This window comes from Lactuca saligna, chromosome 4, assembly GCF_052625555.1.
Source record: "Lactuca saligna cultivar CGN05327 chromosome 4, ASM5262555v1, whole genome shotgun sequence".
Taxonomy (NCBI): Eukaryota; Viridiplantae; Streptophyta; class Magnoliopsida; order Asterales; family Asteraceae; genus Lactuca; species Lactuca saligna.
Window position 1 is genome coordinate 233771930 of NC_136420.1, and position 72089 is coordinate 233844018.

Sequence of the window (72089 nt, forward strand, 5' to 3'; positions counted from 1 at the left end):
TACTCAAACAAACCCCTCAACCACTAAAAGAAACGTTCGTCGTAGAAATGGCTAATGGGAAAACAGAAAGCTCTAGCGAAATCTACATATGTTGCACTCTCATGTTAGACGATCACTCATTTCCAATCGATCTTATACCAGTCTCAATCAAAAATTTCGATGTCATTGTTGGTATGGATTGGTTGAGTCTCCATCGCGCAGATATCCTATGTTCCGACAAAGCCATTTGCATGAACCTTCCGAATCACGAAACCCTATTGATATATGGAGATAAGCCGAGTATGAGTCTTTGTATCATCTCCAGTATCAAGGCTCAGAAATACTTACCCAAGGAATATCGCGCCTTTCTTGCTCACGTCGTCGACACTAACCAGAAATCGAAAGATCCAAAAGACATTCCCGTAGTATGCGATTTCCCTGATGTCTTCCCAGAGGATCTTCCCGGCCCACCTCCCAAACGCCAGGTTAAGTTCAGAATCGACCTAGTTCCAGGAGCTACCCCCGTAGCTAAGTCGCCCTACCGTCTAGCGCCCGCCGAAATGCAAGAACTATCCGGTCAACTCAACGAACTGCTCAGTAAGGGCTTTATAAGACCGAGCTTCTCACCTTGGGGAGCTCCGGTCTTGTTCGTGAAGAAGAAGGATGGATCGTTTCGGATGTGCATCGATTATAGGGAACTCAACAAACTCACGGTTAAAAATCGCTACCCTCTCCCTCGTATCGACGATCTATTCGACCAACTACAAGGGGCAAGTTACTTCTCCAAGATTGATCTTAGATCTGGGTATCATCAGTTACGATTACTTGAGGAAGATGTTTCGAAAACAGCCTTCCGAACCCGCTATGGGCATTTTGAGTTCGTAGTAATGCCCTTTGGATTGACTAACGCCCCCGCAGTATTCATGGACTTGATGAATAGGGTGTGTCGTCCATACCTGGATCAGTTCGTCATCGTCTTCATTGACGATATCCTCGTCTACTCTCAGAGCGAGGAAGAACACAGGGATCATTTACGACGAGTCCTGGAAATGTTGCGATCCGAAAAGTTATATGCGAAGTTCTCTAAGTGCGAGTTTTGGATCCGAAGAGTTGAATTCTTAGGTCACGTGGTTAGTGAAGAAGGAATCCATGTGGATCCCTCCAAAATTAAAGCTATTGAGAATTGGTCAGCACCGAAGATGCCTACGGAAATTCGTCAATTTCTATGCCTCACCGGCTACTACCGTAGATTCATTCAAAACTTCTCTCGGATTGCGAAGCCTCTCACTATGCTGACACAGAAAGGCGTATCGTTCAACTGGCAAGAGAAACAGGAGAAGGCATTCCAAACCCTGAAGCAAGCCCTATGCACCGCACCAGTATTATCCCTTCCCGAAGGGACATAAGACTTTGTTGTATATTGTGATGCATCCAATCAAGGGCTCGGTTGTGTATTGATGCAACGAGGTAAGGTTATCGCCTATGCCTCGAGGCAGCTAAAGACCCATGAGGCGAACTACACTACTCACGACCTCGAGTTAGGAGCGGTTGTCTTTGCACTAAAAATCTGGAGACACTACTTATACGGGACGAAGAGTGTGGTGTACACTGATCATAAAAGTCTTCAACACATACTGAACCAAAAAGAACTCAACATGAGGCAGCGTTGATGGGTCGAGCTACTTAACGATTACGACTGTGAAATTAGATATCACCCGGGAAAAGCCAACGTAGTAGCAGACACACTGAGTAGGAAGGAGTATACTGGTCGAAAGACCAAGTCGTTGGCGATGACTATCCATTCACATCTATGCACACAGATCAAAGAGGCTCAGCTAGAAGCCTTAAAGCCTGAGAACATGACGGGAGAATCCCCGCGCGGAATGGATAAAAATCTGGAGGTTAAGGGTGACGGAGCCTAATACTTCATGGACCGAATCTGGACTCCACGCCATGGAGGCTTTAGAGACTTGATTATGAGGGAAGCACATAACACTCGCTACTCCGTCCACCCGGGTTCAGATAAGATGTATCTGGACCTCAAAAAGCTATACTGGTGGCCGAACATGAAAGTGGAGATCGCCACTTTTGTGAGTAAGTGCCTTACTTGCGCGAAGGTCATGGTCGAATATCAAAAGCCATCAGGACTCCTCCAACAACCCGAGATACCAGAATGGAAGTGGGAGCGGATCACAATGGACTTTATAACCAAACTACCCAAGACAGCGGGTGGATTAGATACCATTTGGGTCATTGTTGACAGGTTGACCAAGTCCGCACACTTCCTACCCATCAAAGAAACGGACAAGATGGAGAAACTTACTAGAACATACATTAAAGAAATAGTACGACTACATGGTGTCCCTATATCTATTATCTCAAACAGAGATAGTAGATTCACCTCTAGGTTTTGGCAATCGTTGCAAAAGGCACTAGGGACGAGGTTGGACATGAGTACAACCTACCATCCGCAGACCGACGGACAGAGTGAGAGGACGATCCAAACCTTATAAGATATGCTGCGAGCTTGTGTGATTGACTTCGGAAAATCTTGGGACACACACTTACCTCTTGTGTAGTTTTCTTACAATAGTAGTTATCATTCGAGTATCAAGACAGCTCCGTTCGAAGCCCTCTACGGCCGTAAGTGCAGATCCCCTCTGTGCTGGGCTGAGGTGGGTGACACTCAGCTAGCTAAAGGAAGAGTTCATGACAGCTCTCTCACTGGTCTAGAGATCATTCGAGAGACAACCGGGAAAATTGTATAGATACGTGAACGACTAAAAGCCTCTAGGGATCGACAGAAAAGCTACGCCGACAAACGAAGAAAACCCTTGGAATTCCAGGTGGGAGATTGAGTCCTGTTGAAGGTCTCATCCTGGAAGGGCACGATATGCTTTGGAAAGCGTGGAAAGCTGAACCCAAGGTACATAGGGCCTTTTGAGATTCTCGCCAGAATCGGCCTCGTAGCTTATAAACTCAACCTACCTCACGAACTAAGCAACATACACCCTACCTTCCACGTCTCGAACTTGAAGAAATGTCTATCAGACGAGACACTCGTAATTCCTCTTGACGAGATTGAGGTCAATGAGAGCCTCAACTTCGTGGAAGAGCCTGCGGAGATAATGGATCGGGAAGTAAAACAAACGAAACAAATCCGTATCCCAATTGTAAAAGTTCGGTGGAACGCCAAACGAGGACCGGAATTCACTTGGGAGCGCGAAGACCAAATGAAACTCAAATACCCCCATCTCTTCGCGTAGTAGTACTGTAATTCTTATCTGTATGAATTCTAAATTTCGGGACGACATTCCCCTAACGGGGGGATGATGTGACAACCTCAAATGTATTGCCGTTACAAACCCTATTTTCAGTAACGGAATGCGTCACTATATGTTATTTTCGGTAATGTTTGGAGTCATCAATAAACAAATATCTAGTTATTTATATGTTCCGATATTATCATAAGTATTTATAACTTGTAAATGTTAACTCCGTTTAACTAAATAGAGTTATATTACTTTTCAACCACTTCACCCGGGTAAAAAGTTTTAACCCCGTTAAACTTTAGCATCGGGTAGCCGTGTATTGGGTGCAATACCCGAGACATATATAAACAAATGGACACTACAATTGAACTCTTTTACCACACCTTCACTCTCTCTCACTACTTTCTCTCTCTAGACCCGAAACCGACCCCAAATCCGCAACTTCCGGCTTCCAAACGTAAGGACTCATTCCCTATCTTATTCTAAACATACTTCATTGTATTTAGAGGCCAAAAATCATAGAAAACAAGGACCAAAAAGGAGTTTACGGCCTAAGAAGGCCCTTAGGCCGTAAACACCTAAAAACTTGTCAAAAGCCTCATTTTTCCTTCCTTTAAGTTTATGTACTAATTAAAGGATATACCTAGGAGAGTTTGGACATTAAAACACAAGAGTTTGAAGCTTAAAAAGGAGTTTACGGCCCAAGCTTATGCTTAGGCCGTAAACACCCCAAAAACCCTTGTTAAAAGCCCCAAAAACTCATCTAGGGTGTTTAGTAATTTAGTCTTGACACTAGGAAATGTTTAAGTGCATTAAACAACACCATTTGAGGACAAAAAGAGGAGTTTATGGCCAAGTCTAAGCTTGGGCCGTAAACACCCAAATTTTATGTCAAACAAGTCCCAAAAACTAATCTAAGGCATGTAAGGAATTTAGCTAAGGCCGTAGGAAGTGTGTTGTACCTTTAAAGTTCTCATTTTGAGGCCAAAAGAAGAGTTTACGGCCAAGGATATTCTTGGGCCGTAAACTCCCCAATTCTTATGCCAAAATGTCCCAAAACTCCATCTAAGGCCTTCTAGAATTTACCTAAGGAGAAGGGGAGTGTGTTGTACCATTTAAACATCCATTTTGAGGGATTAAATGGAGTTTACGGCCCAAGCACAAGTCTTGGCCGTAAACTCCCCAAAATGTCACAAAATGAGGGTTTAATCCCTCCATATTAGTTCAAGACACATACCATTAAATTAAGGAAGTGAAATACGGCCTTAAACTTGCATTTTGGAAGACCACATGAGTTTACGGCCAAGCCTAGGGGGCTTACGGCCGTAAACTCCCAAGGAGTGGCCTTTGGGCCGTAAACTCCAAGGGAGTGAGCTCATGGACCCTCCCGTAAATCTTTCTTAGCCTTATACCACTCCCGGGAACCCCGTCTAGGCCCTAAAACCCCGAATTGATGCTAAAATGCCTAAATACTTAAATGGAAAGCATAAAATGATTAATTTCTTGTAAAACACATATTTTCATATGACATTAGGGTCCTAAAAGGTGCACAAGTAATTATTTGGAACAAAACGCTCAACCGACACTATTTGGAACAAAAGACTACTCCACTATAATACAAGAGAAAGTACAAATCATGAGATAACTCATTTACCCACTACGAGATACTCTATTCACTACACACTACGCCCGAAGTTTTCCGATAGGAAAACGACACTATATGTATAGATCTATACGGGGCAGACGCTATTACATCCCGACTGTTAATTTCAGTCCGAGCCGCACAGGTCCAGTGATGCCTTTACTCCACTACACTATACATGACCGGGAAGGTCATGGGGGTCCACTATTACTCACACTATTGGCAACATACAAGAATTACACTATAACCGCACTAAAACACTAAACAAAAGATAAAGTTAATATCCCGAAGTAAATAAGTATCTAATACTAAAGGAAGCTGCACTATTGTTATTTACTTCAAGTATAACTTACTATATTGCTTTACTTATTGGTGAGTCGCTATTATACTTCCACGATAAATGGTTTTCAAAGATGAACATATCATATTTCTTAAAGGTTTTCACTTACTATACATTGCTGGAAAATATAGGATTTTCTAGGTTTTACTACTATTTATGACTATAAACTTCAGCTTTCATACTAACGAGTCTAATGCTTGTTATATAAGAACTCACACTAAACTCTTATGAACTCACCAGCTTTATGCTGATATTCTTTTCAAAATAACTTGTATCTTCAGGTCAAAGATAGACAGGTACGACTGCAACATTTTTGGAGAAGATGGAGCATGCAAGTCCCATCTCTTATTTTTGTTTACTGTTGGTGTTTGTTGAACATTACAAAACGCACTTGTAAATATACTCACTATGTAAATGAAATGGTTGTATGTTTCTTGATTTTACTATTATGAAATTGTGATGATACCGTACACTACGTCATCCACCCCGAAACGTATTCCGCCGTTATCGGTTTTGGGGTGTGACAGCAACCCCATATCCAACCTCCAAACTCAAGATAGCACTAGATATACTCCCAAAAATCCCACAAAATGATAGATGTAGATGGATAACAGCTCAAGCAACGAATCATTACCTCAAGATAAAACTCCAACAGAAGAATAAGCCAAAACCTTGCAAATCCCCTTGCTCCAAGCCTCCTAGCCTTCAAGGATCTCTTCAACTAACACTGCTTCAAGGTCCAAATGCTCTCTATTTCTCTCACAAACGAATGTTAGGGTTTCTGGACTTCAAGGGAGAGTAAAGAGGATGCAGAGAGGGTATTATGTTCTTTATACAGGGCTCAACCCCCGGGATTAGGGTTTTCTCCACACAGCACCAACTCGTCGAGTCCACCCATGCGACTCGCCGAGTTGGTCACTTAACACGCGACCTGAAACGCGACTCGGCTCACCGAGTCTATCCATCGACTCGCCGAGTCGACCTTCTTATTTACACTTTTAGCCCTTCAACTTTACTTATGAATTTCCGGGATGTTACAATTCTCCCCCACTTAAATTAGGCTTTGTCCTCGAAGCCTGCGGCAACACAACTCCAGAAACTGTTCTCGCAATGCACCACCTGGCATTAACCAAACCAGGTTCCTCAAAACACTACCATCGAAACCCGAAACCCAACTCTTCCCCTGCGGTGTCCTGACCACCGCCTCAAGCCGGCCACCGACTGCATCCTCTGATAACCACACTTATCAACCGAGTACCACTCCATGGTACTTCACTCGTTCCAGATCACAACAATCACTTGACTCTTATGAGCTAGATATAACCTTGAACCACTGGGATCCTGATCGGGTACCGTACTGCTATATTTTCCTCGTTAGCCATATCCTTGACCGAATCCACTGTAGAGACTTAACCTGCTCCCTTTTTTAGTCCAACTCTATCCCTTCCATGCTGACGAGATGACACATCCTTCAGCTTTAGAGCAACTCCCATGAGTTCTCCCCCGCAATCACATACACATGCTGAACCAGCTCTAGCATTCTCGGGTTGGGAAAACCCGATGTACTGATGACACATCCAAACATCCCCTAGGATGAATTACCACTACATGCATAATTTCTTGTTCACACCAAATTGGGAATCCAAGGCTCCATCCTTGCATCCTTTCCGAGCCTCTTTGGCTCTACACCCTCGGAATTCCTTCCATGTCCTCCGCAGACATCCAACCTGGATGTGATTCCATACCACCGGTGCAAACACACTGCTTAATAACCATGCTTGGAACACCTCAATTGTACCTACGCGCTACTACTTTTGCTTCTGTGAACTTACACTCCCTCGCAGAGCTACATACCTTTCCCTTTCCTTATCCAAGGAAATCTACTTGGCCACTTTGTCACTACAACAAGTGCTACGATGCTCGCCCAACGCTACACCATTCCCTTTTTGCAAAATCGTTATTCCATGCACCACACATGCTCTAAATCTACTCGCAAGGACTCTCGAGTCCATGTACTACCTTCCACTAATCATGATGAATACCCAGGGCCAGACCTTCTGATGTTATCACATCGCAACATACTCATTCCATCTCCTCTTACAGATCTATCAACATATGTAGAGTCTTCAGCATGACTGGACCGCCTTACCAGGCCTTCAGCCAATCTAGACCACTCTCAGAACCTTCAGCATGTCTGCACTGCCCTCCACGCCTTCAGCCTGTTAGGACCGTCCCCGAGCCTTCGACCTGACTGGTACGCCCACCGGCCTTCAGTCTGTCCGGACCGGTCGAATAGCATTTATCATCCAAAATTATCCCTTTGGAAAACTCTCCCATGCATACTGTTATATCCCTCTAGGGGTTCCGAACTCTAACTCCATCCTACATACTCAATCCCGGCCTAATCCTAGTCCTTCCACAATCAGTCGCCCTTTTTTACCAAACCCTTGGTCTGTATCCCGCCCCGCTTGCCTGTTTCTTGCTCATACCAGCCTACGCTCTTGGCTGACAATACCGCTGCTAAATCCCAGACAGTTAATCAATCTCTCATGCTTGTCGATTTTCCGGAGAATTTTCCAATTCTACCCGCTTAGATCTCTGACCATCAACCACCAATCGCCATAACCGACCTCCCTTAACATCCCTACACAACACATTCCCTTACACGCGAACTGATTTCCACTATAACGAACAACCTTCACAAAATCACATATCAACACTGATCATCTCGGACTTGAAAGAAGCCCGACCTTTAGCTAACCACTCTTCAGATTGCAGATGCTACCCGACATTCCGACCAAAAGTCTGATTTCCCACTAATAAACCCCATGGATGATAACCAATGAAACTCCCAATACCAAAACCCTTAACCATACCATAACCCTCAAGGAACACAAATACAATACCAAAAATCACACAACAAGACTAGCATATATACAATACTCCATAATAATCACAAGATAACAGAATATCGAAAAGGAAACATACTCGCAGCTGCATTCGGCACTACCCTGACCTCCTTTGCCGTAAGCTGAAAAGCACGACCCTGAGCCCTTGGGGCTCTGCTCCACCCTGACCTCCACCCGTAATCCTCAATGTGGCTGGTGCTGGAGCCTGCACCGTCCTCCCAACCAGCTGTGGATAATTGGCCCTCATGTGACCAACCTGATGACACTGATAGGAAATCCTCATATCCTGGGTTGGGGATGACTGAAGACAATCCTTCGCGCAATACCCCTCTCTCCTGCACTTGCAGCGCGCACCACCGGACCTACAAGTTCCGGCATGACCCTTCCCGCACTTCTCACAAGTGCGGCTGCTCTGACTGCTCAAACTGAAATCAACGGTTTTAGACCTTTTCGGCGCCGGCTGCGACTGTATCAGAGCCTGCCTCTGTTCTATCAACTGTAACTCGATCTCCAACTCCCGCCGCCTAGCAGCTTCCTACAACTCCAACAATGTCTCGCACCTCTGCGTAGACACAAACTGCCTGATATCCCTCTTCAGCACACTCAGATATCGGGACATCTAGGCCTGCTCAGAAGAAAACTTAGGGCAAAACATCACCCTCTCAGTGAACATCTTGGTGATCTCCGTCACCAACTCCGAATCTTGCTTCAGCTCCAGGAATTCCTGAGCTAATCTCTCCCTCTCAACTCGCGGAACATAGCAAGTACTAAACATCTCTCTGAACTGATCCCAAGAAACTGCAGCTCGTTGCGCATTAGAATACGATCCCGTGGTCAACCTCCACCAATCCTTTGCCTCGAGCCTCAAAAGGTTCAACGCACACCTTACCCTCTGCTCAGCAGGGCATGAGCACGTGAAGAAACACCCTTCCATGTCTGACAACCATCTCATAGCAAAAATCGGGTCCTGAACTCCATCAAAGGTAGGGTCTTTGTATTATCGAAGTCCCGATACTGAAAACCTCTACCAGCTCCTCCCCCCTGCCGCTGCTACAGCCGCTGTAGCTGCCGCGGCAGCCATCTCTGTAAGAGCTACATAACGCTCATCAAAACACTCAACCATAGTGGTCTTGATCGACCCAAACAGTTCCAGCAACTCAGCCCGGAACATCGCAACAACCTCATCATGCAGGATCTCAAAAATCCTAGCATCCAACTCGTCTGTGCTCATCTGAACGATAACCTCGGGTGGTGCTGATCCACCCTGACCGCCCTCTCCTGCTCCCGATCCTGATCCGGATCCGCTCCCAGCATGCCTCATAACCACCATACTGAAAGAAAATACCGCAGACATCAAATACCTCCCACTAACCCGGGAACCGACTCTCAACACCACCCTAGGGGTTATGACTTCCTTGATACGCGTATGGGTCCTGTGCTTTCATTAGTACGGGCCCATACTACCTTCCACACCTACCCATATTTACACCAAGTATCACTACAACACACTAGTGAAGAACAGGCATACCAAGCACCCAACCCTCACTCCTAGAGGAACACTGGAAATCTCATACAGAAAGAAACCCTAGGCTAGCAGGAATCACAAATCAGGCAACACTATCATGCAATTCCTGAAGATCCCTAGCCTAGTACTAGCATGTTGTTCTATCACAACACATAAACAAATAACTTACATGGTATTTTGGGGCTACTTACTGGCTCCGACTAATCGTACCTCCGCGTCCTCTTTTACTCAATTTGAAAACCATTTTAAATTCTCTTTTGAAAACTCTCCTTGATTTGAGACTGGATTCACACGAATGTTCCTCCAATTCACTCAAACCAAGGCTTTGATACCAACTTGTAACACTCTAAAAATTCAAACCAATTTAAACTTTTCAAAAACAACCCAGTTTCGTTAAATTATCACAAAAAGGTTTTCAATACAATTATTATCATAGTCTTCACAGAACCATATCGTAAAACATAAACATGAGGAGCGGTACGATCACGCCTTTGCCTTGCCACGGTCTCCTGATGTACCTGAAAACATTAAACCACAACTGTAAGCCCAAAAGCTTAGTGATATACCCCTAAAATACCAACCACATATACCACGCATAACATATCATAACCGAACTGAACAACCATGCACTTCGGGTCTACTGTGTGACTGGTCCGCCGCACCGAGCCTTCAGTCCACCTGGACCACCCTTCGAGTCTAGCCATATCCCTCGAGTCTGCAGTGTGGTAGGTCCGCCTGCACCGGGCCTTCAACCCACCTGGTCCACTCTCTGAGTCTACAGTATGATTGGTCCGCCCGCATCAGGCCTTCAGTCGGCCTGGCCCACTCTCCGAGCCTCGGCACGTCTGGTCCGCCCTCGTGGGGCCTACAGCCTACCCGGGACCACTCGTTGGGCCTTCGGGATAACCGGTCCGCCCTGGGTATGTTGGCCTACAGCACAAAGCAGGACCCGCCTCAACCCAACCCCAGTCAAAATTCTATGTGCACATAAACATACAATCATATAACAATTCACATCCAATCAAACCGATCTAGCAGATCACATAACATAACATACTCTAAATAGGATACCGACCTAACCGGTCAGTAGCATAGCATCATCCTATATACCATGATACCAACCTTAACCAGGTCTCTAACATATACCATCCTAACTACCAGGATGCAAACATAGCAAAACAACAACATAACAACAATACCCGGATTACAATCCGATAAAGGGTCGGCCTTGGTGCCTTTGACCCTGTTGTGTAACACCGTGAATTTCAAGGTAAAATTTGCATTTTTATTTAATCAAATTACTATTAAAACACTTGTTTAAAATCTCATACACATTTGAATTACAAAAACATAGTTCCATTTTCACTTAGAAGAAAACCAGGATCCTCCAGAATTCAACTTTTTCTTTGGTGTGTACAATCGAGCCGGTGCCATCCCGCGTTACTGAAGAACCTGAAACAACATACATACAACACTGTAAGCACGAAGCTTAGTGAGTTCCCCAATATACACCTTACGCACATACGCCTTTCCAGGCCCTGACCTTCCGGTCCACTGCACAAAGCCTTCCGGCCCATGTGATAATCGCCTTCCGGCCCATAAGATATTTGTCTTCCGGCCCATAAGATAATTGCCTTCCGCCCATAAGATAATTGCCTTCCGGCCCATAAACATATATAACACATAATACATTTACTCTAACACATAAAGCACATATATCATATATCAACCTGCCTTCCGGCCCGAAACATACACAGCACATAATACATTTACTCTAACACTTAAAGCACATATATCACATATCATACCTGACCTTTCTGTCACATAACACTTTGCCTTCCGGCCCATATAAACATGCATATCACGCGTAGCAACTAACTTCCATTTATAGTATAAATACATAACGCATAACATGTTCGACCTTCCGGTCACACAATCAAACCCTTCCGGGTACAGTATAGTGAGAAGACTCACCTCGCGGACACTGGAAGATAGCAACTCCTGAAATCCCTTGCACCTGATCCTCCGAGCTACAAGCTCCCTGTAACATCATATATCTTTTATTAATACTTCTATCTTCCACGTTAACTGACCCTAAGAAATCACACCGGTCAACTCTGGTCAACAGTCCACTGTCAACTCGACTGGACTCGGCGAGTTCCCTGGCGACTCGGTGAGTCTGGTCGTCCTTCAATCCTCTAAGATTCCCCTTCTACTCGTCGAGTATCCTCTTTGACTCGACGAGTTACTCCTGGAAGAATCGCGGGGCCACCCCGACTCCACTCGCCGAGTCTGAAGAACAACTCGGCGAGTCCCAGTGAATCTTCAAGCTACTCGCCGAGTCTGATCATCCGACTCGGCGAGTCCACGCCATGCAGTCGATCAAACTGCTTCCTGAGATACATATTTTTCCCGAATATACAAACATGGGACCTTCTGGACCTCTAAGGTTCCTAATACAGGGTTATAAACGTTGGATAACAACACAACAATCCATCTAATCTCCAAATGGGTTTCACAAACCCTAAATCCGTGCACACATTCACATAACAGAAAATAATCCGAAAGGTTACCTGAATCATGCACTCTCAGTGTCCCCAAGCCTCAAAACGTGATTCCCTTGCTGTCCCATTAGCCAAAACCTTCTCCTTCTTGGACAATAACTTCCTCAAATCACCAATGATCTTCAATCCTTGTTCTGGATGCCCACAACCGATTTAGGATCCTTCTCAGTCGGCCAAAAGGCGAACAATGATGGCATAAGATCCCTTATAAACGTCCCAAACTGAACGGCTAGGGTTTTCCGCCGAACAGCGTCGACTCGCCGAGTCCATACTGGACTCGTCAAGTCCAGTCGCGAACCCGCGACCAGATCTGCGATCCTACTCGGTGAGTCAGGCTCCAACTCGCCGAGTCCCCCCTTTAAGACACCCTAAAATGTGATTTAACAATACTTTGAGATTTCGGGCTATTACAATTATCCCCCACTAGAATCAGACTTCGCCCTCGAAGTCTCACTCTGAAAATAGTTACGGATGCTGCTCCCGTATCTCACGTTCCGACTTCCCTAGTCACTACCGATCTCTTCTGAGGCTGCCACTGAACCAATACCAGAGGTACCTCCTTGTTCCTCAGAACCTTGATCTTCCGATCCCTGACGGCCACTGGTCTCCCAGCGTAACACATGCTCGCATCCACCTAATTGTTCTCTAGTGGAACCACTGCTGACTCATCGGCTCTACACCTTTCCAATTTCGACACATAAAAAGTGTCATGGATCCATCCCAACTCCGTTGGCAGCTCCAAACGGTAGGCCACCCTTCCTACCTTCGCACCTTCACGAAAAGGCCCAACATATCGGGGCCCCAACTTGCCCCTCTTCTTGAATCAAATCACCCCTATCCAAAGAGAGACCGTCAGAAGTACGAAGTCGCCGACCTGAAACACATGCTCGCAACGGCGTCTGACCGCATAACCTTCCTGTCAACTCTAGATGATCTTTAACCTCTGATTAACCTGCTGCATCTGCCCTGTCGACTAAAACACGATCGCTGTACTGTCCACCACTTCCTGTAACCGAGAATTACCCAAGATGCGACTCTGCTCTAAATCTCAATGATCACTCGACCCATAAGGGTTATGAAACTCTGAATCACCAGTTCCCCGATCCTAAGCCCACTTTATCCATATCGGAACAACTGAGGGACCCATTCTCAATTCTCAGGGCAACTCTCACGAGTTCTCCTCTTGCAATCGTATACACATGCTGCACTAGCCCCAACATACCTTTCTCTTCCCTTACCTAGGGAAATCCGCTTGACGACCTTGTCACTATTCCATATATCGCACCCGTTCTGGATCTGCTCGCAGGGATTCTTGGGTCCATGCGTTACCTCTCCTCAGCAAATGTGGATCCGACACCACCTCCTATGCAACAGCTCAAAAGGGCGGCATACTAATGCACTAATGATGGCTGTTGATATGAGGCAACTCAACCAAGGATAATTACGTACCGCGGCTTCCTCCGAAATCTAATGCACATGCCCGAAGCATGCCTTCGAGTGCTTGGATCTCTTACTCTCTCTAAAGTGTCCTCCGATGTCATCATGATAAACTCCATTCCCCATATTCCTCCTCAAGACTAAGTACTGAATCAGCTTTTGGCTCCACGACTGAGCCCCCCAACGGTCACCCATATCACGATCCAAATATCCCACTAACTTTCTCCCCGTGACCACTATCCCGACCCAGTGACACGTAAGTCACAACATCCTCTTTTCCTCATGCGAGAAAACACTATCCAACCGAGGATCGTCTCACTTTAATCTCTGATTTCTGTTGCGCGTATTCCTTGCATATCTCACCTCATCCCCCGATAGAGCCGGAGACCCCTATCTCGCCCCTGACCCAATATCCAAGCTCCAAAGACTCAATACCGGGGCTACCCAAACTCGAAACTCTTCCACTTCATACACTGCTCGAAAATATTCCAATATCAAAATTCTCTTGCCATTTAGTGAGTACTGTGACTCCACGCAGTATCACAACACCTTCAGAATAGTGGGTACTTCGGCTCCCCGCAGTATCACAACGCCCTCTGTCTTGTGAGTACTGCGACTCGAATACCCATCACAGACTATGCAGGCAATCAACATAACAACCGCCCATTTTGCGAAAATCCGCTCTCTCAAATAATCCCCCTGCATGCCCATGCTCGAAGGCTCCCACGAGATCCGCAGATACTTGATATGCCACACGTCGATTCAATTCAGGATTCACGAATAACTCCGAAATAAAGATGTCATACCCGAATATCTCAGAATACCTCAACCGAACATCACAAGATCCTGCCCCAAGCATCATGTAGATACAATAATACATCTCCTCGGAATCCCATAAATAGATCTACATTTTTCCACATCACAACTTCGGTGTATATAATTTCTCGATTGGAAAACGAGGAAACGCTGACGCTACGAAATATGCTGATAATTCTCCGAAACCCTTCTTCCGACGCTCAAAATCCAAACAAGGATGCGCATACCGACCCAAACATTCTTTATCTACTCGTAACGACACCAAACACCTGTCATGATTACATTCGTTCTCCTCCTCGAGTACTTCCCGCATTAATTCGCTCTGACCCTCTTCCTCGATCACCAACACCTCTGGTCTCATGGTTTCTTACGGCATATCTCTATACTTCACTTATCACCACTCTTGACAAATCCTTGCTTTCTTACATACTGCACCCGGTTCTCCCCCACTAGGGTTCGAACCATCACCAATTAGCACACACTCAACCCACAACTATTTTTTTCCACCATCGAAATCGCACCTGCTCCGAGGAAGTGCTACGCAACGCCCGATAATTCCCCCTTAAGGGAATCAATCGACCCCCTATACTCTGAACCTCTGATGAACCCTTAAGAACTCCTCATCACGACTGTCTCTAATCGTTCCAAATCTCATACCAATCCAATACTAAGCATCTCAACTGCCCAATAACATCCCTGGCTCGTAGACTGCACCGCAGAATCGTCGTTCCTCTAGCCTCAACTCATCAACCAATGTTCCAACACCGGAAATTGTCCCAAGGACAGGGACCCACTCTCAACATAGACGAAAACTCTCTGCACTGCAAAACTCGACTGAACTCCCCACTGCTACCACTACAACACATCCCAATATTCCCAATTGTGTGTAGTGTGGTCCTCGACTACCTCAGTCCCCACTGACTGTCTGCTCACGATAAATCACTGCCTCGCGGCACACATGCTTCCTGATACTCTGGGGAAAGTCATCACCGATTACGACTTGCAGGGTGCACCCCCAAAATTCAAAACTGCAACGTCAGGCCTTTCGTATCTTGCACACAACGTAAATAGCAATACCCACCTAGAAGGTGACCTCTCCCTTATCGACTGATTGCTCAACTCGGATCGAAATTTTCCTCTCCCTTTAACTTCTTACCAAAATACTCTGATAGGCACTCGCCTTTCCTCTTGAAGGACGCCTCTCCACACTCAATCATGGTCTGCAGGCCTAAGACCCATCGTGCCCGATCTCTACCTCATCGATCATGACCCGATAACAAGATAACCACAAGCATCATTCATTACGAACCATGGTACTCATCCCATGACATCCCTTCTCAATCTGCTCCGGTGTATGGTTCCCGAACCATAGTATCACTCCTCAATCTGTTCCGATGTATGGTACTCGAACCATAACATCACTCCTTAATCTGCTCCGATGTATGGTACTCGAACCATAACATCACTCTTCAATCTGCTCCGATGTATGGTACTCGAACCATAACATCACTCTGTAATCCGCTCCGGTGTATGGTGCTCGAACCACAACATCCATCCTCAATCTGTCCCGATGTATGGTACCCGGACCATAACATCACTCCGCAATCCGCTCCGATGTATGGTATTCGAACCATAACATCACTCCTCAATCTGTTCCTTAGGACCTCCAGAATACTCCCTGTATCAAGTATGGGTCCTCTGCTTTCAGTAGTACGGGCCCATACTACCTGCCACATCTACCCATACTTTCCACACGGACCATCCCAGAGCTCCTAAGTAGCTGCTCGACCTGCTCTTTCACCAATCCCATCGCACGTGCTTGCTCCCCAGCGAAACCCTCTACTCTTTCATCGCACTTATCCGGCTAGGTTTACTCCCTAGTCTCTTCCGTCGTCCTCCCACTTCTTTGCTATCAGCTGCTGAAGAGCTCCTAATGATGCCAGTCATCTACCTCCTGAATATCGTCATACTCACTTAGTAGCTGACTCCCATCATCGAGAGTTCCACAAAGCACAAAGCAAGCAGCATTCGAGCATCGAAGTATACATAGGACTCCCTCTTTATGATAACTCCACCTTCTCGGCTCGTCCTCGGAGTACCACTGAACTCCGTAGCTCTACCCCTTGCGCGTTCTAACTGGATACTCTCATTCATCACATATTCAAAAGCATATAGCACATATAACAACAAACCCTAGGCTAAGGCATCACAAATCAGGCCATTCTAGTCCTAAGATATGAAATACCTAGCCTGTCTCTAACATGCAATAATATCTCATAAGTGCATAATAAATATTTCATAATTCAAAAGTAAGGGTATTTTGGGAAATCACCGTCTGGCTCTGGCTGATTGTACACACTGCTCTTTCTTGATTTCTCTTTGAACTCTTATTCACTTTTTAGAAAACTATTTATTTGAAAACTTTCTCTTACTTCCTCGGTTTGAGTCCAGATTTACCCGTAGGCACGTCCGAATCCCTCAAACCAAGGCTCTGATACCAATTGTAACACCGTGAATTTCAAGGTAAAATTTGCATTTTTATTTAATCAAATTACTATTAAAACACTTGTTTAAAATCTCATACACATTTGAATTACAAAAACATAGTTCCATTTTCACTTAGAAGAAAACCAGGATCCTCCAGAATTCAACTCTTTCTTTGGTGTGTACAATCGAGCCGGTGCCATCCCGCATTACTGAAGAACCTGAAACAACATACATACAACACTGTAAGCACGAAGCTTAGTGAGTTCCCCAATATACACCTTACGCACATACGCCTTTCCAGGCCCTGACCTTCCGGTCCACTGCACAAAGCCTTCCGGCCCATGTGATAATCGCCTTCCGGCCCATAAGATATTTGCCTTTCGGCCCATAAGATAATTTCCTTCCGGCCCATAAGATAATTGCCTTCCGGCCCATAAGATAATTGCCTTCCGGCCCATAAGATAATTGCCTTCCGGCCCATAAACATATATAACACATAATACATTTACTCTAACACATAAAGCACATATATCATATATCAACCTGCCTTCCGGCCCGAAACATACACAACACATAATACATTTACTCTAACACTTAAAGCACATATATCACATATCATACCTGACCTTTCTGTCACATAACACTTTGCCTTCCGGCCCATACAAACATGCATATCACGCGTAGCAACTAACTTCCATTTATAGTATAAATACATAAGGCATAACATGTTCGACCTTCCGGTCACACAATCAAACCCTTCCGGGTACAGTATAGTGAGAAGACTCACCTCGCGGACACTGGAAGATAGCAACTCCTGAAATCCCTTGCACCTGATCCTCCGAGCTACAAGCTCCCTGTAACATCATATATCTCTTATTAATACTTCTATCTTCCACGTTAACTGACCCTAAGAAATCACACCGGTCTACTCTGGTCAACAGTCCACTGTCAACTCGACTGGACTCGGCGAGTTCCCTGGCGACTCGGCGAGTCTGGTCGTCCTTCAATCCTCTAAGATTCCCCTTCTACTTGTCGAGTATCCTCTTTGACTCGACGAGTTACTCCTGGAAGAATCACGGGGCCACCCCGACTCCACTCGCCGAGTCTGAAGAACAACTCGGCGAGTCCCAGTGAATCTTCAAGCTACTCGCCGAGTCTGATCATCCGACTCGGCGAGTCCACGCCATGCAGTCGATCAAACTGCTTCCTGAGATACATATTTTTCCCGAATATACAAACATGGGACCTTCTGGACCTCTAAGGGTCCTAATACAGGGTTATAAACGTTGGATAACAACACAACAATCCATCTAATCTCCAAATGGGTTTCACAAACCCTAAATCCGTGCACACATTCACATAACAGAAAATAATCTAAAAGGTTACCTGAATCATGCACTCTCAGTGTCCCCAAGCCTCAAAACATGATTCCCTTGCTGTCCCATTAGCCAAAACCTTCTCCTTCTTGGACAATAACTTCCTCAAATCACCAATGATCTTCAATCCTTGTTCTGGATGCCCACAACCGATTTAGGATCCTTCTCAGTCGGCCAAAAGGCGAACAATGACGGCATAAGATCCCTTATATACGTCCCAAACTGAACGGCTAGGGTTTTCCGCCGAACAGCGTCGACTCGCCGAGTCCATACTGGACTCGTCGAGTCCAGTCGCGAACCCGCGACCAGATCTGCGATCCTACTCGGCGAGTCAGGCTCCAACTCGCCGAGTCCCCCCTTTAAGACACCCTAAAATGTGATTTAACAATACTTTGAGATTTCGGGCTGTTACATGTTGATATAGTAAGGATAACTCACCTTGCAACTGCTGACTGAAAAGATAAGATCACGCTGCTCCAACTTCTGACACGAACTCCACCACTGACAATACCAGAAGACTGAACTCAATAAATACCAAATGTTACCAAATTACCCTTGATAGTCAACTAGTCAACTCTTGGTAAAAGTCAAAGTCCTCAGTCAGAGTCAAACTTCCTGACTGACCCTACTTGCCGAGTCAGCCCGCTGACTCGTCGAGTCCCTCAATTCTGAAAACTCCCATATCGCGACCCAACTCGCCGAGTCACCCCAAGACTCGTTGAGTCCCACAAACTCTGAGTCACTTCTTGCTCAACTCACTGAGTCGTCCCTTGACTCACCGATTCGCAGCTTAACCAGGAAAGGTTAGGACCTCACGACCAGACTCGCCGAGTCCAAGGCTATCTTCAACCAACTCGCCGAGTTGTTCTTCCAACTCATCGAGTTGCTGCCTATCTTCAAGCAACTCACCGAGTACACCCATGTGACTCGCCGAGTACCACTAGCTCTTAACCCATACAGAGGCTTTCCAAGCCATGCAGGGTCTCAAATCCATAGATCTACTCTTCTACAAGCCATCCATCATGTAAAGTGGCAAACGTTACGTGAATCCAAGGAGATCTATGCACAATATACTCTAGGGCTAGGGTTTGGGACTAAAAGGCTCCATCAACAGCTCTTGAACAGGGACTTTATGCTCCTTTGGATCATCACTACACTAGATCTGAGGTAACAACCTCAGTTCCAACCTCCAAACTCAAGATAGCACTAGATATACTCCCTAAAAATCCCACAAAATGATAGATCTAGATGGATAACAACTCAAGCAACGAATCATTACCTCAAAAGAAAACTCCAACAGAAGAATAAGCCAAAACCTTGCAAATCCCCTTGCTCCAAGCCTCCTAGCCTTCAAGGATCTCTTCAACAAACACTGCTTCAAGGTCCAAATGCTCTCTAATTCTCTCACAAACGAATGTTAGGGTTTCTGGACTTCAAGGGAGAGTAAAGAGGCTGGGGAGAGGGTATTATGTTCTTTATATAGGGCTCAACCCCCGGGATTAGGGTTTTCTCAACACAGCACCAACTCCCCGAGTCCACCCGTGCGACTCGCCGAGTTGGTCACATAGCACGCGACCTGAAACGCGACTCGACTCGCTGAGTCTATCCATCGACTCACCGAGTCGACCTTCTTATTTACACTTGTATCCCTTCAACTTTACTTCTGAATTTCTGGGATGTTACAGATAGTTCACAATCAGAGAGATCAGTCTCTGAACCTTCTTCCTCTACACATTGCTTGCTTTTTGCAACAAGTGTCAGTAAACCCATGCTAGAAACCAACTTTCCTTTTTTTTTCATTTCACCCTCGTGTGACCTAAGGATCCCCACAAACTTTGCCAAGGAGTATTTTTTGAACTGTTCCTGTGCTTTAACTGTTGACACCGGAACTCTCTATTCGGGCTTCAAACCGTTCATGAAAGTAACTTTTTGTTCTATCAACTCACATACAATTTTGTGCTTCATCATCCTACATAGAAGATGATTGTATTGGTTGAATGTATGATCAAGATTTTCCTTAGGATTTTGAACAAAGGCTCCAAACTCCAAAAGCAGAAGTGTTTGAATTGAATGTTCAAGATCTGCGTCACTTATGTAAAGTTCTTTGAGCCTATCCCAAATCGCTTTCATTGTATCACAGGAACTAACCAGACGAAATGTGTCTGGAGGCAAAGCAAACCCAATTATCCTCATCACTTTGACGTTATTGATAATCTTGTCTTTTTCGTCATGTGGAATGTCATAGACTTGAAAAAGAAGATTGTTATAATCAGCTTGAGTTTTGATTTCTCTCCTTGTTCAACTATGCACAATCATGGCTTCCCATATGAGAGAACCATTATATTCCAGACCTAGGACATAATACTTAAAGTGTAGCACCGATACTTCATAGTCTTGAGGATATAATATTGGGATTCTGGTTGTGGAACCAATGATACTAGATAGGTTGAAAGCTAAAGAATGAGGATCTTCTAAGTTCATAACGTTGATTCGATAAAGCTATAAAAATCAGATGTGTAATACTAAAATCAAGTTTAGGGTAAAATAAAGATCAAAATTCAACGTCTTTATGCGATGAACACGATGAAGACGGCTAACACCAAATCCCATTAAAGTGGAAACCTTAATAGCTCTTTAAAAACAAGAGATGCTTATAGATTACACAGTCTCCTGCTTTGATACCAATTGTTAGAATAAAACTAAGAGATGATCGATAGACTGAAGAACATGAATAAGAATCAAACACAAGAATGAAGATCAAAGTGGTGCTTAATGATTATAATTTGTGCTTTAAAAGAGCTTGATTAGAAATTGCTACTGTAAAAGCACGTTTAGGGTTACAAAAGTATCGACCCTAGACAAGGTGCATGCATGTACTATAAACAGCTAAACCCTAGCACATTAATAACCAGGGTTAGACAGGCCCAACCCGTTACACAAAATGGACTATATAAAATAAATATAGTTGATGCAATCCATTACACCCAACACTGATGAGTTTCGGCTTGAAATTTTCAACAAAAACGGTGTGACAACCCGAAATTTATTTCGTTATTGTAACCATCTGCGTTAATAAAATTTAATTTTTATTAAATTTTCTGTCAACTTCTCGGGTCTAATTAAATATTCTAAACTCAAAACAATTGAGGTTTGGGTCCAAGAATGAGATTTTCCAAGTCAAAGCATAACATCCGGGCCAAACACCCCTTCGAGAGGAGTGTACGGCCACAAACTCGGGTTTACGGCCGTACACCCCCACCCCACCCCTTGGCCGTAAACTCACCCCTATATAAGGGATGAATGGCCTTCATCCATCCTTTACACCCTCTAAGGACCTTCTCTCTACTCTCTCTCTCTCTCTCTCTATATATATATATATATATATATATATATATATATAATGTCGAAATTTCTCAAGAACCATAAAAAATGTAAGTGATTTTTCACTTTGATTGTGTTTTAATCCCTTTTCTAGCAATGAATCCATGTTTCATCTCCTGAATTTCTCTTGTTCTAGATTTTCTCTCTCACCAAGAACACACACTAGTGTTTGGTGGCTAAAAACCTCATTCCATGCCTCTTACAGCAAGTAACTACCATCTATGCTGGATATCTACTAGAAATCATTGGTTTTTCACCTAGAAATCGACCCAAATCATGAACACGAAATGGGTTTACGGCCGTAAACCCATGTGTACGGCCATACACCCTTCAATGATCTTAAACTCCATTTTGGTCGATTATTTGCCTTTAAACCGTACTTTGAGTTGTGCACAAGGCATAGAAAATTTTCAAGAGGCTAGAAAGGACCTTGAAACAACAAAAATCACACCTCTTAACAAGTGTTTACGGCCGTTAAATCATGGGTCGTAAACCCATGGGCCATGAAGTCTGTGGGGCCACAAAGCCATGACAGTACACTCCTGATTACGACCGCAAACTCCCCATTTTCAATCCTGTGTGATTCTAACACTTAGTTTCATGTGTTCGCTAGTCCCTAAGCTGATTTCCTTCCATAAAATATAGTGTTATGTCCTCATCTAATACATATATGTGCATTTATATGTTAAATAGGATCCGTTTGTGTCTGAAGCATTGTCTAACACCCAACAACTCCTATTAATTAACACTCGAATCCCACGTTAAACAGTGAGTTCATACCCCTACGCTTTTATAGTTTTTAAAATGTTTTCAGGGGGAATACAAGCCAAACATAACGGTTCTCACAAGTTAAAAACTAATGCAATTACAACGGTTTTATGTCAAAAATTTAGATACCTTATTCCCTTTATGTAATATGCGGAGCACAAGGGACGTTTTCTAAACATAATTGCATAGTTTTCATAACACTATACGAACACAACTTATCAGTCAAACTATAATAGGTATAGTTTGGGAAATTCGTTACCGATTTTATAGATTCATACTTCGTACAAAGTCAAACACATAAACTATTACAGATTTAGTTTATCCATTACTACGAACAAAAAACTAGAGTGTCTTGCTAAATAATTATTTTGTGTATAATTATTTATACTCTACACCATTACAAACGATTTCGAACTCGATAACAACCAAACCATAAGTAAACTAGTTAATACAAAATTGTGAGACCTATGTTTGTTATGCCCTTCGGGGTACCAATAAATCCCCACCTTTAGTATAACCAAAGTCTCCTAGAGGGAGAGCATGAAATTTGTGAATAGATCTATTCGGGACCGATAATCCCACACCTTAATTATTAGCTATAGTTAGGCGGGCACGCCTGGGGTGACAAATTTTGTAATCGTACGACGCCTGAAGAAACGTCAAGGAGGTAATCAGTCATTTAGCATGGTTATACGACTCACAGTAAGTATCAACTAACCTTTGTTTACGGGATTTCTTTCTTTAATATTTTTATTTTAGTTAATGAAACTACATATCTACTTACTGGAGGGTATTCCAGGGATACAACCTATGGTTTTATTTTAAGTAATAAAACTACTATACATACTGGTGGTAGCCTGGGTTTTTGAATAGAGCATACAATCCATACTGGTGGTAGCCAGGGTTTTCGAATAGAACATACACTACATACTCGTGGTAGCCAGGGTTTTCAAACAAAATATACACTACATACTGGTGGTAGCCATGGTTTTCAAATAGAACATACACTACATATTGGTGGTAGCCAGGGTTTTCAAACAGAACATACACTACATACTGGTGGTAGCCAGGGTTTTCAAACGGAACATACTTTTCATACAGTAACCAACAAACATGTTAGAAAATATTGGATTTTCGTGGAAAGCATGCATACATATTTTAGAAATTGATAATAATGGTTTTCGATACAAACAACATTTTACTTATGATGAAAAGAAACCATTTGTACAAATTTAGTGACTAGTTTTTAATACAAAAACATGCTTATGAAATCACCAGCTTTATGTTGATACGTTTTCAAAACCGCTTGTATTTTCAGGGAAACGATAGACAGGTACTTTCACCAACTTTTGGAGAAGACGGAGCATTTTGGAGTCCCGTCTTTATCTTTTGTAATGTTTTGATGTATACAAACAGTGTTTTCAAACCGATGTAAAAATTCATATTGTAATGTAATGGTTGTGTTTACTTTGATTGCTATGATACGATTGTTGTGATACTATGCATGACGTCCCCCGCCCCCGGACGTTTCCGCCGTTATTTTTCTGATGGCTTGGAGGTGTGATAGATTGGTATCAGAGCTATTGTTTATAGTGAACTAAGTATACTGAACCTTACATAGTATACAACTATAAACACTAAGGGTCCGAAGTGCTCTGAACTAAAAGTATACTTTTAAGATATAAGTATTTTACAAAAAGTATACAAGAATACCTACATAACAGAAAGAGTATCATGTGAAGGACAAACAAAAGTATTTGGCTGTTGGACACTACGGTTAAACTAGGGCAGTTATGTAATCATGTCTAGGGTCAATATTGCCTGATCAACTATATTCAATCGAGACATGACCAACATGTTCTAGGGAGTGACTGTGGTGTTGCAGCTGGCCTAAAACTTACCAAGAATTCCTACCACAAGATATTGATAGAACAAAGCATTCAACATAAAATACTATAGGAGTATTTTAGTCAGAGTCAAATACACTATATAGATTCATTCTAAGTGTTGCTACTCATTCTTTCTTAGCGATAATTTGATTGCATTATTAATCCTTCCTTGTATATCGCTTAGTAGAACACTTTATCTATCAGATAGAGATATACCCTGTTTCATATGTCTTAACTCGAAAGTCTAAGGGACTTACCATATTCTTCTTCTTGATATAGAACAAGATTCCTCCAAAGAAAATAACCAACAAAAATATTAACCATTCCTTGACGGATCCAACACCACCACCACCTCCTCAGTTCGATCCCGCTATGTTCCAGGCAGTTGTTACTGCCGCTGTGACTACCGCTTTGTCACAGATAAACCCTGGTGGTTCAGGGAGTGGTATTCATTCCCAAAATCATGAAGGTAGTCAAGGGCATCAGAAGGAGTGCTCCTATAAAGACTTCATGAATGCAAAACCCTCATCTTTCAACGACAATGGAGGTGTTATTTCCCTGACTCGATGGTTCGAGAAGATCAAGTCTATCTTTGAAATTTGCTCTTGTTCTAAAGCTAGCAAGGTGAAATCCACTACTTGCACTTTCACCAACAGAGCGTTGACCTGGTGGAATAGTCGGGTCAAATCCCTAACCCTACCAGTAGCAAATGCTATGGATTAGGAGAGCTTGAAGGAGCTCATGCTCGCTGAGTACTGCCCACGGGGCGAGATACAGAAATTGGAACACGGACTCTAGAACCTAAAGATGAAGGGTTCCGACATTTCTACCTACCCTTCTAGGTTTGAAGACCTATCACTTCTTTGCGCGAGAATGGTCACCCCGGAAAGCAAGAAGATAGAAAGATACATTTGGGGATTGACGCCCCAACTCAAGGAAATGTCTTGGCGGCCAGGCCAATCACTTTTGACAGTGCCAAGTGCCTGGCGCAGACTCTCATAGATCATAAGGTTGATCTGGATAAAGTCACAACCGCTCCCGAACCAACGAAAAGGAGTGGAGAGAAAAGAAAGTTCGGGAAGCAGCGAAAGGGCCAGTCTTCGCAGGAGCCTTCCAAGAAACAACATACAGTGACAGTTTATGCTGCTACTACTCCTGCCGCTACCCCTGAAACTCAAGCACCTACCAGTAGATATACTGGTACCCTCCCTTGGTGCAGCAAGTGAAATTATCATCACCGCATCCCCGGCCCATGTCACGAGATGCTCTGCAACAATTGTGGCAAAAAGGATCACACGGCTCGAGGCTGCAGAACACCAGTCCAACCAACCAATCAGTCATCTGGAGTAGGTGTCGGTCAAGCCTGTTATGGTTGTGGCGAGGTCGGGCACTACAAGAGAAAGTGCCCCAAGGCAGCAACATCTGGAAACACCGAGATAGTACTAACGATGGGGCAAGAGGAGGCAGTTGCCGACCCTACTATTGTTACGAGTACGTTCCTCCTCGACAAATCTTATGCATGCATTCTTTTTGATTATGATGTGGAGAGAAGTTTTATTAACCAAGCATTCTAACATCTCCTCAAATGTAAACCACAACCCTTAACCGAAACATGTACCGTTGAGATGGCTAACGGTGAGAAAGAGAGCACTAACGACATATTCACCTGTTGTACCCTCACCTTAAACGATCATTCTTTTCCCATATACCTTATGCTAATTTCCATAAAAAGTTTCGATGTCATCATCGGCATGGATTAGTTGAGCCTCAATCATGCTGATATCCTTTGTTACGAAAAAGCCATCCGCCTCAATCTACCTTCTGATGAAACGCTCATGGTTTATGGTGATAAACTCAGTTCAAACCTCTGTATCGTTTTGTGTATCAAAGCCCAGAAACTTCTGCGAAAGGAGTGCCATGCATTCCTAGCCCATGTCATTAACGAAAACAGGAAGTTAAAGACCTCGAGAGCATCCCCAAAATCTGTAACTTTCTTGATGTCTTTCCTAGAAGAGCTCCCGGGGATCCCTCCAGAGCGCCAAGTCGAGTTTCGCATCGACTTAATCCCGGAGCTACCCCCGTAGCTAAATCCCTTTACCGCCTAGCACCAGCAGAAATGCAGGAGTTATCCAGTCAGCTCAGTGAGCTGCTCAGCAAAGGATTCATCAGACCGAGTTCCTCACCCTAGGGAGCCCCGATTTTATTTGTGAAAAAGAAGGATGGATCTTTTCGGATGTGCATTGACTACCGCGAACTAAACAAGCTCACTTTCAAAAACCGTTACCCTCTTCCTCGAATCGATGACCTCTTCGATCAACTTCAAGGAGCCAACTACTTCACGAAAATAGACCTAAGGTCAGGGTACCATCAGCTGCGAGTCCACGGGAGTGATGTCCCTAAAACAACATTTCGGACTCGATATGGTCACTACGAGTTCGTAGTAATGCCTTTCGGTCTAACCAACGGACCAGCAATATTCATGGACCTGATGAATCGGGTGTGCCATCCTTTCCTGGACAAGTTTGTTATAGTGTTCATCGACAATATACTTGTCTACTCCGGAAACGAGGAAGATCATAAACAACACTTGAGATTAGTGTTGGAAAGTCTAAGAACGGAGAAGCTATACGCGAAATTCTCCAGGTGCGAATTCTGGATTAGGAAAGTAACCTTCTTGGGTCACGTGGTAAGCAAGGAAGGCATATACGTGGACCCCTCCTGTGATAACCTGAAATTCCCATTCTATACAAACCATATCAAGTCGGTAGAAGATCAGAATAGTTACAGTGAATTTCCAGACTTTTGGGTATAAGTTTGACAGTTTTTCAGGATTTACAGTTAAAGAGATATCAGGAGAGTGGATGCACTAGGGTTTTGTGCAACACTATTATTCCAAAACTCTATGATATTAGAGTTCATTTCGGGAATAAAATATATTCTGCCAAAAGTCCCAGGACTATATATAGAAATCTGAGCCATATTTATTCATTGGTTCCATTTCCAACTAGAGAAAAGCCGAATTCTCTCTCAAGGATCTTCAAAATTTCATTCCGGAAAGTGAGTACTTCTATCTAGTTGTATTATATAGATTAGATTGTGTTTAATAACATCAAAATCATATCAAAAGAGCAAGATTCGAGAGTTTACCGCCCAAGAACACCTTGGGGAGTAAACTCTTTTATAAGGGCCAAAGTGTGCCCAATGTCCCTCCAAGCCTTGGAACTCAACCTAGGAACTACGATGACATGTTTAGACCATAAAATCATTACGAAACAAAGGCTAGAAGTGATTTCACGGCCAAGGATGTTCTTGGGCCGTGAACTCCATTTTTAGGTGCCAAAACACCCTAAAAGCCTTCCTTAAGCCAAGTGATTAGTTTAGTCATGTACCCTAATGAGTTTAGGACTAGAAAACACCATTAGAACACCAAGAGTAAGGTGTTCATGTCCCAAGAAGTTCCAGGGCCGTGAACTCCAAACAATAGTGCCAAATGGTGCTATAAACTCTTCTAAAGCCTTATATAATAGCATAGTTTAGTTCCTAGTTAAATTAGGGACTTGAAAACACCACAAACACCCTCCCAAGGGATATTACGGCCGTAATCTCCAAGGGATATGGTCCCAGTGCCGTAAAATCCTAAAAGGAGTTATATTATGCCCTAAACTCTTCCATAGACCAAGCCATTAAGTAGGAATGTTTCTTAGGGCCTTATAGAGCATCAAACATCAAATGGTAACATAAGTATGAGAATACAGTCGTAAACTCATGATTTTACAACTGTAAACTCATTTAGTAGGATCATAAGGGCCGTGAACTCCATGGTGGAGTTTTCCTTGAGCCCTACACACAATAGCTTTTCCCTACAACACTTAGATGCAATCCTAGAGGCTAATAACACTTGATAAAGGTGTTTAGCATGTCCTAGGGTGTCTTGACTTGTTTATTAGTTGTTTATAGACTAATTGGTTCCATATATGTGATATTATATGTTAACTAGCATCATAGAGTGTGTACAAGACTTCACTTGACACTTAGCAATCCTACATCTTCACTTCATCCGTACCACTCATAACAGGTGAGTTCATACCCCTTAATCAATGTTTTAACTGTTTTTAAATGTTTTATTGGGCGGGGGGGGGGGGGGGGGACAAGTAGAATCACGTTAGTTACTATATCAATCACATGTGATAAGTAAGCAGCATTCAAATGATTGGCTACTCATTAGCTGTTTTACCAAACAGTTTCCTTCAAGTGTTTTTCATAAACACTTTATATATTTACAACCCCTTATTAAATTGTACATTTTACTCTGTATGTTTCATTTCAAAGTCATTTACAATTGTGTTCCAAACAAATGTTTCCTTATACTTAAATTGTTTTATCAAACCCATGCTTCCAACCCGTTTTATAGATTGACATCAAGTCGATCTTTACTTAGATATTAATTATGTCCAAAGGTTTTACAAAACTTATTTTATGCTTTTATATTATAAATTGCATGCCTATATCTGTATAGTTATATAAGAAATGTTTAAAAGACTTGGGAAGGCTATCCGCCCTATTTCCTTTTCGCGCTTGAGATGTGGTCTGGTGGGATATCGGGTACCCGTCCGAAGGTTGTTTAAATATTAGTTATATATCATGTGCACATATATAGTCATAAATGTTCTTCCAGTTCATTCAATACCCTTGGGTAGCAAGGGTATACACCCATGTTCATACGTACCAGTTACATTACTAGTGAGCTACCATAGGGGTAGTTCAGGAAGATACTAGGACTATTACTAGAACATGATATCATACAATGAGTCAGTTCATTCATGAGTCAATACTTGCTAGATAGAGAGAGATCACACGTTACAGCTAGTACACATAGTACATTACTATACATGTTAGATAGAGAGAGAACACACGTTATAGCTAGTACACGCAGAACATTACAGTACATTACTATACTATTACATAGATATGTTTACATGATTACATTTACATGAGTACATTTACATAAACATGCTTACATGAGTACATTTACATAGATAATATATGATGAGTTATTATTACATTTTATATGTATAGATTATGTTATATAATCCTCATTCTTATCTTTACCTTGTGATACAATCACATAATCGACGATATAGATTGGATTTAATATCCTAGTACCAAAGGATACTTTGCGGGATTAACCATTCCTAGAATCTCTGTTAGCTACAAAGATAAAAGCACATCCTCGGATGTCAACGGTTGATACCATTACAAGTATACTTTAAGGGATTAACTATTCCTACACCCAACTGTTAGCAACAGAGGTAAATGTACATCTAAGGATGTCTTAAGTTAACATTGTTAGTTACCCTAGTACCAAAGGGTAATACTTAGGTTAGTTATATTATTACCTTTTTCTTGTGACTCATTCACATAACCGATGAGGTGAATTATATTTGAGTATCCTAGTACCAAAGGATACAATTTCTTATAATAATAATAATAGTAGCACAGTCGGGTCTTGGTAGAAGGCTACATTCAGAGCAATTAGGTCTTGGTAGAAGACTCCCTTTTATAATAGTAGGAATCATAGGGATTTCTAGGGTTTTCCAACGTTTACAGTTGTTCTATAAACATTTTCATACTTATACGAGCTTTCTTTCAAAACAATTTCAAGTCTTTCATTACAAGTTTTACAAATTAAGACACATTAATACTTCTGATCTCACCAGCTTTAAAGCTGATACTCCCTTTCAAAATAACTTGTATCCTCAGGTCAACGATAGACAGGTACCGATGCAAGGTTTAGAGAAGATGGAGCCCGATCAAGACTCATCTTTCATTTTGATTATACTTTAGTGTCTATTATAATTTGACAGAACACACTTGTATTAAAATTATATTATTAATGCAATGGATGATGTTGTTGCTTGTTTACTACTTTTCATTGTTGTGATACTGTACATGATGTCCTCCGCCCCAGAATATTTCCGCCGTTCATGGTTTTGGGGTGTGACACCTCCAAAATCAAAGCGATAGAGAACTGGTCAGCACCAAAGACGCCCACAGAAATCCGTCAGTTCTAGGGTCTCGTTGGCTATTATAGCAGGTTTATCTAGAATTTCTCCAAAATTACCAAACCCCTAACCACTCTGACTCAGAAAGGCATACCATTTTGTTGGAGTGAAAAACAAGACACTACGTTCCAAACATTAAAGCAGACACTATGCAGCACACATATCTTGTATCTGCCCGAAGGGATGGAGGACTTCGTTGTCTACTGTGATGCATCCAATCAGGGCTTAGGTTGTGTGCTCATACATCAAGGAAAGGTTATTGCTTATGCCTTAAAGCAGTTGAAAGCACACGAAGTCAATTATACAACTCACAAATTGGAGTTGGGAGCAATGGTCTTTGCATTGAAAATATGGAGACATTACCTGTACGAAACCAAGTGCACAATCTTCACTGACCATAAAAGCCTGCAACACATCTTTGATTAGAAGGAATTGAACATGAGATAGCGATGATGGGTAGAACTACTCAGCGATTATGAGTGCGAAATACGCTACCATCCCGACAAGGACAATGTGGTGGCGGATGCCCTTAGCCGAAAAGAATGCTCAGATCGTAGAGTGAAGGCACTGACAATGACCATCCATTCCCACTTATCCACACAAATTAGAGAGGATCAGTTCGAAGCCTTAAAACCAGAGAACATGTCGGGTGAAGCCTTGAGAGGAATGGAGAAAAACTTAGAGGTCAAGGGAGATGGAGTCTACTATTTCATTAACCGGATCTGGATCCCAAAGTTCGGTGGTTTCAGGGAGGTTATCATGAATGAGGCTCACAAAACTAGATAATCCGTTCACCCAAGTTTGGATAAGATGTACCTCGACCTCAAGAATTTATATTGGTGGCCAAACATGAAAGCGAAGATCGCTACCTTCGTGGGCAAGTGTCTGACTTGCGTCAGGGTGAAGGTAGAATATCAGAAGTCCTCAGGTTTGCTTCAGTAACCAGAGATACCTGAGTGGAAGGGGAGAGGATTACCATGGATTTCATAACAAAATTACCGAAGTCTCCGAGTGGGTACGACACCATCTGGGTAATAGTCGATTGATTGACTAAATCTGCCCACTTCCTGCCAATCAAAGAAACATTCAAAATGGAGAGGCTCACACGAATCTACATCCAAGAAATAGTTCGATTGCACGGTAAGCCTGTATCCATTATCTCCGATCGAGATAGCAGGTACACCTCGAGATTTTGGCAGTCCCTACAGAAAGCACTTGGAACTAAGTTGGATATGAGTACAATTTACCATCCTCAAACAAATGGGCAGAGTGAGAGGACCATCCAGACCTTGGAAGACATGTTGAGAGCATGTGTCATCGACTTCGGTAAGTTGTGGGAGACTCATTTGCCCTTGGTCGAATTTTCCTACAATAACAGTTATCATACCAGCATAAAGGTTGCGTCTTTTGAAGCTCTCTATGGTCGTAAGTGCATATCTCCTCTGTGCTAGGTTGAGGTGGGCAACATGCAGCTAGCCAAGGGACAAGTCCCCGACAGCACTCTCACTGGTCCAGAAATCATTCGCGAAACCAATGAAAAGATCATACAAATCTGGGAGTGACTGAAAGCTTCGAGAGATCGACAAAAGAGCTACGCCGATAAACGACGAAAACCTTTGGAGTTCTAGGTCGGAGACCGTCTTCTGCTGAAGGTCTCACCCTGGAAGGGCATGATACACATTAAAAAGCGTGGAAAGCTAAATCCAAGATACATCGGACCATTCGAGATCCTTGCTAGGATAGGTCCAGTAGCCTACAAACTTCATTTACCGCATGAACTTAGAAACATTCACCCTATCTTTCACGTTTCAAATCATAAGAAGTGCTTATCCGATGAGACCCTTGTAATCCCTCTTGATGAGATTGAAATCAATGAGAACCTCAACTTTGTGGAAGAACCCATCGAAATCATGGATAGAGAAATCAAACGAACGAAGAAGACTCGCATCCCAATGGTGAAGGTTCGCTAGAATGCTAAGCGGGGACCCGAATTCACTTGGGAGCGCGAAGATCAGATGAAGTAGAAGTATCTGCATCTCTTTAAAAATCCATGATTTGTTTTCTGTGTTCGAATTTCGGAACGAAACTCCCTCTAACAGGGGGATGATGTGACAATCCGAAATTTATTCCGTTATTGTAACCGTCCCTATGAATAAAATTTATTTTTTATTAAATTTTCCGTCAACTTCTTGGGTCTAATTAAATATTCTAAACTCAAAAGAATCAAGGTTTGGGTCCAAGAACGAGTTCTTCCAATCAAAGAATAACATCCAGGCCAAACACCCGTCGAGAGGAGTGTACTGCCGCAAACTCGGGTTTACGGCATTACACCCCCACCTACCCCTTGGCCGTAAAGTCACCCCTATATAAGGGATGAGTGGCCTTCATTCCACCATTTACACACTCTAAGGACATTCTCTCTACTCTCTCTCTCTCTCTCTACAATTTCGAAATTTCTCAAGAACCATAAAAAAATGTAAGTGATTTTTCACTTTGATTGTGTTTTAATCCCTTTTCTAGCAATGAATCCATGTTTCATCTCATGAATTTCCTCTTGTTCTAGATTTTCTCTCTCACCAAGAACACCAAGAACACATACTAGTGTTTGGTGGCTAAAAACCTCATTCCAAGCCTCTTACATCAAGTAACTACCATCTATGCTAGATATCTACTAGAAATCATTGGTTTTTCACCTAGAAATCAACCCAAATCATGAACACGAAATGGGTTTACGGCTGTAAACCCATGTGTACGGTCGTACACCCTTCAATGATTGTAAAGTCCATTTTTGGTCGATTATTTGCCTTTAAACCCTACTTTGAGCTGTGCACAAGGCATAGAAAAATTTCAAGAGGCTAGAAAGGACCTAGAAACATCAAAAATCGCACCTATCAACAAGTGTTTACGACCGATAAATCATGGTCCGTAAACCCATGGGCCGCAAGCACTTTGGCCGTAAACCTATGGGTCGTGAACTCTATGGGGCTGGAAAGCCATGACCGTACACTCCTGATTACGGCCGCAAGCTCCCCATTTTCAATCCTGTGTGATTCTAACACTTAGTTTCAAGTGTTTCCTAGTCCCTAAGGTGATTTCTTTCCATAACATATAGTGTTATGTCCTCATCTAATACATATATGTGCATTTATATGTAAAATAGGATCCGTTTGTGTCCGAAGCGTTGTTTGACACCCAAAAACTCCAATTAATTAACACTCGAATCCCACATTAAAAATTGAGTTCATACCCCTACACTTATATAGTTTTTAAAACGTTTTGGGGGGGGGGGGGGGGGGAATACAAGCCAAACATAACGGTTCTCACAAGTTAAAAACTGATGCAATTAGAAAGGTTTTATGTCAAACATTTAGATACCTTATTCCCTTTATATAATATGCGGAGCATAAGGGACGTTTTCTAAACATAATTGCATAGTTTTCAGAACACTATATGAACACAACTTATCAGTCAAAGTATAATAGGTATTGTTTGGGAAATTCATTACCGATTTTACAGATTTAAACTTCGTACAAAGTCAAACACATAAACTATTACAGATTTAGTTTATCCAGTACTACGAACAGAAAACTAGAGTGTCTTGCTAAATAATTATTTTGTGTATAATTATTTATAATCTACAGCGTTACAAATGATTTCGAACTCGAGAACAACCGAACCATAAGTAAACTAGTAAATACAGGATTGTCAGACCTATGTTCGTTATGCCCTTTGAGGTACTAGTAAATCCTCACCTTTAGTATAACCAAAGTCTCCTAGAGGGAGAGCATGAAATTTGTGAATAGATCTATTCGGGACCGACAATCCTACACCTTAACTGTTAGCTACAGTTAGGCGGGCACACCTGGGGTGACAAATTTTGTAATCGTACGACGCCTGAAGAAACGTCAAGGAGGTCATCAGTCATTTAGCATGGTTATACGACTCACAGTAAGTATTAACTAACCTTTGTTTACGGGATTTCTTTCTTCAACAGTTTTATTTCAATTAATGAGACTACATATCTACTTACTGGAGGGTATTCCAGGGACACAACCTATGGTTTTATTTTAAGTAATATAACTACTATACATACTGGTGGTAGCCTGGGTTTTTGAATAGAACGTACACTCCATACTGGTGGTAGCCAGGGTTTTCGAATAGAACATACACTACATACTCATGGTAGCCAGGGTTTTCAAACAAAACATGCACTACATACTGGTGGTAGCCAGGGTTTTCAAACAGAACATACACTACATATTGGTGGTCGCCAGGGTTTTCAAACAGAACATACACTACATACTGGTGGTAGCCAGGGTTTTCAAACGGAACATACTTTTCATACAGTAACCAACAAACATGTTAGAAAATATTGGATTTTCGTGGAAAGCATGCATACATATTTTAGAAATTGATAATAATGGTTTTCGATACAAACGACATTTTACTTATGATGAAAAGAAACCATTTGTACAAATTTAGTGACTAGTTTTCAATACAAAAACATGCTTATGAACTCACCAACTTTATGCTGATACGTTTTCAAAACAGCTTGTATTCTCAGGGCAACGATAGACAGGTACTTTCGCCAGCTTTTGGAGAAGACGGAGCATTTTGGAGTCTCGTCTTTATCTTTTGTTATATTTTGATGTATACAAACTATGTTTTCAAATCGATGTAAAAATTCATATTGTAATGTAATGGTTGTGTTTACTTTGATTGCTATGATACGATTGTTGTGATACTACGCATGACATCACCAGTCCCTGGATGTTTCCGCCATTATTTTTTTGACGGTTCAGGGGTGTGACAAACGTGACCCCGAACATGGAAAAACTTGTTTTTCAAAAACAACACTTTTGAATTTACTAAAAATTCATTTTATTTAGTTTTAAAAATGAAAAGGCATGATGCTTTCCAAAAATGCCCTTCTTTAACGTCTATGGCTAGATGACTTCCAACTTTTGTTTTACTATCCCGGGACATCCAACTGGATGATGTCTATAACATTTGCATTGAAACCTTCATAAAAAGGCTTTAATCGGTACCTGTTGACTTCGAGGATTTGTCTCGTTTATTCTCTTTGAATCTCTACTGCTCCATGTTCAAATTCTTTTATCACAATGAAACTCCCTACCCATCTTGATCTTAACTTGCCCGAAAATGACTTCAATCATGAATTGTAAAGTACGACCTTGTGTCCCAGTTCAAAATCCTTTCGAGTGATGGACATTTTATGGAAGATCTTCATTTTCTCTTTGTAAATTCTCGAGTTCTCATATGAATCATTTATTAGCTCTTCCAACTCTCGAAGTTGAACCTTCCTATGTCTCCTCGCTTCATCACTCTTGAAATTACATTATTTGACTGCCCAAAATGCATTGTGCTCTAATTTTATGAGAAGATAACATAGCTTTCCAAAAATCAATATAAATGGAGACATGCCTATCGGGGTCTTAGAAGTGGTCTGGTAAGCCCATAACGCATCATCTAGCCTTAAACTCCATTCCTTTCTTTTAGGATTCACTATTTAATCGAGAATGGACTTTACTTCCTGGTTTGAAACATCCATTTGCCCATTCATTTGAGGATGATAGGTGGTAGAGACATGATGGGTCACGTTGTACTTCTTCAATAAAGCCTTTATCATCTTGTTGCAAAAATGCATCTCTCGGTCATTAATCAAGGCCCTAGGCACACCGAATCTCACAAAAATATTCGACTTTAAAAAACTGATAACCGTTTTGGCATCATCTGATCTTCTGGCTTTGGCTTCAACCTATTTAGAAAAATAGTCAACTGCGAGCAAGGTGTAAATGTTGCAAAACAAGATGGGAAATGGGCCTATAAAATCAATCCCCGGTATACTAAAAACTTCACAAACAAGGATTGGATTATTTGGCATTTGATTCTTTTGTGAAATATTACCTGTCCTTTGGCACCAATGAGAACTTTTACAAAACCAATCGCAATTGTGTGTCATGGTTGGCCAAAATAAACCACACTCAAGAAGTTTTCTGAAAGTTTGATTAGGTTTGAAATGTTTCCCACAAGCAATTTCATAACAAACTTATAAAATAGATTAATTCTCTTGTTAGGGTAAACATCTCCTATTGATTTGACCGGGGCAATGTTTCCACAAATAAGGTTGATACCACACATAGTATTTGCATCACATTTCAATTTATCTTTTCGAGCATGTGTGAATGTGATGGGATACCTTTTTGTGACCAAACAGTTAACAACATCAGCACACCAAGGAATAAATTGAGTAAGGGAAAATAGATGCTCATCTGGAAACTCGTCATGCAATGGGAGAGGAATTTCATTTGAAATGATCCACTTTAGATTATCAGCAACAAAGTTTTCACATCCACTCTTGTCTCGAATCTCCAAATCAAATTATTGCAATAGTAAGATCTATCAGATGATTCTTGGCTTTGCATCTTTCTTTTTCATCAAATACTTGAGAGCTGCATGATCCGAATACACAACAACTTTGGTACCAAGTAGATATTGCCTAAATTTATCCAAAGCGAACACTATGGACAATAGCTCCTTCTCATTGGTAAGTAATTTCGTTGAGCATTGTCTAGTGTCCTTGATGCATAATAGATCACGTGAGACACTCTTCCATTCTTTTGACCCAAAATGGCGCCTATAGCATAGTTGCGTGCATCACACATGATCTCAAAGGGGAGATCCCAATTTGGTGCTCTTATGCTCGGGGTGGATGTAAGCAACTCTTTGAGCTTGTCAAAATCCTCTTTGCACACCTCATTGAACATGAAATTAACTTCCTTTTGCAAGAGTTGGCATATTGGTCTTTATCTATGAAATATCCTTGATGAACGTTCAGTAGAAACCTGCATGACCTAAAAAAGAACAAACTTCCCGAACGCAAGTCAAGTAAAGTAAGATTTGACTAATGTCAATTTTAGCTTTATCTACCTCAATCCTTTTCTTTGACCCAATGTGACCCAAAATAAGACCTTGAATCACCATGAAATGTCATTTTTCAAAATTTAGAACTGAATTCGTTTCACCACATCTTTTCAAAAATTTTGTGAGATTGGTCAAACACTCTTGAAAGGATTTCCATATACCATAAAAAAACATCAAATATGTTTTCAACATATTTCGAGAAAATGCTAACCATATGACGTTGGAAAGTAGTCGGGGCATTACATAATTTAGATGACATTCTCCGGTATGCAAAATTGTCAAATGGGCATGTAAAGGTTGTATTATTACCACTAGAGTTTAGTTTATTATTCGTCGAGACTAATTAATAGTCTAGCTATTATTATTATTATTATATAAGCATCAAAAAATACTTATATAACCCATAATAATAGCCCAAGTATTTATTATAAGTTCCTAATAACGTTACTATAATTAAATAAAAGTTATTAAAAATAGCGTAGGCGTAGCTCACTTACAGCGGGTTTTATAGAAAACCGGGCTTTGCTTGGAGTAGCGTTCCTGAGCCGAAAAGCGCTTCTTCTCAGAGCCTTCGAGCACTCCAGGGCTTCCGCCTCGTGCTAGGGAGGTTCCCTAGGCTTTTCGGGGGATTTCGGGGCTAGAGAGAGGTTCTAGAGAGAGAGAGTAAAGAGAAGAAAGAATGGGAAAGGTGTGAAGAAAATGAGGGTGGGAGAGGTGGTATTTATAGGGTGAAATGTGGCTGAACTTGGTGCCACATGTCACCATCTGGTGGCAAGCCTTGGGGAGAAAGCAATGGCCAAGATTATGCCACATCACCCATTTTGGCACAGCACACTTCCGACTTCTAAAATCCGTAACTTTCACATACGACCTCCGTTTTTGACGTTATTTATATCCACGCGTAGGTAATAATAAGATCTACAACTTTCATTTTCACACCGTCAGCTAATTCTCGACCGATCTTAAATTTAACAGTACAAGGAGATTATACTGTTAAACGTCTGCGTAAAATTAATAACTTCTACATACGGACTCTGTTTTTGTCTGTCTTTTTACCGTTGATTTCCTATTAATGAGATCTTCAACTCTCATTTACGTTGCGTAAGCCAAAAACCGCTCGAACTAAAATTCGAGTTTCAGGCCGTGCACTACTAAGCCGAATCTTAGAAAAATCATAACTTCTTCATACGAAGTCAGATTTGGGCGTTCTTTTTATCGATGTTCTTAGTTTAACATATTCTACGACTTTTGTCTAGATTGCTAAGGCTAAAAAGTCTTATATCGTAAATTCACTATTTACGTCTCCCGGTGTCGTGCCGGTTTTGCCGTAAAACTTCGGCGGGCCACAACTTCTTCGTTATAGCTCGGATTTCGGCATTCTTTATATGTACGGAAACCTTGAGACATTTTCTACAACTTTATGTAGAGATATCGGGATTATCTCACACTTTAATTTTGACACTCATTTTTATTCTTTATTAATTATACATTTATAATTAAATAATAAACACATAAACACACATAATTCACATAATACTCAAATATTTCATATTTATTACTTCAAAAAGAGTTACAATAGTTGACCTAGACTATTACATTGACAAAAATGCTTAGCCCTGAAAACCCGGGCGTTACAATTCTCACCCCCTTAGGATGATTCCGTCCCGGAATCATGCATCAGCAAACAGATGTGGATAGCGACTCATCATGTCATCCTCTGTTTCCCAAGTGAGATTCGGCCCATTCGAATGTTTCCATCGGACTAGCATCAAGTCGACCATCTTGCGTCGTAACTTCTTAGTCTTACGGTCAATAATTGCCTCAGGCTCTTCGATCAGCCTTTTATTCTCATCCATCCTTAATTCCGAGATTGGAATTATGTCGGGAACATCTCCCATGAATTTCCTCAAATAACACACATGGAAGGTGTTATGAATACCATTGAGTTCTTCGGGCAATTCCAGCTTGTAAGCTTGGTTCCCAATCCTCTGAAGAACTTTGAATGGTCCAATAAACCTTGGACTCAACTTTCCTCGTTTCCCAAATCGTATAAGTCCCTTCCACGGTGAGACTTTAAGTAAAACGGAATCCCCAACTTCGAAGGTTATCGGTCGTCTTTTCTTGTCGGCATAGCTCTTCTGACGATCCTGAGCTGCTAACATTCTTTCCCTAATCACCTTCAATTTCTCAGAAGTCTCATGGACTATCTCGGGGCCCATAAACTGCTTCTCTCCGGCTTCAAGCCAACAAGACGGCGTACGACACTTCTGCCCATACAAGGCTTGATAAGGAGCCATCTTGATGCTCGAGTGAAAACTATTGTTGTAGGAAAATTCTACCAGAGGTAAGTGCTCGTCCCAATTCCCTTGGAATTCGAGGGTACATGCTCTCAGCATATCTTCCAACATCTGAATCGTTCTTTCACTCTGACCATCAGTTTGCGGATGGTAAGCAGTACTCAAACACAACTTTGTACCCAACTCCTCTTGTAGACTCCTCCAAAACCTCGATGTGAAACGACTATCACGATCTGACACAATAGTAAGAGGGACACCGTGAAGTCTTACAATTTCCTTCACGTAAGCATTTGCGAGTTTATCCATAGACCACTTCTCGTTGGCTGCTATGAAGTGTGCACTCTTGGTGAAACGATCCACGACTACCCAAATCATGTCGTGACCATTCTTCGTTCTGGGTAGTTTAGTCACAAAATCCATGGTGATGTCTTCCCATTTTCCCATGGGTACAGGTAAGGGTTCTAAACTCCCATACGGTTTTTGATGTTGTGCCTTAACCCTCGCACATGTTACGCACTCAGCCACATACTTCGCAACATCGAGCTTCATCGTCGGCCACCAGTAGTAGGGTTTTAGGTCCCTATACATTTTAGTGCTACCGGGATGAATCGAGTACATGGTCTTGTGTGCTTCTTCCATTAGAAGATCTCTTATTCCTCCCGTCTTAGGTACCCAAATTCGATCTTGGAATACCTTCAGTCCTCGACTGTTCGTACCGAATACTAACGTTTTTCCCAAACATTCTTCCTTTCGGTCATTCTTTTCTAAGGCTTCTTCTTGAGCTTTCCTGATACTTTCCACAATCATCGAGACGACTTCAATTCTTAACGCTCTTGGCCTTTTTCTTTCAAGATTGACTTTCCGACTGAGAGCATCAGCAACAATATTTGCTTTACCTGGGTGGTAAAGTATCTCACAGTCGTAGTGCATGAGAAGTTCTAGCCAGCGTCGTTGCCTCATGTTCAACTCCTTTTGATTAAAGAGATACTGGAGACTCTTATGATTAGTGAAGAGCTTGCACTTCGTGCCGTAGAGGTAATGCCTCCATATCTTTAAGGCAAATACTACCGCTGCCAACTCCAGATCATGAGTGGGGTAGTTCTTTTCGTGCTCTTTCAATTGTCGAGATGCGTATGCTATCACCTTTTCTCTTTGGGTCAGAACACAACCCAACCCGACTCCAGATGCATCACTATAAACTGCGAAATCTTCGACTCCATCGGGTGGAGAAAGTATCGGTGCTTCACATAACTTCTTTTTTACCTTCTCGAACGCCTCATCGTGTTTCTCACTCCATGTATACGTAGCTCCTTTATGGGTCAAAGCTGTTAATGGAGCAGCTATCGAAGAAAAGCCTTGGATAAATCGTCAGTAATATCCGGCTAATCCTAGAAAGCTTCGAATCTCCGTGGGACTCTTCGGACGTTCCCACTTCATTACAGCCTCGATCTTGGCGGGGTCAACCATTATTCCCTCCTGGTTAACAACATGACCCAAGAATTGGACTTCCCGTATCCAAAAGTCGCATTTGGAGAACTTTGCAAAAAGCTTCTCCTTCTTTAACACCTCCAACACTTCTCGTAGATGCTTGCCATGCTCCTCCTGGGTTTTCAAGTAAATGAGAATGTCGTCGATGAACACTATCATAGATTTATCGAGGAATGGTTTACAAACCCTATTCATCAAATCCATGAATGCTGCGGGAGCATTGGTTAGTCCGAATGACATAACAAAGAACTCGTAGTGTCCATATCTTGTTCTGAATGCAGTCTTCTCAATATCCTGCTCTCTCACCTTCAACTGATGATATCCTGACCTAAGATCGATCTTTGAGAAGTAGCTCTAACCTTGCAGCTGATCGAATAGATCATCAATCCTCGGCAATGGATACTTGTTCTTCACCGTTGCCTTATTCAACTCTCGGTAGTCTATGCACATCCTCATGCTTCCGTCCTTCTTCTTCACGAATAACACCGGAGCTCCCCAGGGTGATGAACTAGGTCGAATGAAACCGCTGTCCAACAGCTCCTGAAGTTGCGTCATGAGCTCCTTCATCTCCGTCGGTGCTAATTGGTAAGGTGCCTTTGCTATCGGTGTTGTTCCTGGTAATAAGTCTATATGAAATTCTAATTGCCTATCAGGTGGTAATCCGGGAAGATCTTCGGGAAAGACTTCCGGATAATCGCACACAACCGGTATATTCTGCACCTCTTTCTTTTCTTTCTTAGCATCGATTACGAATGCCAAGTACGATGCACATCCCTTGGACAAACATTTCTTGGCTTTCATCAAGGAGATGATTCCAGAACTCACTCTGCGTTTGTCCCCGTACACCATAAATGATTCCTTTCCGGGTGGGTTTATCCTAACTATCTTCTTTCGGCATAATATCTCGGCATCGTTGGCGCTAAGCCAATCCATACCCAAAACGATGTCGAAACCGTTTAACTCTATGGGTAATAGTTCCTCCTGGAATTCATTTCCGTTTAGGTCAATGACGATGTTCCTAATATGATTACTAACAGGTACGAATTTGCCACTGGCAACTTCTACAATTAGGGCGTTATCAAGTTTTTCTACAGGTAATGCTAATTTCGCACTAAATTTATGCGACAGAAAGGAGTTGTTGGCTCCGGAATCAAACAGTATATTTGCAGGCAAACCATTTACAAGAAAGGTACCTGAAGCGACGTCTGATACCTCCTTTGCAGCCTCGAGCGTCATCTGGAAGGCTCTCACCTTCGGCTTTGGTGGTATGTTGGGTCTTCCTGCCTCCTTCTTCTTCGGGCAGTCCTTCAAAATGTGCCCTTCTTCATTACACCCATAACAGGCCTTCTGGTTGAAGGTGCATTCATTGGCATAGTGCCCAGGCTTTCCGCATTTGTAACAAGTGACCCCTCCATCACACTTCCCAAAGTGCTTCTTCTTGCACTTGTCACACCACTTTGCTTCTGATCCTCCTCCTCTCGAACCAGGTTTCGAGAATCTACTCTTCTTGTTGGACTTCGAGGATCCATCGAACTTCCGTTTCTCACCGACCCCAGCCCTTTCCAAACCTCTTTCCTTTTGTTGGGTCTCCACATTCTTAGCTGCTGGAACAGCTGATTTCAGAGTGGTTGCCATCTTGACTGTTGGGCCAAAGTCAGCCGGCAGTCCGTTTGCGAATTTGTCAATTTTAGAAAGTTCGGTTGGCACTAGGTATGGAAACAACTTCATCTTTTCCGTAAATGCAGCAGCATAGTCATCGATGCTCATTCTCCCCTTCTTCAAATTTTGGAACTCATTGTTCAGATCAATCAGGTCTATCTCTGAACAGTACTGCGCCTTTAGTTGTTCCAAGAACTCATCCCATGACATTTTCAGGGCTTTTCCTCGTGGCATCGTATCTGCCAATAGCTTCCACCAACTCAAGACTCCAGTTTTCAATTGTCTCACAGCGAAGACAGTCTTCTGCTTTTCGTTGCAGTCGCAGCTCTCAAACACCATCTCCATCTCGGAGATCCAGTCCATAATCTCAACATGCTTTGGGCTTCCTGAGAGACTTGGTGGTTTTGCACCCAAGAAATTTTTGTACATCCGCCCATCCTTGTTGTTTCTTCCTTCTGGGCCATCCCTTTGTTTACCTTGAGTCCCTATTTGACTCACTTGACGGCTATAGTTCCCTTCCTCAGATGGCTCAGGAACTGGCTCCGTCGGTTCAACATGTATGGTAGGTTCGTCTTTATTCTCGCGGAGCATCCGTCTCATTTCTTCCCTTTGTTCAGCTAGCATAGCCTGAATCATGGCTTGAACTCCAGCCATGGTAACTGGCTCAGGTGCAACTTCTTCAACAATAGGTATTTGCTGAACTACTGGGGGTTGGTTCCTACCTCCATTTGCATTCACGTTTCTGCTACGGGTCCTTGCCATCATGATCTATACACCGAATAAGGTGAATTCAGATCGTTATTTAGGAGAGACGTTTTAAATCGTCCTTATCACTCCGAAACATTTACATGCTAGTTCTAATATCGTAGTCGTACATTTAGAATCCTAAACACATAAGGTTTCCAGATCCAGTCGGCAACAGACCATAGATCCGAACAAAATAACGGCATATCATGCATAAAGCATTTAGCACATAAAAGCATTTTAGGCACAATTCCTAAAATAAGCTAGTGTTCACACCTCACAATCATCGCTTAGCATTTTAAGTTTAAGTCTAGAAATCCTACAAATTCCTAGTTCGCTTAAACTAATGCTCTGATACCAACTGTGACATCCCCAAAATCACGGCCAGAAAAGACCGGTTTTGTTTATACTTTATTTCAAAATCAGAGTTATCTTTTAATAAAAGGGTTGCGGAATTTGTCCCAAAACAATAATATGATAAAGATTTATCAAAAGCATTTCCATAGAAATGTATTTCATTAAAAGACTCGGGATGTCATGTTCGTACAGATCAAAAGTATAAACAGTACAATATAAGCCTTACTACATTATTTCATATCTACAGGCCTATATCCGTAATCCCTCGTCCAAAACATCACACCTATGCTCATGCGTCACTACCTGTAATGCATAAAACTGAGTGGGTCAGGCTTGGGAGCCTGGTGAGCACATAGGGTTTTCAACCCACAATAAATAAGTTTATTAATTTCATCAATCAACAATAACCCGATTACCCGTTCCCGTTATCCTCACTTTACGTCCCTAAACACCTATCATAAGGGACCTAGCCTAAGGATCATCATCGGGACGGACACTACTGCTAAGGGGATTCCTCAGCGATAAATGTCCTAATAGGCAACCATGTGGGGGATGGAGTACACCGGTGAACACATCGTTCACAACACCTACAGGTTGCGAGCCTGCTAGTGTTCCACTGGACTGTCTAGAAGAGTCCGTGGTCGTCATCTATACTCCGCTAGATGACTGGATCAACAACAACAACATCGAGGCCTCTCATCATTTTATCACACATTACCTATTACATCTACCCATATTTTACCCCAACATTTTCGTAGATATAAAATGCATATACAGTTTAAATCATTGAAAACATGTATAACAACGTTCATCTAGCATAGAGAGCAAGTATTCAGATAATATGCACACATAGCACGTAATTTATATAAAATACTTCATATCTATGTGTAAGTTGAAAGTAACTGTGCACTCACCGGAAAAGGTGGTGATTCCGAACTCAGACAGCGCTTCGCTTCTTAAAAAGAATTTTTCTTCGACGAAACCTAGTATTATTACCACTAGAGTTTAGTTTATTATTCGTCGAGACTAATTAATAGTCTAGCTATTATTATTATTATTATATAAGCATCAAAAAAATACTTATATAACCCATAATAATAGCCCAAGTATTTATTATAAGTTCCTAATAACGTTACTATAATTAAATAAAAGTTATATTAAAAATAGCGTAGGCGTAGCTCACTTACAGCGGGTTTTATAGAAAACCGAGCTTTGCTTGGAGCAGCGTTCCCGAGCCGAAAAGCGCTTCTTCTCAGAGCCTTCGAGCACTCCAGGGCTTCCGCCTCGTGCTAGGGAGGTTCCCTAGGCTTTTCGGGGGATTTCGGGGCTAGAGAGAGGTTCTAGAGAGAGAGAGTAAAGAGAAGAAAGAATGGGAAAGGTGTGAAGAAAATGAGGGTGGGAGAGGTGGTATTTATAGGGTGAAATGTGGCTGAACTTGGTGCCACATGTCACCATCTTGTGGCAAGCCTTGGGGAGAAAGCAATGGCCAAGATTGTGCCACATCACCCATTTTGGCACAGCACACTTCCGACTTCTAAAATCCGTAACTTTCACATACGACATCCGTTTTTGACGTTATTTATATCAACGCGTAGGTAATAATAAGATCTACAACTTTCATTTTGACACCGTCAGCTAATTCTCGACCGATCTTAAATTTAACAGTACAAGGAGATTATACTGTTAAACGTCTGCGTAAAATTAATAATTTCTACATACGGACTCTGTTTTTGTCTGTCTTTTTACCGTTGATTTCCTATTAATGAGATCTTCAAATCTTATTTGCGTTGCGTAAGCCAAAAACCGCTCGAACTAAAATTCGAGTTTCAGGCCGTGCACTGCTAAGCCGAATCTTAGAAAAATCATAACTTCTTCATACGAAGTCAGATTTGGGCGTTCTTTTTATCGATGTTCTTAGTTTAACATATTCTACGACTTTTGTTTAGATTGCTAAGGCTAAAAAGTCTTCTATCGTAAATTCACTATTTACGTCTCCCGGTGTCGTGCCGGTTTTGCCGTAAAACTTCGGCGGGCCATAACTTCTTCGTTATAGCTCGGATTTCGGCATTCTTTATATGTACGGAAACCTTGAGACATTTTCTACAACTTTATGTAGAGATATCGGGATTATCTCACACTTTAATTTTGACACTCATTTTTATTCTTTATTAATTATACATTTATAATTAAATAATAAACACATAAACACACATAATTCACATAATACTCAAATATTTCATATTTATTACTTCAAAAAGAGTTACAATAGTTGACCTAGACTATTACATTGACAAAAATGCTTAGCCCTGAAAACCCGGGCGTTACAATTCTCACCCCCTTAGGATGATTCCGTCCCGGAATCATGCATCAGCAAACAGATGTGGATAGCGACTCATCATGTCATCCTCTGTTTCCCAAGTGAGATTCGGCCCATTCGAATGTTTCCATCGGACTAGCATCAAGTCGACCATCTTGCGTCGTAACTTCTTAGTCTTACGGTCAATAATTGCCTCAGGCTCTTCGATCAGCCTTTTATTCTCATCCATCCTTAATTCCGAGATTGGAATTATGTCGGGAACATCTCCCATGAATTTCCTCAAATAACACACATGGAAGGTGTTATGAATACCATTGAGTTCTTCGGGCAATTCCAGCTTGTAAGCTTGGCTCCCAATCCTCTGAAGAACTTTGAATGGTCCAATAAACCTTGGACTCAACTTTCCTCGTTTCCCAAATCGTATAAGTCCCTTCCACGGTGAGACTTTAAGTAAAACGGAATCCCCAACTTCGAAGGTTATCGGTCGTCTTTTCTTGTCGGCATAGCTCTTCTGACGATCCTGAGCTGCTAACATTCTTTCCCTAATCACCTTCAATTTCTCAGCAGTCTCATGGACTATCTCGGGGCCCATAAACTGCTTCTCTCCGGCTTCAAGCCAACAAGACGGCGTACGACACTTCTGTCGGCTTGATAAGGAGCCATCTTGATGCTCGAGTGAAAACTATTGTTGTAGGAAAATTCTACCAGAGGTAAGTGCTCGTCCCAATTCCCTTGGAATTCGAGGGTACATGCTCTCAGCATATCTTCCAACGTCTGAATCGTTCTTTCACTCTGACCATCAGTTTGCGGATGGTAAGCAGTACTCAAACACAACTTTGTACCCAACTCCTCTTGTAGACTCCTCCAAAACCTCGATGTGAAACAACTATCACGATCTGACACAATAGTAAGAGGGACACCGTGAAGTCTTACAATTTCCTTCACGTAAGCATTTGCGAGTTTATCCATAGACCACTTCTCGTTGGCTGCTATGAAGTGTGCACTCTTGGTGAAACGATCCACGACTACCCAAATCATGTCGTGACCATTCTTCGTTCTGGGTAGTTTAGTCACAAAATCCATGGTGATGTCTTCCCATTTTCCCATGGGTACAGGTAAGGGTTCTAAACTCCCATACGGTTTTTGATGTTGTGCCTTAACCCTCGCACATGTTACGCACTCAGCCACATACTTCGCAACATCGAGCTTCATCGTCGGCCACCAGTAGTAGGGTTTTAGGTCCCTATACATTTTAGTGCTACCGGGATGAATCGAGTACATGGTCTTGTGTGCTTCTTCCATTAGAAGATCTCTTATTCCTCCCGTCTTAGGTACCCAAATTCGATCTTGGAATACCTTCAGTCCTCGACTGTTCGTACCGAATACTAACGTTTTTCCCAAACATTCTTCCTTTCGGTCATTCTTTTCTAAGGCTTCTTCTTGAGCTTTCCTGATACTTTCCACAATCATCGAGACGACTTCAATTCTTAACGCTCTTGGCCTTTTTCTTTCTAGATTGACTTTCCGACTGAGAGCATCAGCAACAATATTTGCTTTACCTGGGTGGTAAAGTATCTCACAGTCGTAGTGCATGAGAAGTTCTAGCCAGCGTCGTTGCCTCATGTTCAACTCCTTCTGATTAAAGAGATACTGGAGACTCTTATGATCAGTGAAGAGCTTGCACTTCGTGCCGTAGAGGTAATGCCTCCATATCTTTAAGGCAAATACTACCGCTGCCAACTCCAGATCATGAGTGGGGTAGTTCTTTTCGTGCTCTTTCAATTGTCGAGATGCGTATGCTATCACCTTTTCTCTTTGGGTCAGAACACAACCCAACCCGACTCCAGATGCATCACTATAAACTGCGAAATCTTCGACTCCATCGGGTGGAGAAAGTATCGGTGCTTCACATAACTTCTTTTTTACCTTCTCGAACGCCTCATCGTGTTTGTCACTCCATGTATACGTAGCTCCTTTATGGGTCAAAGCTGTTAATGGAGCAGCTATCGAAGAAAAGCCTTGGATAAATCATCAGTAATATCCGGCTAATCCTAGAAAGCTTCGAATCTCCGTGGGACTCTTCGGACGTTCCCACTTCATTACAGCCTCGATCTTGGCGGGGTCAACCATTATTCCCTCCTGGTTAACAACATGACCCAAGAATTGGACTTCCCGTATCCAAAAGTCGCATTTGGAGAACTTTGCAAAAAGCTTCTCCTTCTTTAACACCTCCAACACTTCTCGTAGATGCTTGCCATGCTCCTCCTGGGTTTTCAAGTAAATGAGAATGCCGTCGATGAACACTATCATAGATTTATCGAGGAATGGTTTACAAACCCTATTCATCAAATCCATGAATGCTGCGGGAGCATTGGTTAGTCCGAATGACATAACCAAGAACTCGTAGTGTCCATATCTTGTTCTGAATGCAGTCTTCTCAATATCCTGCTCTCTCACCTTCAACTGATGATATCCTGACCTAAGATCGATCTTTGAGAAGTAGCTCGAACCTTGCAGCTGATCGAATAGATCATCAATCCTCGGCAATGGATACTTGTTCTTCACCGTTGCCTTATTCAACTCTCGGTAGTCTATGCACATCCTCATGCTTCCGTCCTTCTTCTTCACGAATAACACCGGAGCTCCCCAGGGTGATGAACTAGGTCGAATGAAACCGCTGTCCAACAGCTCCTGAAGTTGCGTCATGAGCTCCTTTATCTCCGTCGGTGCTAATTGGTAAGGTGCCTTTGCTATCGGTGTTGTTCCTGGTAATAAGTCTATACGAAATTCTAATTGCCTATCAGGTGGTAATCCGGGAAGATCTTCGGGAAAGACTTCCGGATAATTGCACACAACCGGTATATTCTGCACCTCTTTCTTTTCTTTCTTAGCATCGATTACGAATGCCAAGTACGATGCACATCCCTTGGACAAACATTTCTTGGCTTTCATCAAGGAGATGATTCCAGAACTCACTCTGCGTTTGTCCCCGTACACCATAAATGATTCCTTTCCGGGTGGGTTTATCCTAACTATCTTCTTTCGGCATAATATCTCGGCATCGTTGGCGCTAAGCCAATCCATACCCAAAACGATGTCGAAACCGTTTAACTCTATGGGTAATAGTTCCTCCTGGAATGCGTTTCCGTTTAGGTCAATGACGATGTTCCTAATACGATTACTAACAGGTACGAATTTGCCAGTGGCAACTTCTACAATTAGGGCGTTATCAAGTTTTTCTACAGGTAATGCTAATTTCGCACTAAATTTATGCGACACAAAGGAGTTGTTGGCTCCGGAATCAAACAGTATATTTGCAGGCAAACCATTTACAAGAAAGGCACCTGAAGCGACGTCTGCTACCTCCTTTGCAGCCTCGAGCGTCATCTGGAAGGCTCTCGCCTTCGGCTTTGGTGGTATGTTGGGTCTTCCTGCCTCCTTCTTCTTCGGGCAGTCCTTCAAAATGTGCCCTTCTTCATTACACCCATAACAGGCCTTCTGGTTGAAGGTGCATTCATTGGCATAGTGCCCAGGCTTTCCGCATTTGTAACAAGTGACCCCTCCATCACACTTCCCAAAGTGCTTCTTCTTGCACTTGTCACACCACTTTGCTTCTGATCCTCCTCCTCTCGAACCAGGTTTCGAGAATCTACTCTTCTTGTTGGACTTCGAGGATCCATCGAACTTCCGTTTCTCACCGACCCCAGCCCTTTCCAAACCTCTTTCCTTTTGTTGGGTCTCCACATTCTTAGCTGCTGGAACAGCTGATTTCAGAGTGGTTGCCATCTTGACTGTTGGGCCAAAGTCAGCCGGCAGTCCGTTTGCGAATTTGTCAATTTTAGAAAGTTCGGTTGGCACTAGGTATGGAAACAACTTCATCTTTTCCGTAAATGCAGCAGCATAGTCATCGATGCTCATTCTCCCCTTCTTCAAATTTTGGAACTCATTGTTCAGATCAATCAGGTCTATCTCTGAACAGTACTGCGCCTTTAGTTGTTCCAAGAACTCATCCCATGACATTTTCAGGGCTTTTCCTCGTGGCATCGTATCTGCCAATAGCTTCCACCAACTCAAGACTCCAGTTTTCAATTGTCTCACAGCGAAGACAGTCTTCTGCTTTTCGTTGCAGTCGCAGCTCTCAAACACCATCTCCATCTCGGAGATCCAGTCCATAATCTCAACAGGCTTTGGGCTTCATGAGAGACTTGGTGGTTTTGCACCCAAGAAATTTTTGTACATCCGCCCATCCTTGTTATTTCTTCCTTCTGGGCCATCCCTTTGTTCACCTTGAGTCCCTATTTGACTCACTTGACGGCTATAGTTCCCTTCCTCAGATGGCTCGGGAACTGGCTCCGTCGGTTCAACATGTATGGTAGGTTCATCTCTATTCTCGCGGAGCATCCGTCTCATTTCTTCCCTTTGTTCAGCTAGCATAGCCTGAATCATGGCTTGAACTCCAGCCATGGTAACTGGCTCAGGTGCAACTTCTTCAACAATAGGTATTTGCTGAACTACTGGAGGTTGGTTCCTACCTCCATTTGCATTCACGTTTCCGCTACGGGTCCTTGCCATCATGATCTATACACCGAATAAGGTGAATTCAGATCTTTATTTAGGAGAGACGTTTTAAATCGTCCTTATCACTCCGAAACATTTACATGCTAGTTCTAATATCGTAGTCGTACATTTAGAATCCTAAACACATAAGGTTTCCAGATCCAGTCGGCAACAGACCATAGATCCGAACAAAATAACGGCATATCATGCATAAAGAATTTAGCACATAAAAGCATTTTAGGCACAATTCCTAAAATAAGCTAGTGCTCACACCTCACAATCATCGCTTAGCATTTTAAGTTTAAGTCTAGAAATCCTACAAATTCCTAGTTCGCTTAAACTAATGCTCTGATACCAACTGTGACATCCCCAAAATCACGGCCAGAAAAGACCGGTTTTGTTTATACTTTATTTCAAAATCAGAGTTATCTTTTAATAAAAGGGTTGCGGAATTTGTCCCAAAACAATAATATGATAAAGATTTATCAAAAGCATTTCCATAGAAATGTATTTCATTAAAAGACTCGGGATGTCATGTTCGTACAGATCAAAAGTATAAACAGTACAATATAAGCCTTACTACATTATTTCATATCTACAGGCCTATATCCGTAATCCCTCGTCCAAAACATCACACCTATGCTCATGCGTCACTACCTGTAATGCATAAAACTGAGTGGGTCAGGCTTGGGAGCCTGGTGAGCACATAGGGTTTTCAACCCACAATAAATAAGTTTATTAATTTCATCAATCAACAATAACCCGATTACCCGTTCCCGTTATCCTCACTTTACGTCCCTAAACACCTATCATAAGGGACCTAGCCTAAGGATCATCATCGGGACGGACACTACTGCTAAGGGGATTCCTCAGCGATAAATGTCCTAATAGGCAACCATGTGGGGGATGGAGTACACCAGTGAACACATCGTTCACAACACCTACAGGTTGCGAGCCTGCTAGTGTTCCACTGGACTGTCTAGAAGAGTCCGTGGTCGTCATCTATACTCCGCTAGATGACTGGATCAACAACAACAACCTCGAGGCCTCTCATCATTTTATCACACATTACCTATTACATCTACCCATGTTTTACCCCAACATTTTCGTAGATATAAAATGCATATACAGTTTAAATCATTGAAAACATGTATAACAACGTTCATCTAGCATAGATAGCAAGTATTCAGATAATATGCACACATAGCACGTAATTTATATAAAATACATCATATCTATGTGTAAGTTGAAAGTAACTGTGCACTCACCGGAAAAGGTGGTGATTCCGAACTCAGACAGCGCTTCGCTTCTTAAAAAGAATTTTTCTTCGACGAAACCTAGTATTATTACCACTAGAGTTTAGTTTATTATTCATCGAGACTAATTAATAGTCTAGCTATTATTATTATTATTATATAAGCATCAAAAAAATACTTATATAACCCATAATAATAGCCCAAGTATTTATTATAAGTTCCTAATAACGTTACTATAATTAAATAAAAGTTATATTAAAAATAGCGTAGGCGTAGCTCACTTACAGCGGGTTTTATAGAAAACCGGGCTTTGCTTGGAGCAGCGTTCCCGAGCCGAAAGGCGCTTCTTCTCAGAGCCTTCGAGCACTCCAGGGCTTCCGCCTCGTGCTAGGGAGGTTCCCTAGGCTTTTCGGGGGATTTCGGGGCTAGAGAGAGGTTCTAGAGAGAGAGAGTAAAGAGAAGAAAGAATGGGAAAGGTGTGAAGAAAATGAGGGTGGGAGAGGTGGTATTTATAGGGTGAAATGTGGCTGAACTTGGTGCCACATGTCACCATCTTGTGGCAAGCCTTGGGGAGAAAGCAATGGCCAAGATTGTGCCACATCACCCATTTTGGCACAGCACACTTCCGACTTCTAAAATCTGTAACTTTCACATACGACATCCGTTTTTGACGTTATTTATATCCACGCGTAGGTAATAATAAGATCTACAACTTTCATTTTGACACCGTCAGCTAATTCTCGACCGATCTTAAATTTAACAGTACAAGGAGATTATACTGTTAAACGTCTGCGTAAAATTAATAACTTCTACATACGGACTCTGTTTTTGTCTGTCTTTTTACCGTTGATTTCCTATTAATGAGATCTTCAACTCTTATTTGCGTTGCGTAAGCCAAAAACCGCTCGAACTAAAATTCGAGTTTCAGGCCGTGCACTGCTAAGCCGAATCTTAGAAAAATCATAACTTCTTCATACGAAGTCAGATTTGGGCGTTCTTTTTATCGATGTTCTTAGTTTAACATATTCTACGACTTTTGTTTAGATTGCTAAGGCTAAAAAGTCTTCTATCGTAAATTCACTATTTACGTCTCCCGGTGTCGTGCCGGTTTTGCCGTAAAACTTCGGCGGGCCATAACTTCTTCGTTATAGCTCGGATTTTGGCATTCTTTATATGTACGGAAACCTTGAGACATTTTCTACAACTTTATGTAGAGATATCGGGATTATCTCACACTTTAATTTTGACACTCATTTTTATTCTTTATTAATTATACATTTATAATTAAATAATAAACACATAAACACACATAATTCACATAATACTCAAATATTTCATATTTATTACTTCAAAAAGAGTTACAATAGTTGACCTAGACTATTACATTGACAAAAATGCTTAGCCCTGAAAACCCGGGCGTTACAATTCTCACCCCCTTAGGATGATTCCGTCCCGGAATCATGCATCAGCAAACAGATGTGGATAGCGACTCATCATGTCATCCTCTGTTTCCCAAGTGAGATTCGGCCCATTCGAATGTTTCCATCGGACTAGCATCAAGTCGACCATCTTGCGTCGTAACTTCTTAGTCTTACGGTCAATAATTGCCTCAGGCTCTTCGATCAGCCTTTTATTCTCATCCATCCTTAATTCCGAGATTGGAATTATGTCGGGAACATCTCCCATGAATTTCCTCAAATAACACACATGGAAGGTGTTATGAATACCATTGAGTTCTTCGGGCAATTCCAGCTTGTAAGCTTGGTTCCCAATCCTCTGAAGAACTTTGAATGGTCCAATAAACCTTGGACTCAACTTTCCTCGTTTCCCAAATCGTATAAGTCCCTTCCACGGTGAGACTTTAAGTAAAACGGAATCCCCAACTTCGAAGGTTATCGGTCGTCTTTTCTTGTCGGCATAGCTCTTCTGACGATCCTGAGCTGCTAACATTCTTTCCCTAATCACCTTCAATTTCTCAGCAGTCTCATGGACTATCTCGGGGCCCATAAACTGCTTCTCTCCGGCTTCAAGCCAACAAGACGGCGTACGACACTTCTGCCCATACAAGGCTTGATAAGGAGCCATCTTGATGCTCGAGTGAAAACTATTGTTGTAGGAAAATTCTACCAGAGGTAAGTGCTCGTCCCAATTCCCTTGGAATTCGAGGGTACATGCTCTCAGCATATCTTCCAACGTCTGAATCGTTCTTTCACTCTGACCATCAGTTTGCGGATGGTAAGCAGTACTCAAACACAACTTTGTACCCAACTCCTCTTGTAGACTCCTCCAAAACCTCGATGTGAAACGACTATCACGATCTGACACAATAGTAAGAGGGACACCGTGAAGTCTTACAATTTCCTTCACGTAAGCATTTGCGAGTTTATCCATAGACCACTTCTCGTTGGCTGCTATGAAGTGTGCACTCTTGGTGAAACGATCCACGACTACCCAAATCATGTCGTGACCATTCTTCGTTCTGGGTAGTTTAGTCACAAAATCCATGGTGATGTCTTCCCATTTTCCCATGGGTACAGGTAAGGGTTCTAAACTCCCATACGGTTTTTGATGTTGTGCCTTAACCCTCGCACATGTTACGCACTCAGCCACATACTTCGAAACATCGAGCTTCATCGTCGGCCACCAGTAGTAGGGTTTTAGGTCCCTATACATTTTAGTGCTACCGGGATGAATCGAGTACATGGTCTTGTGTGCTTCTTCCATTAGAAGATCTCTTATTCCTCCCGTCTTAGGTACCCAAATTCGATCTTGGAATACCTTCAGTCCTCGACTGTTCGTACCGAATACTAACGTTTTTCCCAAACATTCTTCCTTTCGGTCATTCTTTTCTAAGGCTTTTTCTTGAGCTTTCCTGATACTTTCCACAATCATCGAGACGACTTCAATTCTTAACGCTCTTGGCCTTTTTCTTTCAAGATTGACTTTCCGACTGAGAGCATCAGCAACAATATTTGCTTTACCTGGGTGGTAAAGTATCTCACAGTCGTAGTCCTTGAGAAGTTCTAGCCAGCGTCGTTGCCTCATGTTCAACTCCTTTTGATTAAAGAGATACTGGAGACTCTTATGATCAGTGAAGAGCTTGCACTTCGTGCCGTAGAGGTAATGCCTCCATATCTTTAAGGCAAATACTACCGCTGCCAACTCCAGATCATGAGTGGGGTAGTTCTTTTCGTGCTCTTTCAATTGTCGAGATGCGTATGCTATCACCTTTTCTCTTTGGGTCAGAACACAACCCAACCCGACTCCAGATGCATCACTATAAACTGCGAAATCTTCGACTCCATCGGGTGGAGAAAGTATCGGTGCTTCACATAACTTCTTTTTTACCTTCTCGAACGCCTCATCGTGTTTCTCACTCCATGTATACGTAGCTCCTTTATGGGTCAAAGCTGTTAATGGAGCAGCTATCGAAGAAAAGCCTTGGATAAATCGTCAGTAATATCCGGCTAATCCTAGAAAGCTTCGAATCTCCGTGGGACTCTTCGGACGTTCCCACTTCATTACAGCCTCGATCTTGGCGGGGTCAACCATTATTCCCTCCTGGTTAACAACATGACCCAATAATTGGACTTCCCGTATCCAAAAGTCGCATTTGGAGAACTTTGCAAAAAGCTTCTCCTTCTTTAACACCTCCAACACTTCTCGTAGATGCTTGCCATGCTCCTCCTGGGTTTTCAAGTAAATGAGAATGCCGTCGATGAACACTATCATAGATTTATCGAGGAATGGTTTACAAACCCTATTCATCAAATCCATGAATGCTGCGGGAGCATTGGTTAGTCCGAATGACATAACCAAGAACTCGTAGTGTCCATATCTTGTTCTGAATGCAGTCTTCTCAATATCCTGCTCTCTCACCTTCAACTGATGATATCCTGACCTAAGATCGATCTTTGAGAAGTAGCTCGAACCTTGCAGCTGATCGAATAGATCATCAATCCTCGGCAATGGATACTTGTTCTTCACCGTTGCCTTATTCAACTCTCGGTAGTCTATGCACATCCTCATGCTTCCGTCCTTCTTCTTCACGAATAACACCGGAGCTCCCCAGGGTGATGAACTAGGTCGAATGAAACCGCTGTCCAACAGCTCCTGAAGTTGCGTCATGAGCTCCTTCATCTCCGTCGGTGCTAATTGGTAAGGTGCCTTTGCTATCGGTGTTGTTCCTGGTAATAAGTCTATACGAAATTCTAATTGCCTATCAGGTGGTAATCCGGGAAGATCTTCGGGAAAGACTTCCGGATAATTGCACACAACCGGTATATTCTGCACCTCTTTCTTTTCTTTCTTAGCATCGATTACGAATGCCAAGTACGATGCACATCCCTTGGACAAACATTTCTTGGCTTTCATCAAGGAGATGATTCCAGAACTCACTCTGCATTTGTCCCCGTACACCATAAATGATTCCTTTCCGGGTGGGTTTATCCTAACTATCTTCTTTCGGCATAATATCTCGGCATCGTTGGCGCTAAGCCAATCCATACCCAAAACGATGTCGAAACCGTTTAACTCTATGGGTAATAGTTCCTCCTGGAATTCATTTCCGTTTAGGTCAATGACGATGTTCCTAATATGATTACTAACAGGTACGAATTTGCCACTGGCAACTTCTACAATTAGGGCGTTATCAAGTTTTTCTACAGGTAATGCTAATTTCGCACTAAATTTATGCGACAGAAAGGAGTTGTTGGCTCCGGAATCAAACAGTATATTTGCAGGCAAACCATTTACAAGAAAGGTACCTGAAGCGACATCTGATACCTCCTTTGCAGCCTCGAGCGTCATCTGGAAGGCTCTCGCCTTCGGCTTTGGTGGTATGTTGGGTCTTCCTGCCTCCTTCTTCTTCGGGCAGTCCTTCAAAATGTGCCCTTCTTCATTACACCCATAACAGACCTTCTGGTTGAAGGTGCATTCATTGGCATAGTGCCCAGGCTTTCCGCATTTGTAACAAGTGACCCCTCCATCACACTTCCCAAAGTGCTTCTTCTTGCACTTGTCACACCACTTTGCTTCTGATCCTACTCCTCTCGAACCAGGTTTCGAGAATCTACTCTTCTTGTTGGACTTCGAGGATCCATCGAACTTCCGTTTCTCACCGACCCCAGCCCTTTCCAAACCTCTTTCCTTTTGTTGGGTCTCCACATTCTTAGCTGCTGGAACAGCTGATTTCAGAGTGGTTGCCATCTTGACTGTTGGGCCAAAGTCAGCCGGCAGTCCGTTTGCGAATTTGTCAATTTTAGAAAGTTCGGTTGGCACTAGGTATGGAAACAACTTCATCTTTTCCGTAAATGCAGCAGCATAGTCATCGATGCTCATTCTCCCCTTCTTCAAATTTTGGAACTCATTGTTCAGATCAATCAGGTCTATCTCTGAACAGTACTGCGCCTTTAGTTGTTCCAAGAACTCATCCCATGACATTTTCAGGGCTTTTCCTCGTGGCATCGTATCTGCCAATAGCTTCCACCAACTCAAGACTCCAGTTTTCAATTGTCTCACAGCGAAGACAGTCTTCTGCTTTTCGTTGCAGTCGCAGCTCTCAAACACCATCTCCATCTCGGAGATCCAGTCCATAATCTCAACAGGCTTTGGGCTTCATGAGAGACTTGGTGGTTTTGCACCCAAGAAATTTTTGTACATCCGCCCATCCTTGTTATTTCTTCCTTCTGGGCCATCCCTTTGTTCACCTTGAGTCCCTATTTGACTCACTTGACGGCTATAGTTCCCTTCCTCAGATGGCTCGGGAACTGGCTCCGTCGGTTCAACATGTATGGTAGGTTCATCTCTATTCTCGCGGAGCATCCGTCTCATTTCTTCCCTTTGTTCAGCTAGCATAGCCTGAATCATGGCTTGAACTCCAGCCATGGTAACTGGCTCAGGTGCAACTTCTTCAACAATAGGTATTTGCTGAACTACTGGAGGTTGGTTCCTACCTCCATTTGCATTCACGTTTCCGCTACGGGTCCTTGCCATCATGATCTATACACCGAATAAGGTGAATTCAGATCTTTATTTAGGAGAGACGTTTTAAATCGTCCTTATCACTCCGAAACATTTACATGCTAGTTCTAATATCGTAGTCGTACATTTAGAATCCTAAACACATAAGGTTTCCAGATCCAGTCGGCAACAGACCATAGATCCGAACAAAATAACGGCATATCATGCATAAAGAATTTAGCACATAAAAGCATTTTAGGCACAATTCCTAAAATAAGCTAGTGCTCACACCTCACAATCATCGCTTAGCATTTTAAGTTTAAGTCTAGAAATCCTACAAATTCCTAGTTCGCTTAAACTAATGCTCTGATACCAACTGTGACATCCCCAAAATCACGGCCAGAAAAGACCGGTTTTGTTTATACTTTATTTCAAAATCAGAGTTATCTTTTAATAAAAGGGTTGCAGAATTTGTCCCAAAACAATAATATGATAAAGATTTATCAAAAGCATTTCCATAGAAATGTATTTCATTAAAAGACTCGGGATGTCATGTTCGTACAGATCAAAAGTATAAACAGTACAATATAAGCCTTACTACATTATTTCATATCTACAGGCCTATATCCGTAATCCCTCGTCCAAAACATCACACCTATGCTCATGCGTCACTACCTGTAATGCATAAAACTGAGTGGGTCAGGCTTGGGAGCCTGGTGAGCACATAGGGTTTTCAACCCACAATAAATAAGTTTATTAATTTCATCAATCAACAATAACCCGATTACCCGTTCCCGTTATCCTCACTTTACGTCCCTAAACACCTATCATAAGGGACCTAGCCTAAGGATCATCATCGGGACGGACACTACTGCTAAGGGGATTCCTCAGCGATAAATGTCCTAATAGGCAACCATGTGGGGGATGGAGTACACCAGTGAACACATCGTTCACAACACCTACAGGTTGCGAGCCTGCTAGTGTTCCACTGGACTGTCTAGAAGAGTCCGTGGTCGTCATCTATACTCCGCTAGATGACTGGATCAACAACAACAACCTCGAGGCCTCTCATCATTTTATCACACATTACCTATTACATCTACCCATGTTTTACCCCAACATTTTCGTAGATATAAAATGCATATACAGTTTAAATCATTGAAAACATGTATAACAACGTTCATCTAGCATAGATAGCAAGTATTCAGATAATATGCACACATAGCACGTAATTTATATAAAATACATCATATCTATGTGTAAGTTGAAAGTAACTGTGCACTCACCGGAAAAGGTGGTGATTCCGAACTCAGACAGCGCTTCGCTTCTTAAAAAGAATTTTTCTTCGACGAAACCTAGTATTATTACCACTAGAGTTTAGTTTATTATTCGTCGAGACTAATTAATAGTCTAGCTATTATTATTATTATTATATAAGCATCAAAAAAATACTTATATAACCCATAATAATAGCCCAAGTATTTATTATAAGTTCCTAATAACGTTACTATAATTAAATAAAAGTTATATTAAAAATAGCGTAGGCGTAGCTCACTTACAGCGGGTTTTATAGAAAACCGGGCTTTGCTTGGAGCAGCGTTCCCGAGCCGAAAGGCGCTTCTTCTCAGAGCCTTCGAGCACTCCAGGGCTTCCGCCTCGTGCTAGGGAGGTTCCCTAGGCTTTTCGGGGGATTTCGGGGCTAGAGAGAGGTTCTAGAGAGAGAGAGTAAAGAGAAGAAAGAATGGGAAAGGTGTGAAGAAAATGAGGGTGGGAGAGGTGGTATTTATAGGGTGAAATGTGGCTGAACTTGGTGCCACATGTCACCATCTGGTGGCAAGCCTTGGGGAGAAAGCAATGGCCAAGATTATGCCACATCACCCATTTTGGCACAGCACACTTCCGACTTCTAAAATCCGTAACTTTCACATACGACCTCCGTTTTTGACGTTATTTATATCCACGCGTAGGTAATAATAAGATCTACAACTTTCATTTTCACACCGTCAGCTAATTCTCGACCGATCTTAAATTTAACAGTACAAGGAGATTATACTGTTAAACGTCTGCGTAAAATTAATAACTTCTACATACGGACTCTGTTTTTGTCTGTCTTTTTACCGTTGATTTCCTATTAATGAGATCTTCAACTCTCATTTACGTTGCGTAAGCCAAAAACCGCTCGAACTAAAATTCGAGTTTCAGGCCGTGCACTACTAAGCCGAATCTTAGAAAAATCATAACTTCTTCATACGAAGTCAGATTTGGGCGTTCTTTTTATCGATGTTCTTAGTTTAACATATTCTACGACTTTTGTCTAGATTGCTAAGGCTAAAAAGTCTTATATCGTAAATTCACTATTTACGTCTCCCGGTGTCGTGCCGGTTTTGCCGTAAAACTTCGGCGGGCCACAACTTCTTCGTTATAGCTCGGATTTCGGCATTCTTTATATGTACGGAAACCTTGAGACATTTTCTACAACTTTATGTAGAGATATCGGGATTATCCCACACTTTAATTTTGACACTCATTTTTATTCTTTATTAATTATACATTTATAATTAAATAATAAACACATAAACACACATAATTCACATAATACTCAAATATTTCATATTTATTACTTCAAAAAGAGTTACAATAGTTGACCTAGACTATTACATTGACAAAAATGCTTAGCCCTGAAAACCCGGGCGTTACAATTCTCACCCCCTTAGGATGATTCCGTCCCGGAATCATGCATCAGCAAACAGATGTGGATAGCGACTCATCATGTCATCCTCTGTTTCCCAAGTGAGATTCGGCCCATTCGAATGTTTCCATCGGACTAGCATCAAGTCGACCATCTTGCATCGTAACTTCTTAGTCTTACGGTCAATAATTGCCTCAGGCTCTTCGATCAGCCTTTTATTCTCATCCATCCTTAATTCCGAGATTGGAATTATGTCGGGAACATCTCCCATGAATTTCCTCAAATAACACACATGGAAGGTGTTATGAATACCATTGAGTTCTTCGGGCAATTCCAGCTTGTAAGCTTGGCTCCTAATCCTCTGAAGAACTTTGAATGGTCCAATAAACCTTGGACTCAACTTTCCTCGTTTCCCAAATCGTATAAGTCCCTTCCACGGTGAGACTTTAAGTAAAACGGAATCCCCAACTTCGAAGGTTATCGGTCGTCTTTTCTTGTCGGCATAGCTCTTCTGACGATCCTGAGCTGCTAACATTCTTTCCCTAATCACCTTCAATTTCTCAGCAGTCTCATGGACTATCTCGGGGCCCATAAACTGCTTCTCTCCGGCTTCAAGCCAACAAGACGGCGTACGACACTTCTGCCCATACAAGGCTTGATAAGGAGCCATCTTGATGCTCGAGTGAAAACTATTGTTGTAGGAAAATTCTACCAGAGGTAAGTGCTCGTCCCAATTCCCTTGGAATTCGAGGGTACATGCTCTCAGCATATCTTCCAACGTCTGAATCGTTCTTTCACTCTGACCATCAGTTTGCGGATGGTAAGCAGTACTCAAACACAACTTTGTACCCAACTCCTCTTGTAGACTCCTCCAAAACCTCGATGTGAAACGACTATCACGATCTGACACAATAGTAAGAGGGACACCGTGAAGTCTTACAATTTCCTTCACGTAAGCATTTGCGAGTTTATCCATAGACCACTTCTCGTTGGCTGCTATGAAGTGTGCACTCTTGGTGAAACGATCCACGACTACCCAAATCATGTCGTGACCATTCTTCGTTCTGGGTAGTTTAGTCACAAAATCCATGGTGATGTCTTCCCATTTTCCCATGGGTACAGGTAAGGGTTCTAAACTCCCATACGGTTTTTGATGTTGTGCCTTAACCCTCGCACATGTTACGCACTCAGCCACATACTTCGCAACATCGAGCTTCATCGTCGGCCACCAGTAGTAGGGTTTTAGGTCCCTATACATTTTAGTGCTACCGGGATGAATCGAGTACATGGTCTTGTGTGCTTCTTCCATTAGAAGATCTCTTATTCCTCCCGTCTTAGGTACCCAAATTCGATCTTGGAATACCTTCAGTCCTCGACTGTTCGTACCGAATACTAACGTTTTTCCCAAACATTCTTCCTTTCGGTCATTCTTTTCTAAGGCTTTTTCTTGAGCTTTCCTGATACTTTCCACAATCATCGAGACGACTTCAATTCTTAACGCTCTTGGCCTTTTTCTTTCAAGATTGACTTTCCGACTGAGAGCATCAGCAACAATATTTGCTTTACCTGGGTGGTAAAGTATCTCACAGTCGTAGTCCTTGAGAAGTTCTAGCCAGCGTCGTTGCCTCATGTTCAACTCCTTTTGATTAAAGAGATACTGGAGACTCTTATGATCAGTGAAGAGCTTGCACTTCGTGCCGTAGAGGTAATGCCTCCATATCTTTAAGGCAAATACTACCGCTGCCAACTCCAGATCATGAGTGGGGTAGTTCTTTTCGTGCTCTTTCAATTGTCGAGATGCGTATGCTATCACCTTTTCTCTTTGGGTCAGAACACAACCCAACCCGACTCCAGATGCATCACTATAAACTGCGAAATCTTCGACTCCATCGGGTGGAGAAAGTATCGGTGCTTCACATAACTTCTTTTTTACCTTCTCGAACGCCTCATCGTGTTTCTCACTCCATGTATACGTAGCTCCTTTATGGGTCAAAGCTGTTAATGGAGCAACTATCGAAGAAAAGCCTTGGATAAATCGTCAGTAATATCTGGCTAATCCTAGAAAGCTTCGAATCTCCGTGGGACTCTTCGGACGTTCCCACTTCATTACAGCCTCGATCTTGGCGGGGTCAACCATTATTCCCTCCTGGTTAACAACATGACCCAAGAATTGGACTTCCCGTATCCAAAAGTCGCATTTGGAGAACTTTGCAAAAAGCTTCTCCTTCTTTAACACCTCCAACACTTCTCGTAGATGCTTGCCATGCTCCTCCTGGCTTTTCAAGTAAATGAGAATGTCGTCGATGAACACTATCATAGATTTATCGAGGAATGGTTTACAAACCCTATTCATCAAATCCATGAATGCTGCGGGAGCATTGGTTAGTCCGAATGACATAACCAAGAACTCGTAGTGTCCATATCTTGTTCTGAATGCAGTCTTCTCAATATCCTGCTCTCTCACCTTCAACTGATGATATCCTGACCTAAGATCGATCTTTGAGAAGTAGCTCGAACCTTGCAGCTGATCGAATAGATCATCAATCCTCGGCAATGGATACTTGTTCTTCACCGTTGCCTTATTCAACTCTCGGTAGTCTATGCACATCCTCATGCTTCCGTCCTTCTTCTTCACGAATAACACCGGAGCTCCCCAGGGTGATGAACTAGGTCGAATGAAACCGCTGTCCAACAGCTCCTGAAGTTGTGTCATGAGCTCCTTCATCTCCATCGGTGCTAATTGGTAAGGTGCCTTTGCTATCGGTGTTGTTCCTGGTAATAAGTCTATACGAAATTCTAATTGCCTATCAGGTGGTAATCCGGGAAGATCTTCGGGAAAGACTTCCGGATAATCGCACACAACCGGTATATTCTGCACCTCTTTGTTTTCTTTCTTAGCATCGATTACGAATGCCAAGTACGATGCACATCCCTTGGACAAACATTTCTTGGCTTTCATCAAGGAGATGATTCCAGAACTCACTCTGCGTTTGTCCCCGTACACCATAAATGATTCCTTTCCGGGTGGGTTTATCCTAACTATCTTCTTTCGGCATAATATCTCGGCATCGTTGGCGCTAAGCCAATCCATACCCAAAACGATGTCGAAACCGTTTAACTCTATGGGTAATAGTTCCTCCTGGAATTCATTTCCGTTTAGGTCAATGACGATGTTCCTAATATGATTACTAATAGGTACGAATTTGCCACTGGCAACTTCTACAATTAGGGCGTTATCAAGTTTTTCTACAGGTAATGCTAATTTCGCACTAAATTTATGCGACAGAAAGGAGTTGTTGGCTCTGGAATCAAACAGTATATTTGCAGGCAAACCATTTACAAGAAAGGTACCTGAAGCGACGTCTGATACCTCCTTTGCAGCCTCGAGCGTCATCTGGAAGGCTCTCGCCTTCGGCTTTGGTGGTATGTTGGGTCTTCCTGCCTCCTTCTTCTTCGGGCAGTCCTTCAAAATGTGCCCTTCTTCATTACACCCATAACAGGCCTTCTGGTTGAAGGTGCATTCATTGGCATAGTGCCCAGGCTTTCCGCATTTGTAACAAGTGACCCCTCCATCACACTTCCCAAAGTGCTTCTTCTTGCACTTGTCACACCACTTTGCTTCTGATCCTCCTCCTCTCGAACCAGGTTTCGAGAATCTACTCTTCTTGTTGGACTTCGAGGATCCATCGAACTTCCGTTTCTCACCGACCCCAGCCCTTTCCAAACCTCTTTCCTTTTGTTGGGTCTCCACATTCTTAGCTGCTGGAACAGCTGATTTCAGAGTGGTTGCCATCTTGACTGTTGGGCCAAAGTCAGCCGGCAGTCCGTTTGCGAATTTGTCAATTTTAGAAAGTTCGGTTGGCACTAGGTATGGAAACAACTTCATCTTTTCCGTAAATGCAGCAGCATAGTCATCGATGCTCATTCTCCCCTTCTTCAAATTTTGGAACTCATTGTTCAGATCAATCAGGTCTATCTCTGAACATTACTGCGCCTATAGTTGTTCCAAGAACTCATCCCATGACATTTTCAGGGCTTTTCCTCGTGGCATCGTATCTGCCAATAGCTTCCACCAACTCAAGACTCCAGTTTTCAATTGTCTCACAGCGAAGACAGTCTTCTGCTTTTCGTTGCAGTCGCAGCTCTCAAACACCATCTCCATCTCGGAGATCCAGTCCATAATCTCAACAGGCTTTGGGCTTCCTGAGAGACTTGGTGGTTTTGCACCCAAGAAATTTTTGTACATCCACCCATCCTTGTTGTTTCTTCCTTCTGGGCCATCCCTTTGTTTACCTTGAGTCCCTATTTGACTCACTTGACGGCTATAGTTCCCTTCCTCAGATGGCTCGGGAACTGGCTCCGTCGGTTCAACATGTATGGTAGGTTCGTCTTTATTCTCGCGGAGCATCCGTCTCATTTCTTCCCTTTGTTCAGCTAGCATAGCCTGAATCATGGCTTGAACTCCAGCCATGGTAACTGGCTCAGGTGCAACTTCTTCAACAATAGGTATTTGCTGAACTGCTGGGGGTTGGTTCCTACCTCCATTTGCATTCACGTTTCTGCTACGGGTCCTTGCCATCATGATCTATACACCGAATAAGGTGAATTCAGATCTTTATTTAGGAGAGACGTTTTAAATCGTCCTTATCACTCCGAAACATTTACATGCTAGTTCTAATATCGTAGTCGTACATTTAGAATCCTAAACACATAAGGTTTCCAGATCCAGTCGGCAACAGACCATAGATCCGAACAAAATAACGGCATATCATGCATAAAGCATTTAGCACATAAAAGCATTTTAGGCACAATTCCTAAAATAAGCTAGTGTTCACACCTCACAATCATCGCTTAGCATTTTAAGTTTAAGTCTAGAAATCCTACAAATTCCTAGTTCGCTTAAACTAATGCTCTGATACCAACTGTGACATCCCCAAAATCACGGCCAGAAAAGACCGGTTTTGTTTATACTTTATTTCAAAATCAGAGTTATCTTTTAATAAAAGGGTTGCGGAATTTGTCCCAAAACAATAATATGATAAAGATTTATCAAAAGCATTTCCATAGAAATGTATTTCATTAAAAGACTCGGGATGTCATGTTCGTACAGATCAAAAGTATAAACAGTACAATATAAGCCTTACTACATTATTTCATATCTACAGGCCTATATCCGTAATCCCTCGTCCAAAACATCACACCTATGCTCATGCGTCACTACCTGTAATGCATAAAACTGAGTGGGTCAGGCTTGGGAGCCTGGTGAGCACATAGGGTTTTCAACCCACAATAAATAAGTTTATTAATTTCATCAATCAACAATAACCCGATTACCCGTTCCCGTTATCCTCACTTTACGTCCCTAAACACCTATCATAAGGGACCTAGCCTAAGGATCATCATCGGGACGGACACTACTGCTAAGGGGATTCCTCAGCGATAAATGTCCTAATAGGCAACCATGTGGGGGATGGAGTACACCAGTGAACACATCGTTCACAACACCTACAGGTTGCGAGCCTGCTAGTGTTCCACTGGACTGTCTAGAAGAGTCCGTGGTCGTCATCTATACTCCGCTAGATGACTGGATCAACAACAACAACCTCGAGGCCTCTCATCATTTTATCACACATTACCTATTACATCTACCCATGTTTTACCCCAACATTTTCGTAGATATAAAATGCATATACAGTTTAAATCATTGAAAACATGTATAACAACGTTCATCTAGCATAGATAGCAAGTATTCAGATAATATGCACACATAGCACGTAATTTATATAAAATACATCATATCTATGTGTAAGTTGAAAGTAACTGTGCACTCACCGGAAAAGGTGGTGATTCCGAACTCAGACAGCGCTTCGCTTCTTAAAAAGAATTTTTCTTCGACGAAACCTAGTATTATTACCACTAGAGTTTAGTTTATTATTCGTCGAGACTAATTAATAGTCTAGCTATTATTATTATTATTATATAAGCATCAAAAAAATACTTATATAACCCATAATAATAGCCCAAGTATTTATTATAAGTTCCTAATAACGTTACTATAATTAAATAAAAGTTATATTAAAAATAGCGTAGGCGTAGCTCACTTACAGCGGGTTTTATAGAAAACCGGGCTTTGCTTGGAGCAGCGTTCCCGAGCCGAAAGGCGCTTCTTCTCAGAGCCTTCGAGCACTCCAGGGCTTCCGCCTCGTGCTAGGGAGGTTCCCTAGGCTTTTCGGGGGATTTCGGGGCTAGAGAGAGGTTCTAGAGAGAGAGAGTAAAGAGAAGAAAGAATGGGAAAGGTGTGAAGAAAATGAGGGTGGGAGAGGTGGTATTTATAGGGTGAAATATGGCTGAACTTGGCGCCACATGTCACCATCTGGTGGCAAGCCTTGGGGAGAAAGCAATGGCCAAGATTGTGCCACATCACCCATTTTGGCACAGCACACTTCCGACTTCTAAAATCCGTAACTTTCACATACGACCTCCGTTTTTGACATTATTTATATCCACGCGTAGGTAATAATAAGATCTACAACTTTCATTTTGACACCGTCAGCTAATTCTCTACCGGTCTTAAATTTAACAGTACAAGGAGATTATACTGTTAAACGTCTGCGTAAAATTAATAACTTCTACATACGGACTCTGTTTTTGTCTGTCTTTTTACCGTTGATTTCCTATTAATGAGATCTTCAACTCTCATTTACGTTGCGTAAGCCAAAAACCGCTCGAACTAAAATTCGAGTTTCAGGCCGTGCACTGCTAAGCCGAATCTTAGAAAAATCATAACTTCTTCATACAAAGTCAGATTTGGGCGTTCTTTTTATTGATGTTCTTAGTTTAACATATTCTACGACTTTTGTTTAGATTGCTAAGGCTAAAATGTCTTCTATCATAAATTCACTATTTACGTCTCCCGGTGTCGTGCCGGTTTTGCCGTAAAACTTCGGCGGGCCATAACTTCTTCGTTATAGCTCGGATTTCGGCATTCTTTATATGTACGGAAACCTTGAGACATTTTCTACAACTTTATGTAGAGATATCGGGATTATCCCACACTTTAATTTTGACACTCATTTTTATTCTTTATTAATTATACATTTATAATTAAATAATAAACACATAAACACACATAATTCACATAATACTCAAATATTTCATATTTATTACTTCAAAAAGAGTTACAATAGTTGACCTAGACTATTACATTGACAAAAATGCTTAGCCCTGAAAACCCGGGCGTTACAATTCTCACCCCCTTAGGATGATTCCGTCCCGGAATCATGCATCAGCAAACAGATGTGGATAGCGACTCATCATGTCATCCTCTGTTTCCCAAGTGAGATTCGGCCCATTCGAATGTTTCCATCGGACTAGCATCAAGTCGACCATCTTGCATCGTAACTTCTTAGTCTTACGGTCAATAATTGCCTCAGGCTCTTCGATCAGCCTTTTATTCTCATCCATCCTTAATTCCGAGATTGGAATTATGTCGGGAACATCTCCCATGAATTTCCTCAAATAACACACATGGAAGGTGTTATGAATACCATTGAGTTCTTCGGGCAATTCCAGCTTGTAAGCTTGGTTCCCAATCCTCTGAAGAACTTTGAATGGTCCAATAAACCTTGGACTCAACTTTCCTCGTTTCCCAAATCGTATAAGTCCCTTCCACGGTGAGACTTTAAGTAAAACGGAATCCCCAACTTCGAAGGTTATCGGTCGTCTTTTCTTGTCGGCATAGCTCTTCTGACGATCCTGAGCTACTAACATTCTTTCCCTAATCACCTTCAATTTCTCAGCAGTCTCTTGGACTATCTCGGGGCCCATAAACTGCTTCTCTCCGGCTTCAAGCCAACAAGACGGCGTACGACACTTTTGCCCATACAAGGCTTGAAAAGGAGCCATCTTGATGCTCGAGTGAAAATTATTGTTGTAGGAAAATTCTACCAGAGGTAAGTGCTCGTCCCAATTCCCTTGGAATTCGAGGGTACATGCTCTCAGCATATCTTCCAACGTCTGAATCGTTCTTTCACTCTGACCATCAGTTTGCGGATGGTAAGCAGTACTCAAACACAACTTTATACCTAACTCCTCTTGTAGACTCCTCCAAAACCTCGATGTGAAACGACTATCACGATCTGACACAATAGTAAGAGGGACACCGTGAGGTCTTACAATTTCCTTCACGTAAGCATTTGCGAGTTTATCCATAGACCACTTCTCGTTGGCTGCTATGAAGTGTGCACTCTTGGTGAAACGATCCACGACTACCCAAATCATGTCGTGACCATTCTTCGTTATGGGCAGTTTAGTCACAAAATCCATGGTGATGTCTTCCCATTTTCCCATGGGTACAGGTAAGGGTTCTAAACTCCCATACGGTTTTTGATGTTGTGCCTTAACCCTCGCACATGTTACGCACTCAGCCACATACTTCGCAACATCGAGCTTCATCGTCGGCCACCAGTAGTAGGGTTTTAGGTCCATATACATTTTAGTGCTACCGGGATGAATCGAGTACATGGTCTTGTGTGCTTCTTCCATTAGAAGATCTCTTATTCCTCCCGTCTTAGGTACCCAAATTCGATCTTGGAATACCTTCAGCCCTCGACTGTTCGTACCGAATACTAACGTTTTTCCCAAACATTCTTCCTTTCGGTCATTCTTTTCTAAGGCTTCTTCTTGAGCTTTCCTGATACTTTCCACAATCATCGAGACGACTTCAATTCTTAACGCTCTTGGCCTTTATCTTTCAAGATTGACTTTCCGACTGAGAGCATCAGCAACAATATTTGCTTTACCTGGGTGGTAAAGTATCTCACAGTCGTAGTCGTTGAGAAGTTCTAGCCAGCGTCGTTGCCTCATGTTCAACTCCTTCTGATTAAAGAGATACTGGAGACTCTTATGATCAGTGAAGAGCTTGCACTTCGTGCCGTAGAGGTAATGCCTCCATATCTTTAAGGCAAATACTACCGCTGCCAACTCCAGATCATGAGTGGGGTAGTTCTTTTCGTGCTCGTTCTTTCCTAAGTATGCGTACTTCAAGTGTTAGGTAAAACTTTTAATTCCAAATTTGGTGGCTGAACAATGGAAGGTGGTAATTTTGTGTTAATTTGGGGAAACTCAACTTGCTTGACATCAAATTGTATAGATTTTTTCACTTCCTAATTGTTAACCAAATTTTCAATCTCCTGATCTAGAGAATAGAGCTTTAATTTCTTGGCAAGCTTTCCACACTCAAACCCTTTGCTTAGAATCATCTCTAACATTTCACCATTTCTCAACTCAAACAACTTTAGGGTAAGTAGTGATCGGTTTTGAGCATTCTAACACTCCTATGGTGTACATGCAATCCTAGAAACCTTGGATCTATGTTTAACTGTGATACATACAAATTTGATTTTCCAAGGTTCATAACCTATATAGCATACATGGGGAGCTTTTAAACATGAAAGCTAGTAAGAGATACATACCTTTTGTTGCTGGAATTCCTTTGAGATCCTTGTGAGCCTAGCACCCCAAACGTGATGCCTCAAATGCTTCACACAACACCAAATACACATAGAATAACTTAGAGAGAAATGTAACACACTTAGAAATCGGCTATGCCCTCTTGTTCTTCACTAGTGGCTGATTTTGGTAGCTAACACATCCATTTTATAGTGTGTCACAAGTAGGGTTACACCATGTAAACCCTAAATGACATGACTTTTCATTTCTTGGATACATGGGTTCAAAACCACCATGGAGCATCCATGAAGCATCTCATGGGTTTTAGCCCAACTCAATACATCATGGACTACAAGCCCACTATTAAAGAAATAGATATTTACACAATTAGCTCACATATTTAATTAGTCTCCTTTTGATCAAAAAATTAATTCTTGATCAATACTATTTAAATAATATTATTAATATATATCATAACATATAATATATTAATAAACCATAAGTGTCCTTTCTCTCATTTTAGCCTACCCAAGTGCATGATGCCATGCAACCCAAATGCACCATGCCAAACCGGGTCAAGTACATACCAGAAATAGTTATGGAATTAGACACCTTATCCAATAGTCTCCCACTTGGATAAGTCTAATAACTATTACTGCAAGTATGACTTCCGGAACCGATTAAAAATCGTAGCTCTTTCAAGGTCTCTCAGAAATGAGATAATTGTAACAGCCCGGATCCCCCAGGTATCTTTACTTTCATATTTTTGATATTCTGTGAGGGGACTCGGCGAGTTAGAGGTCGAACTCGCCGAGTCGGGTCGCGGTTTTGGGTGGAGGTTCGCGTCCGGACTTGGCAAGTCCAAGGGATGGACTCGGTGAGTCCGTGCTGTTTAATGAAACCCTAATTTTCCGGTCCTAAGCCCTATTTAAAGGACCTTATGGCCTTCATTTGCGGCCACCTTGAACCCTAAGAGCACCCATATGACTGTGAGCCCTTGTGAGTGTGTTAGGAGGCCATTTGTTCATCATTTTGTGTGTTATTGCAAGAAAGGAGGGAGAAGATCAAGCTTGAAGAGTTGGGGAGCTTGGATCTGCTTCTATTTCTTCAAGGGAACCTTCTTGAGGTAACTTTCAGAGCTAAACTTCGTATTTTGGGTTGATGTGTCAAATCTAGGGTTTCTTCTTGCATTATTTGGCTTAAATTGGAAGTATGAAAGGTCCCATGGAGATATGGAACCTAGATCTGGACCTTAGCAGGTCCAGGAGGCCCCATATGACAAGATTTATGTCCATTCTCTTGAGTTAGAAGCTAGGGTTGCCATATTAGAGGTTATTTCTCCAAAATGAGCCTTGTATACGTTGCATGGCGACCAAGACTGAGACTTTACGTGATAAATAAGATTGGGAAGGCCAGATCTATGTATGTATGGAACGGATCTGACCGTAAAAGCTAGTTTTAGCTAGTGCATGGCATGGACTCGCCGAGTCCGAAGAACAGACTCGAAGAGTCGCTTGAAGATTGTCCTTGAGACCACCCAGTGTGTAGTCCTGACCGAGTTGTGGGTGACTCAGTGAGTCGCAGTGAGTTAGAAAGGTTTTGACAGGTGGACCGAGTCAAGTTGGGACTCGCCGAGTTGTCCTTTCGACTCAGCGAGTTGAGTCGCGGTGGCCCCGTGATTCAGGCCCAGGTGGAACTCGTCGAGTCGGGGGAGTACTCGACGAGTCAAAGGGAAAATCCTTGCGAGTTGGTTAAAACGCGTAGACTCGCCGAGTCACTATAGTGCACTCGCCAAGTCCGGTCCAAATTGACCAAAGACTGTTGACCAAGTCAACCTGTGTTGACTTGATATGGATGGTCAACCTTAGTGGTACAAGTAATAATTATAGATTCATGATATCATAGGAGGATTACAGCTCGAG